The 60154-nt window shown below is 41.0% G+C and overlaps 3 protein-coding genes across 4 annotated transcripts in view; 1 reads left to right on the top strand and 2 right to left on the bottom strand.

Moving 5' to 3' along the window:
• Positions 1-3338: 3338 nt before the first annotated feature.
• Positions 3339-15821, bottom strand: fam228a (family with sequence similarity 228 member A). Its single transcript, XM_078400148.1, has 8 exons — positions 15540-15821; positions 11812-11952; positions 11086-11163; positions 9217-9399; positions 9056-9136; positions 5655-5742; positions 5131-5272; positions 3339-3562 (listed from the first exon to the last, which is right to left on the bottom strand). The coding sequence occupies exons 1-8, from the start codon at positions 15609-15611 to the stop codon at positions 3529-3531; spliced, it is 819 nt and encodes a 272-aa protein (XP_078256274.1). The 5' UTR covers positions 15612-15821; the 3' UTR covers positions 3339-3528.
• pfn4 (profilin family member 4) lies at positions 14861-29539 on the top strand. Its single transcript, XM_078400149.1, has 5 exons — positions 14861-14991; positions 23658-23786; positions 24996-25130; positions 25456-25561; positions 28531-29539. The coding sequence occupies exons 1-5, from the start codon at positions 14935-14937 to the stop codon at positions 28557-28559; spliced, it is 456 nt and encodes a 151-aa protein (XP_078256275.1). The 5' UTR covers positions 14861-14934; the 3' UTR covers positions 28560-29539.
• A 5043-nt stretch (positions 29540-34582) lies between these two features.
• slc25a27 (solute carrier family 25 member 27) overlaps positions 34583-60154 on the bottom strand; it is a 26707-nt gene continuing 1135 nt past the window's right edge. The window contains exons 2-11 of one of the 2 annotated variants that reach the window (XR_013547316.1): positions 59066-59245; positions 56078-56162; positions 54334-54456; positions 50651-50763; positions 47637-47721; positions 46540-46632; positions 41457-41559; positions 40929-41355; positions 37401-37492; positions 34583-34621 (exon numbers count right to left, since the gene is read on the bottom strand). Coding sequence is in view for 1 of the 2 variants with exons in the window: in XM_078400147.1 (XP_078256273.1) it covers positions 41284-41355; positions 41457-41559; positions 46540-46632; positions 47637-47721; positions 50651-50763; positions 54334-54456; positions 56078-56162; positions 59066-59245 (854 nt within the window). In the remaining variant the exon portion in view is untranslated. Of the gene's footprint in view, positions 34622-37400; positions 37493-40692; positions 41356-41456; positions 41560-46539; positions 46633-47636; positions 47722-50650; positions 50764-54333; positions 54457-56077; positions 56163-59065; positions 59246-60154 lie in introns of those variants that run through there. The other variant, XM_078400147.1, reaches the window with a different exon arrangement.

Raw genomic sequence — 60154 nt, 5'->3', positions numbered from 1 at the left:
CCTCCACCACCACTTTCTCATCCCCCCACCACCACCCCTCCTGTCCCCTTCCCCCCACCCCTCCTCCCCACCCGCACTCTGCCCTCCACCCCAGTCCCACTCTCCCTCCCACCCCCACTCGCACTCTCCCCCACCCCATTACCCCCCTTTCCCCCACACTCCTCCCCCACCCCCTCATTCTCCTCCCCCAACCCCACTCTCCCCCACCCCCTTTCCCTTCCAGCCCCCTTTCCATCACTCTCTCCTCCCCAGCCCCACTCACTCTCCCCTACCCCACTCACTCTCCCCTACCCCCACCCTCCACTCGCCCCACCCCCATTCTCAATGTCCCACCTCCCCCGCACCCCCATTCTCCCCTCTTCCCAACCCCAACTGTCCCCCTTGCCCCCCACCCCCACTCTCTTTGCTCCACCACCACCCCCCTTCCCCCCACCACCACCCCCTTACCCCACCACCACCCCCCTTACCCCCACACCCCTCTCTCCTCCCCCTTTCACTCACTGTCCCCTCCCTGCACTCTTCGCTGATATATATTAGTAATATATATATATATATATATATTAGACCAGCGGACCTGTTGGGCCCAAACCTCTCCTGCATCCGTGCAGCACCCTCTTCTCCCCTCCTCTCCCTTCCCCCCCTCCATCTTCTTCCCCCACTCCATCCACCTCAATCCCCCCCTTATCCTCCCCCCCCTCCCTCCCTCACTCCCTAGGAGAAAGATTTAAACTTTAAAATGTGAATAACTTTAAAAATATAACCGATTTCAATGAAATTTCTTCCATTGCACAAAAGGGACGACGGTGAGTAAGGTGGGCCTAAAATTGTCACGCTATCGTGTTCCGTTTTGGCTGTAGTTCAGGAACAAACAATCAAACAAACGAGAGTTTTAGTATATAGGTAGGTATACTAGACCAAGTGGACCCGTTGGGCCCAAACCTCTCCTGCATTGGTGCAGCACCCTCTCCTACCCCCCTCCCCCTCCCCTCCCCCACCCCTCCCCTCCCCCACCCTTCCCCTCTCCTCCCCCACCCTGCCCCACCCCTCTCCCCTCCCCCTTCCCCTTCCTCTCCTTCCCCTTCCCCCCCTTCCCTTCTCCTTCCCCCTCCCTTCCCCTTCTCCCTCCCCCTTCCCCCCTATTTTCTTGTATTCAAGATCATTTTTTCTTGTATTCAAGAACATATTTTCTTGTATTCAAGATCATTGGTTAACAGAAAAAACCCTGAATATTTATAAAATCCAGTGAATGCAGCAATGCTTACTTACAAAAACACCAAAGGGATATCAAATATTACCATGCGATTCTCCTTGTCAAAAAGCATTGGAAGTTCACACTTAACCCCGAATCAACATGTTGTTTTATTGACTTCAATATATTTTCTCCATACATAAGGGATAAATTTCTCAGCCATTTCCAGCAAATGTTAAAGTGAAATACCACTTCAGGCTGGAACACAAAGTGAAAAAGTCAAGAGGACCCACAATGTTTATTTTTGTCTCCTGTCCATGCTTATACTTCTGCAAACCACCTGCAGCCAAATTGGTCTTGTGTTAATGCGAAAGTAGGACATAGAAAATCATATTGCCTCTCCAATAATCCCTCCAAGTTATAATCAAAGCCGAGTAGTTCATTCTGGTGCAGCTTTGGATGGATATTCGAAGGACATTATTTCTATTAGTTTAGTTATACAAAGTAAACTAATACCTGCTGCAAAACACCGTGTTGGTGTAACTCAGCAAGTCAGACAGCTTCTGTGGAGGGAATGAATAGGCAACGTTTCAGGTCCAGACCCTTCAGTCTGAAGAAGGATCCTGACCTGAAATGTTGTCCATTCATTCCCTCCACAGATGTGCCTGACTTGCTGAGTAACACCAACACTTTCTTCAAGATTCCAGTATCTGCCGTCTCCAATCATTTCCTGCTGCCACCTTCTGTCCTCAAATATACATTTGAGATTTTGAATCTCAGAAGTCATGAATTTTGATCAATTACATGTAACTTTTCTGTTTGTTTTATTTAATCCCATCAACATTTCATACTTTTTTTGATTTTGGCACTCTTTCACCACCTGCAAACAATATCTCCCTTCATAGAAACATAGAAAATAGGTGCAGGAGTAGGCCATTCGGCACTTCGAGCCTGCACCGCCATTCAATATGATCATGGCTGATCATCCAACTCAGTATCCCGTACGTGGCTTCTCTCCATATCCCCTGATCCCTTTAGCCACAAGGGCCACATCTAACTTCCTCTTAAATATAGCCAATGAATTGGCCTCAACTACCTTCTGTGGCAGAGAATTCCACAGATTCACCATTCTCTGTGTGAAAACAAATGTTCTCATCTCGGTCCTAAAAGACTTCCCCCTTATCCTTAAACTGTGAACCCTTGTTCTGGACTTCCCCAACATCGGGAACAATCTTCCTGCATCTAGCCTGTTCAACCCCTTAAGAATTTTGTAAGTTTCTATAAGATCCCCCCTCAATCTTCTAAATTCCAGCGAGTACAAGCCGAGTATCCAGTCTTTCTTCATATGAAAGTCCTGCCATCCCAGGAATCAATCTGGTGAACCTTCTCTGTACTCCCTCTATGGCAAGAATGTCTTTCCTCAGATTAGGAGACCAAAACTGTACGCAATACTTCAGGTGTGGTCTCACTAATGCCCTGTACAACTGCAGCAGAACCTCCCTGCTCCTATACTCAAATCCCCTCGCTATGAATGCCAACATACCATTCGCTTTCCATACCATATCAAACTTGGAGATGTTGCATTCAATTCCCTCATCCAAATCATTAATATATATTGTAAATAGTTGGGATCCCAGCACTGAGCCTTGCGGTACCCCACTAGTCACTGCCTGCCATTCTGAAAAGGACCCGTTTATTCCTACTCTTTGCTTCCTGTCTGCCAGCCAGTTCTCTATCCACATCAATACTGAACCCACAATACCGTGTGCTTTAAGTTTACATACTAATCTCTTATGTGGGACCTTGTCGAAAGCCTTCTGGAAGTCCAGATATAACACATCCACTGGTTCTCCCTTATCCACTCTACTAGTTACACCCTCAAAAAATTCTATAAAATTCGTCATACATGATTTACCTTTCATAAATCCATGCTGACTTTGTCCAATGATTTCACCACTTTCCAAATGTGGTGCTATCCCATCTTTAATAACCGACTCTAGCATTTTCCCCACTACCGATGTTAGACTAACTGGTCATATTTTGGCAATTCAGTATCACTGCTCTTTATACAACATTAGTGAGCAACTATTAACCAATAATTGAGTCCTTATATTCCAGTTTTAAGCAATGTAATTTTATTATCTATTAGTTTAAGAGATGATTGTCATACAAAGAGGCTTAACATAATTTTCAAGAACTGAACATAAATTGTTGCGTAAATGAATCCGAAAGATTTGCATCTGTAAACTATGGTAGATATTAGATTGTCCATGCAGTGTGAATCTTGGAAAAACTTCTTACAAATTTGCATCTGCCCACCAAAACTGGATGAATGCAGTCTAGATTTTAGTAGTTTCCGAAATCATTCGTTTCCTTTGTATAAATAAAACAAAAGTGAATGTTAAAACAATCAATTGTATAGAACTTAAATTAGAAATTGGTTAAGCAATTATTTGTTTATAAAATCAAAAAGATTAAAACACTGTCTTCCTTGGCATGCTTTCCGCTACACACTTACTGATGAAGCTTGAGAAGGCTGAGGCATACTCATTTAGGTTGACTGCAGAGTCACCTGTTCACTGATTCAAGGCAGTCGAAAGATTTCACCTGTTGCCTCAGACAAGCATAATACAACTTTTTGTACTGGATCCTTTGCTTAAGTTTCTGCTTGTAAGCAGGCAGTAAAAGTATAGCCAGTCCAGTCCAGACAAATCTAGCTATTCCCTTTGGTTCTTATTGCTGACAAAGATGGAACTGGGCAAGATTATTTCCACTCAGCTGTTCAACAGAGAGGATAATATGAATGCCCATAATAAAAGCTTGGGGGAAAAAAGATAGATAGCCCACCACAGACACAAACACACAGGATGTGGGTTGTGACATTATTTTTTTAATCTTTTGTGCAATTTTGCCAGCAGAAAGTTACAAATAGCATTCAAACATGGACATCTGAGAAAGACGATGGATAGTGTGTAATGCAAATGCATCACATGAGCTAGAAAATGAACTGCTGGTGAAACACAGCTGATAATTCAGCATCTATGGAGCAAGCAAGAGGGATGGATGTTATTCTTGTTAATGCCTCCACTCTGGATCTCAACTGTATTAAATCTTTTGGACCGAGTGAGAAAGCCTCTTTGATAGACCATACTGACCTATTTTAAACAGATACAGTCTGACCAGCTGAATTTCTCCAGCAGTTTGTTTTTACAACAAACCTTCAAGATCCTGGGAGTAAATATCTCCAGCAACTTGTCCTGGACCAGCGATATCAAAACTATGGCCATGAAATCAAGGTTAGGCTTAGGAAGTCTAACATGTCCCCAACAACTCTCACCAACTTCTAGATGCACCATTGCCGAATTCTGTTCCTATCACTTATGACCTTATGAAATTACATATAACTGAATTATATAATTGTCAAAGTGTATAGTTTAAATTGCCACTTCAAGTGACAAAGCACATAGTTATTTAAGCCTATGGTAATATAGTAAAACGTGAAAACACACACCTCCAGATTCGGGGACTTTCTTCCCAGCTGTTATCAGGCAACTGAACCAACCTACCAATTGGAGAGCAGTCCTGAATGAAATTATCTACCTCACTGGAGACCCTTGGTCGATCTATGATCCCACTTTACTGGCTTTACTTTGCACTAAAACATTATTCACATTATTCCCTTTATCATTCATCTGCACACTGGATTGCTCGATTGTAATCACGTATTGTCTTTCTTCAGACTGGTTAGCACTCCACAAAAACTTTTCACTGTTCCTCAGTACATGTGACAATAAACTAAACTCAACTCAATTGTAAATGCTTAATCTTTGTGTGGACACAATAAAGCTTGCCTTCAAAAGCATGTGCTGTCAAAGAGAAGTTTGATTAACTCAACTGCTGTCGTGAGGCAAAATTAAAATGTACGGCACAATATTCACTACCTGCTTTTTTGGCGGACCTCACTCTCAATATAATTCAGTGGCACACGAAGCCACGCAATGCTGTTGATATTATGGCGACCCAATGGGAATAGAGGTAATTTTGACCAGAAAAATGTACTTTCTTTCAAACCGTAAATTGTACCTGCATTAGGATTAAAGTATCAAAAATTTAGTTGCAAAATTTCAGTACTTAAATGTTAAATATAGACTGGTGAATATGTCCCACTAATTATTGTTAATAAATAAACAACAAATATTTATGAACTTTTATTGTTCACCCACAAATCTAGTTCTGAGTAGCATCGTATCAACTTGGCTTTCAACATTTCACATTATTGCTTCATTACCCAAATATGATTCAAATCAATACTTGGATAACTAAGTCCCACAACATCACCCGTCTCCAATTCTGGTGCAGAGTTTCATTTTTATCTTACTCTGAAAATTTGGTGTTAAATATTTTACATCATTAATGTGCTAGTTAAACAAAAAGTGCACTTCAACCAAATGAATTATGTCATTACCCTCTTGGCACTGCTGTATAACATTGTCTTCTTCACTCTTGCTTCGAATCTGCAGCAGCAGAGGATCATTGAGAGTTGAAGTCTTTGTCTGTAAGAAGAGTAAATATGATAGAAATACTGTAAAAAATAATTATAAAGATATAAAATTAAATATTTTTAAGAAATAAGGTATTGTACTTTTATCATATTGCTGAATAATAAATATTTTGAATGGCAATGATAGTGATAACAATGATTTTCATTCTAGTCAACTATAATTTTCACTAAATGTACAATTTCATGAAATATGAGAATGTTTCAAATTCAAGGTTATATTCTTTGAGACTTTTTAAACCACTCTTTAATATGTAGAAAATAATGAGCTGGGCGCACTTGTTTTTGTTCTGCTTTCCCAGCAAATAAACAATTCACATTTAGAACACAAATACATAAATTTAGTCTCTTAGATCTTCTTTGCATAAATTTTAAAAGAGAAGTTACCCGGGTGAAATTTAGGCCAAGGTTTCAAAGAGGTTAGTATGGTCTATCAAAGAGGGTTCCTCATTTATGCGCACTAGAGTGGAGACATTCAATATTTTGAAATAAGTACTGCAAGCTATGTGACGTATTATAATTTTCTTTTTCTTGGGTGGTTCCTCAGAACTACAGATGATTTGATTTCACTCAGATATTTATGGTTCTGAGGAGATTGAAGAGGCCAATGTGGAAACTGAAGACTCACAGTTGTGACAGGAGATGACTGTAGGAATCTGAACCCTAACAAATTGAAAATATTATCTATTTTGAAGCTCTAAAATGTTTGACCTGAAACATTAACTCTGTTTCTCTTTCCACAAATAGTCAAACCATGCTTGTAAAGAGAAAGCATGCGTCAGCATTACAGATCGATAGCCTACACCAGAGCTTGCCAGCAACTATACAAAATTCCACCGGGTGGTGCCGTCAGTGATGACAGCCTCGCCAACAGCCAACAGTCTGTGTCTTTTCATCTTTTTGTTATTGTTAGTGTGTTTTAAAAAGTTTGTGTTAATGTTCTCTGGTTTGTTTTATGTGGGGGAGAGGGTCGGGGGAAACTTTTTTTCAATCTCTTACCTTGCTGGAGATGCGATTGCTTTCCGGATCGTATCTCCGGTCGCTCCGCGGGCTAACATCATGGAGCTGGAGGCTTTGCTCGAGACTGACTTTGGCCCCAGCACGGGTCCGTAGACTTACCATCGGAGCCTGCGATCCCTTGCCTGGGATCGACACTCCACCGCGGCCTGCGGATTTCAACATCGAGGAGCTCGCAGTCTAGGGTAGAAACCATTGTCGGGAAGCTCCACAGTCGTAAGAGGTTCGACTAGCCCCGACCCGGGGTTGATCGCCCGGCGCGGGGAGCTGACATCCCCCCGATGCAGGAGCTTGATCATCCAGACACGGAGGCCCCAACCGCCGGTTACGGGACCCAAGATCGCCCCGTCATCGGAAGGCTGGAGGCCCCCAACCATGGGAGCACAAAGAAGGGAAGATTGAACTTTTTTTCGCCTTCCTTCAGTGAGGAATATGAAGGAGTCACTGTGGTGAATTTATGTTAAAATGTATTTTGTGTGTTTTGTTGCTTTTTATTGGTGTGGCTGTATGGCAAAACAAATTCCTCGTATGTTGCAAAACATATTTGTCTAATAAAGTATGATTATGATTATGAAAATAGTGAGTAAACTGAAGTTGTAGAAAGCAATATTACAACTGGAAGGCTGCAATGTGCCCAGTGGATGATGCGATGCAGCTTCTTTAATTTGCAATTGGCCACACTTTAACAATGCAAGAGGTCACAGAGAGATGGGCAGAATGTGAGTGGGATGAAGAATTTAGGTGAGAGGCAAAAGGAAGCTCAGCAAACCTTTGTGGTGAATTAGTGCAGGTATTCTGCTAAGTAATCTCCCAATTAGCATTTGGTTTCTCAAATGTAGAAAGATTACATTGTAAGCACTGAATGCAGTCCATTGGATGGTGGAAAGTGAAGAGGTTAACAGACAGGTATAGCACCACTGGAATTGTTATCTAAATACTAGTTGTGTGACTTAAAATCACATTATTCCTTTACTCATAACTTATGTGAAATATTGTTGAATAAGCTTTTGGCTCATTTCTCCAAATTATCAGCAATGAGGGGATGAACTGAAGAAGTTGAAATGGGAGAAAATCTTAAAAATCAGAGGCAGAATAACAATGAGAAATATTTAAATGGTAATCAACCTTGATTACCATTTAAATATTTCTCATTGTTATTCTGCCTCTGATTTTTAAGATTTTCTCCCAATTCAACTTCTTCAGTTCATCCCTCGTTGCTGATAATTTGTTCTTTTCTGGTCTATTACCTCAGAGCGTGTTCTTACTCCAGCCATCTGCCAATTCAACTCGCCTCACCTGTATCGACCTATCATTTGCCGGTCTTTATCCTGCTACCTTATCTTTTTTTTAAGCATTCTCCTCGCACTACAAACAATCCGAAGGGTCCCGCCAAAATTGTTGCCTGTCCATTTCCTCCACAGATACTGCCTGACCTGCTAAATTCTTCCATCACTTTGTGTTTTGTTCAGGATTCCAGCATCTGCAGTTCTTTGTGTTTCTGTGTTCTATTTATGTATGTCTCAATATGTTGTTCTACACTTAAATCTACCTCTTTTATAGTCAGGTTCCTTTCTCATTGACCATGGTGAATGAGAAAGTAGACATATATTCTGTAAAACAATTCCCTTTTCTCCTGTTGCCATTTACTGATGGTTTTTGAGGTTGTATGAAATCTCTCATGATAATTATTCGAATACCAATTTCATAAACATGCCTGTGTGATGGATCCATCCTAATATTTAGACGAATGTTTTCAATTCTGTCTCTATTTTCCCATTATCCAGTTGTCATACTTCACATTTTGTTAATTTCTCCCAATAAAATCCATGTTACCAGTTGTAACTGAATACATTATAATTTTATCCTCTGACTAGCCTTCAATGTGAAGAACTTTGTTTGTATATTGATCAACTTCTTGCCATTTTCACTGCTCTTGATTTTAATTTCTTCCAAGAAATAGTCCATATTAATTTTTTATGGTCTATTTTTTTAAAATGTTAGAATCCTCCTTTACAAAGCACTTATGTCCATTTTTTTAGAATCAGTGACTAAAGAATTAGTGACAATTTTTTAGAATTAGTGAAAATTAATCCAGTCAGTAAAATCTATTGGGCTGCTTTAAAGCAAAACAATTTATACAATTAACTAGCAAACCATTTGGTTCAAGAGCGAATTAGAAGTATCGATATTCTGATAAATGGGTTTTGGTTTTTTTTAAAACATGGTTTCATGCTACAACATTATACCCTAATCGGTTAAAAACCAAATGCTGAAAAATTGTAAAAACCTACCTTTAAGGTTTGAGGTTTGCACAGGTGCTGGACAAATGGGTTGAAGTCATCTTCGTGATAATTTTCCAAAAACACAGGCTCCTAGTAGAAAAAAAAACTTAATATGCATATGGATGGAAGCTCTATTATGAAAACAGAGCAGCATAATTGTCAAATGGTACCTTCTTTTTGCAGTAATCTAGGTATTGTAAAATCGAAGCTCGCCTTCTTTCGAATGACTGAGTTAATATTGATTGGAGTTTCCACTGCATTGGTTGATAAACACACTCATTCCACTTCTTGTACAATAGCTCTTTCTTTCGGAGGTTTAACACATCCTTGTAGGCCAAATATTTATCCAACTCCTAATGAATATGATAGGCAAATTTCTTACAAAGAACTAATAATTATCAGTACCCTGAATAAACTGATATTATATTTAAGTACATTTGAAATGGCCATGTTGAAATATACAACATGTCTAGATTTAAACTTCTTAAGTATCAACATTATGCCTCAACTCCATTTATCCAACTTTGATCCAAAATTCAAAAATATTTTAAACCGAGTTTTGAAAAGTTCAATTCGACCACTGCATTAAGGCTTTTAACCTTGCATCTTGATTTTTAGTTTTAGTCATTCAGTTTCCATTACCATGGCAGATAACATTTAATTCTGAAAATTGTGGCACATTTCGATGAAGACTATTAGATTTAGGAAGTCCACAATGAAATAGTCAGACCCGAAGAAGAATTGAAGAATAAATGAATTTTAGCCTGCGTCCAAAGATCCCTGAAGATGGTAGCATGTATAGATTGCTTATGGTACAATTTTATAATACGTTGGTTATACCATAACTGGAGAAAGTGTACAGTTATGATCATATTACTATATGAAGGATGTGATTGGACTGAAGAGAACGTAATGATGATTGACCAAGATGTTTCCCGTAATGGAACATCTCAGTTAAGAGACTGGATAGGTTGGATTTGTTTTCCTTGGAACATAGAAAGCTGAAAGAGTCTGGAAATTAGGTGGGGCATGGATGGGTTAATTGGTGGGAAACATTTCCCGAAAACAGGGGTAAGAGAAAGCTAATGAAAACTTTCACCCAGAGAGTGGTTGGAATCTGGAATCCATTGCTCAAGCAGTTAGTGGAGACGATACTTTCAAACCATTTTTTAAAACATCGAAACAAGCACTTGAATCGTTCCACTCACCAGGAACCCGGTTCCCACACTCCCTTCGCACTCACCAGGACCCCAGTTCCCATACGCCCTTTCCATTTACTGGGCCCCTGGTTCTCAAGCACCCTCTAAGTCTAAGCTGACCTGGTTTCCTGGAAAATGTATTACTATACTGTATAATAACAAAAAAAAGTGAATTAAAATGTTGAGATTTTTGATGAAATAACATTCAATAGATTTTAAAAATCTACCAACCAAGGGTAGGTGACATCAGGGCCTTTCCTCAAGCTGATTCAGTATGCCGAGTTACTGCAGCACTTTAAAACAAGGCGCCGACGCCGCTGGTCTGCACCAGCAAGCCGTTCATTGTTGGGAAGGAGGTGGCATAGTGGGGAGGAGGCAAGGGGAGGGGATCAGAAGAAAGCACTGTGCAATGGGTGAAGAAGAGCTCGCCGGTGCATTTTGCGAGTCAGGAGGGGTCGAAATCCGGGGCTCCAAACCGCCGCAGAAATGGTGCGAGCCGGGGATGGCTCGGCAGGTAATTCCATCCACATTTAATTTACTTTTTATATTTGTTTTATTTGGGTTTTTTTGCATTTCAAGGTGCTTTAGAGACACGAGAGGGATGTCATCGTGTGACCTCTGTTGGAGCAACGGATAATCCAGAAAGGCTCTGAAACCAAAGATGACAGGAAATTCGGTGTTCAACCTGTACTGCCGAACAATAGGAATGCACTTAAATAAATATAGTTCAAGAAACACAGCAGAAACACAGCGGTTGGCATGGAAAGTTTTAATTTAACTTTTTTTTACTTTTACTTTTTATTTATTGCTTTGAACGAGTTATAAAAACGATGATTTTACCTTCACAAAGCTTTCATGTGTGTCATATATTGGCTGACAGAGATCATGAACCTCACTGGATTCCAGAACCGCGATGGCCTGCAAAACAGACATTTAAAAACTACTGTACATTCAGCCACCTCTACAATGAATTGCAACTGCAAGACATCTTTGAAAAATGAGAAAGATCAGTCTCAGGAAGATGAAGATGAAGATGGAGATTTAGGCAGTATAAGCTGGAGACTGTTTTATTTAACTATCAAAATGAATGTAAATGACAGTGTTATCAGCTGCTACTTGTATACCTAAATCCATTTAGTTTAGTTTCTGCCACATCTAGTTAGAACCAGAACTTATTATTGATATCTTCCTGAACCTGGTCAAAGGAAATTTGACTTAAGTGTCCCGACCTGAAACATCGCCTATCTATGTTTTCTGGAGATGCTCCCCGAACTGCTGATACTCCAGCACTTTATGTTTTTTTTAAACCACTGTGTCACCGAACTGCTGTGTAAAATGGAAGTAATTGGAAATGGGAGGAACACACTCCAATACAAGAGTTAAATCTACCATAAAATAAGATAGCTGTAGTCGCAACAACACAAGATCTCAGCTTTATTGCCCGATATCCTAACCCTAATAAGATTTAATTTTGTGTGCATCCAGAGACATCATCAGACACGTGATCTCAGTATTAATTCTCAAATAATAGTAACTATTATTCTCAAATGCAAAAACGTAGAATACCTGGAGATGAGTAAAATACTTCTTTGAGAGCCAGTCCGTACATTGCTTTTCTTCTGATTCACTGTGACTTTTCTCTGGACTCTCAATTCTTGCACAAATTTGTGTTAAATGAGATTTTGTGGGACATTTTGCAGCATCAACCTTCAAAATAAAGAAAATTCACTAAATTTAATGTAAATTTTAGAAATGATCTGACAATGATGATTGGAGATGTTTATGGTTTTAGTCAGGCCTGCATCTTCAAAACAGTTGGCCATGAAAGAACTCTTCTTGTAAATAACCCCCAACCACTTTCTGCATTCTATTATAATATCCAAATATTCTCTGAAATTTCTGCACCCCTATTTCTTCATCTACTGTTCAAAGCCAAGGAACAACGAGTAGAAAATATATATACACTCAAGTGGTCATCACGTTATTCTGAGCCTGATTACTAATGCCTTTGTGTGTTTTTAGGTTGTGTCCCAATGGCTCGTTCACCATCTAACAGCTTCGTAAGTACAGCTCACCTTTTCGTATTTGAATAGAAAATGAAAATTTAGGTCAGGCAGCATCTGTAGTGTTAACATTTGAGGTCAATGACCATTCATCAGAATTGAAAGAGTGAGAAAAATAATATGTTGTTAGATGCAGAGGGAAAGGGAACAGTGCAAAGGGAATATCTCTGAAAGAGTGATGACCAAGACTGTCCATGTGACCCAGTTACTTTAAGTGCTCTGTGAGAGACGAATGAATGTTAGTTAATCATAGTTGATAGTTTGGATGAGTGCAAATCAAGAAAGATGAATGAGGAAAGCTGAAGATTTTTTTTAAACATGCTGGTTTACTGAGATGCAGAGCACAACAGTTGCTGGAAATGTTAAATTAAAAAATGCTGATAAATATTTGATAGGTCAGGTGACATCCACAGAAAAAAAAAACAGAATTAATGTTACAAGTGAGTGATCTTATATCAGATCTGACCAGTTCTAACACAAACAGTGAAGGATGGTTATCTGATTTTGTAATGTGATGGCTAATGTGAGTATGGCATTTTAATTAAGTGTGTTAACACTTGTTGGCAGTTATCAATCAATAAATCCAGACAGGGTACCATGCAAGTGGGAGGGATCCATGTGAATGAGAAATTCTGGAGGTGAGAAAGGGTCTACTTCCTGGCCAAAGAAATGGGCACAGAGGCAAAGGCAGCAAAGGAGGGTTCATCATGGTTTGTACTTAGTTGACATAGGTTTTGAAGTTGAGGACTAATCATTCAAGATCTGAGAGGAAGCTCAGATGGAATAGCAAAAACACAGTAAAAATGGAGGGAAGGGATAAGCTGGTGGGAGGGAAAATGAAGGAGGAGAAAGATCTAGAGTAGTATTGAAAGTATCAGATTTCCAAAGTTATAGTTTGCAATCTTTGATATGAAAGGAAGGATATAATTATGTTCAAACACTGTGCAATAAAGGATGAAGTGAACCTGCTTTTTGAGTTGGTGCTGTTGCAGAGAGAAATCAAAGGCATATGTGTTAGCATATGACATTAATATCTTTCAAATATCTTAGAAACTTGAATGTATAAGCATAAACACTTTGGAATTAGACTAGATGTTGAATGACACATTTAATTCAATAGATGCAAGTTAACCATTGGCACCAAAGCTGAGGTGTACATGCACCTCAAGGCATTTCTTGGCTTCCTTTCAATCCAGTTGAGGAGCTCCATGCAACAAAATCTCTGTCATAATATTCCTCTCTTGAGGAGACGGAAGGCAAGCACTTTCCCCTTCCAACAAACACTGATTCCCGTCAAATCAGCAGGCAAAAAAATTCTCCCTGCGCACACACACAAATAAATACTAATCTTCTATTATAACAGTATTAAACTCTGCCAAAAGATTTTCAAGATGGTATGTGGATTATATACTTTCATATAAATTCCCAGGAACTCTCGTTTTTGAGAGTTTTTATTTAGAAATACAATTCATAAGAGTAGACTGTAATAGACAAAATTAATAGAATATTTTAACTGCCAAAATAGCTAGATTTATGTAACCTGAATTTTCATAAGTTTTGCATTGAAACAATGTTTATAAGAAATCAGATCCCAGCGTATCAATTTAGTTTAAAATACAAGCACAGCAATAACAACCGTAGCGATCAAACTAATATTGGTAAAGCCGATGTATTTAAGGCAGGTGTTTGCCTTCCTCTCTGTCTGTTCCTCCCTCAAGAGGGAAATGCTACAGTATAGGTGATGGAGATTTTGTTGACACAATATCTACACCTTGAAATTCAGGGTCTCTCTCACAATTTTGCATATAATCTGCAACTTTGTTCAGCACAGCAATTAAGCGGGAGGCTGCTTGTTTAAGAGGATGCAGATAAATTATGGATCAGACGGCAAAATTCATTACAATTTCTGAAAAATCTGAATACATTACTGAAGTATAGGCAGTGAATTTCAAGTCTCCGTATTTGAAAAACATAGTAAGACGGTGTACGGAAGGGGTTCAGAATTTAGATGTGTGCCAGACGTTTGAGGAAATACGACGACAGAAATAGAAAGTTGGTCAAATCATACACAAAAAACGATAGTTAATACAATTGCGAATATGTTGAAAACTCCATCAGAAATGTTAGTTTTATAAATAAGGACTTATAATAAAACATTGTACAATGCTTTATTCCAATGCTGTTCTAGTCCCATTATTTTAAAACCAGAGTTTTGGATGTTTTTTGTTTAACGTAAGTGGTCAACAAATTTAAGGCAGAGAATCGACAAGATATTATAAGTATGAGCTCAGCCTTGCTTCGGAATTGAGTTGGGAGATACCACCCACCCTTTTAATGATTCAGGGTTTATACCATCTAAAACACGAGTCGGTGCCAAACACTTAACACCCGCACTGTAATTAGCCCCTAAACAATTGAAGGGTTTAATCTGACGAAACGACTTTTGCAATGCTGACATTGGAACTGTTTATTATCTCTACATCACAAACAAATATTCTGGACCGAATGTTACATTCGGTATTTAAAATAAATGCAATGCAAAATAAGTCAGTCCCACGCAAGCCACGCTCTCGGGCAAAACTAGTCCAGTGAAGTACACGGTTCGTGTCCCGCCTTCTTCCGGACCATGCCTGGATCTCCCAGCTTGAAGCCCCTAACTCGGCTGCTGGAGAGCTCCCTGCCGGTAGGTACCCACAGCACTGAGCAGTCTGATGCCGGCGGTGAGACCCGGGGTGCGGCGTGACCCTGGAGAGGCGAGGGGAGAGGGAGAGGGTTCAGAGAAACGTCCACATGGGGTGGACATCTCCGCGCCCCGGGAGCCGAGCCGAGCCGGGAGGTTACTCCAGCTTTATGCGTCTATCTTCGGTTTAAACCAGCATTTAAACCAACACAGTAAATGTCGAATTCAATTTGTTATGTCGGCTTATACCCCATTAGCGACGCCTCTCTCTCTCCGACGATGTTCTCTACTACAGAATATAACACGAAACACAACGGGGCTTTTACTGTGGAAAATGTTATTGTGGGGAGAGGGTCCGTGATATATTATTATAGGCTCTGCCGCCTCTTGTAAGGGCGGATAATCTGAACAAATCACGTTATTTGATTAAAAATAAATTCGGGATGAAAGTGGACGTATAGAGCGTTCAGCGCGCAGTGTGGTCCGTTGTTTATTATTTGTTGAGGATTTGAACCCCGCCGCACCCCCCAGCCCGTGGCTGCCGCACTCACAGCTCCGGGGTACTCTATCTGCAGCGGCCTGTGGACGGTGATGTGGCCCGCGCCGCGCTTCCGCCAGCTCATGGTCGGCGGCGCGCGAGCAGGAGGGCCAACTGCCAACGGCCAACCGCCAACCGCTGCCCGCACTGTCCGCTCCTTCACTCGCCTGCAGGCGGGCAGAGAGGGAGGGAGGGAGATCGCGGCAGCGTGTTGCGCTGTGCCGCTCCCAGCGTCCGATCTCGCCGCCCGCTTCAATAGCAACACCCGCAGCGTGTTTCGCCAGCCGTTGCTTTGCTGTGTTTATAAATATCAACTGGCCTCTTCCGCCTGAAGTGTGCCGATAAACATACCAAATAGCGTTTCTATGGCGACGCGGCCTTGCGGGCGACGCTATTATGATTGCTAGTTATCCTGGCCAATCAACGCTAAAAGAAGTGGCGACGACTGGTTGTGCGGGAAGCAGTTCCAGCGAAGACAAACGCAAAAATGCCGGAGTAACTCTCAGCGGGACAGCATCTGACAGGCAGTCTGAAAAAGGGTCTCGACCCAAAACGTCACCCATTCCTTCTTTCCAGAAATGCTGCCGATCCCGCTGAGTTACTCCAACATTTTGTGTCGATGCCGATGTCTTTCTCTCTCCGCCCCCCCCCCCCCCACTAGTCGTACTAGTTTCACTGTCCTGTTGAGTTTAATTGTCCGTATAGCTCATGATCACCTTCCCACGGCTAACAATGGACCGCTTCCTTGATGATCGTTACTTGTTTCCATATCTTTCATTCATTTGTTCAATATCTCTAGATCACCGTCTTTATCTCTCGTTTCCCTGACTCTCAGTCTGAAGAAGGGTCTCGATCCGAAACATCACCTATTCCCTTTTCTCCAGAGATGCTGCTTGACCCGCTGAGTTACTCCAGCATTTTGTGTCTATCTTCGGGTTTAACCAGCATGCTCCTACGCCGATGTCTGTTTGTTGTTGCTGTTCAGCCCAATCGGAGTGTGCGGGAGGCGGGACACCAACCACCCTCCAGAGACGAGGCGCCTCTGCTGCCCCATCTGCCGCCTTTCTGCTGCGAAGGAATTGCTTGGGACTCTCATTTGCTGTATCCTTCTGTTGTGTTAATCGTGGTGAACTTTCGAGCTTCAGGGTCTAACTCAATCTGACGATAGGCATGGAAGAGGTCTAGTTTAGAGAACTTTTCTCCTAGTTCCTGCAGTTGATCCTCCAAAGTTGGAAGGGGATACTGTTCAATTTTCAGCACCTTATTTGCTGTGAGCTTGTAGTTGCCGCAGACTCATTCTCCCATCTGGTTTCGGAACAGCTATGATCGGGCATGCAAAATCTGCTGTCTTCACAGGCTTGATAATGCCATCCTGCAGCAAGTCATCCAATGTGGCATCAATCTACTTTCTAGCAGCATATGAAACAGGAGCTGCCTTGTAAAACCTTTGCTCCACTGTTTTCGTCTTGTGGATATACCTTGGCTTGGTATCCCTTCAGTACTCCATGGTTGCTGTTATCAAACAGCTTGGCGTGTTTGTTGAGTACTGTGTCCATGGCATCTTGGAAACTGCATACTACTCGGTGGACTTAATCTTGACTGGTGTGTTCTGGCTGGCTAGATTTGACAACAATCCAGGGTACTTCCTTAACCAGTCTCTTCCCATTAGGCTTGCACCTTTCTTTACTACCACTAGGGTCAGCGTTTCTGGCTTACTGTGAGGTTCGAGCTGTACCTGTTTGGCTGCTTGTCCGTAGATGTCAACCTTCTCGCCAGTGTAGGATTTCAACTTGATGCTACTGGGATCTAGTCTAGGGTCTTGACCGAGTTTGCTGAAGACTTCTGGTACGATAGTCCATGGACTTCCAGTGTCAACTTCTAGTTGTACCTCCTTGCCGTTCTCTATCAAAGTGGCTGTATATGGTTCAGAGTTTGTCAACTTGTTGATCGATTCATCGTCCAAGTGGCTCATTGTTTCCTCTGATGAATTCGAAGCTGCCTCCTCCAAGTGGTTTGCTTTTTTCTAAGATAGTCCTCTCCTCCGCTGGTAGGCTCTAACAGCCTCACACTGACTCAGTGTGGCCCATTCCCGAGCACCTGAAGCATCTACCTCTCGAAATTTGCACATCGCTGGTTCGTGGTTGCCACCACATCTCCAGCATTTCTTAGAGTAGTGACCCTTGTCTTTGGTTGTCCTTTGTTGACTCCTTGCCTTCTGCTGTTCAGACGCCTTCCTTTGAAGCTGATTGACGGAGGTAGTATCCTCTTGAGGCCTTCCAATCTTCTGGACCTGCTCTACATCTTGTTTGGCAACCTCCATCGCTGTTGCAATATTGACTGCGTTCTCAAAGGTTAATTTTAGTGTACCCAACAGTTTCCGCAGGATGTTCACATCTGCACACCCTACCACCAATCTGTCTCTCAGCATATTCTCCAGTTCCTTGAAATTACACCCATCACTTAACTGTCGACGCTTTGCTAGGAACTGAGGGATTGTTTCATTTGCTTGTGTGCAAGTATAGAATCGATACCTTTGCACTATTTCTGTTGGTTTTGGCGAGAAATGGGCAATCAAAGCATCCTTACATTCCTGATACATTTTACTTGCGGGCTTAGCTGGCTGCAGCAATGCTCGTAGGGTGTGGTAACCCTTGCTACCAGTGTAATTTCTTCTACTGTAGAGGACAATGTTTGAGCTATGGTTTCAGATAACCACTTCTCCGCGTCAGCCATGAAACCATCAAAAAAATTCACCCTCTCGGAACCACCGAGTGTGCCATTCAAGCTGCTCCTTTGGTAGTTGTAAACACAGTATTGAGTGTTGTTTTTCTCCAACCCCATGGCAAAGGTTGAGTAGTTGATCCAGACCCTTTCCTGGCATCTTTCCAGGCTGCCTCTCCTTTTCCTGAAAGTTTAATGTCTCTTTTCTCATATCTTCTTGATTTTTGCTCCGCATCTCCCTCCTGTGGCGGTTCTTCATACTTACCTGATGGAAGACCCATGATGAATTGGTGCTTATGGCTCTTATCCAGAAACACCAGAAGAATTCAAAACAGAATGAGTATTTTTTCAAAACACATCATTAATTCCAAGGCTGAAAGTCTTCGGCCAGTACCTATGGTAAACAATCGCTAGCTAAGCACCTTATCTTGTGGAAGTTCACAAAATTGTTAATTTTCAAGGTCGTGCTCTGCGAGTTTGATTTTTTTATCTCCTCGTAGCATAAACAAGCTTCTTGTATCAAATAGTACTTCTGCAGAATTTTCTCACAGGCTTTTGTTTTTTAAACTTCTTAACTTAAAATTACGATTAAACAGTCGTCTATTCAAGGTACCCGGTCAATGAAGTCTTCAATCTTCTAATGATCCAGGTGTAGACTGTGTCAATTTGCCTTCGACCGGCAGATTCTTTGTTCCAGGATTTCAGCTCTAATCCCTGGCAAAGATTCAGATTCTTCTTCAATTCCACTGTTGAATTGGATTTTGCTTGCAGAACAAGTCTTTCTTAGATTCTTCTGTCAGAATAGCTTTTTTGCTTTAGTCCATTCAGAGAAGTTTTTTCTCTACTCCACTGAGAGAAGTTTTTACTCTATGGCTCCATTCAGAGAAAAGTTTTTTACTCTAATGTAATGGCAGTTTCTATACCTTCTCAAAGTCCAACTTCGATAGCCATTACTGCTCGGGGATGGAATGGAGGTATAGCTTACGCACACACCGCCCTCTGAGATAACAAAAACAAATCTTCCAAACGCTGTTTCTTGATTAATTGGTCTTTATTAAAGTAGCACAAATCAAAGAGTAATTCGTAACTTTTCGTTTTTATCAACTGTTTCTTCAAACAATACAGTAACAATTGTGTAGTCGTTACCGTGTGGTCCTTGTGAGTGTAGCTGGCGTGAGTGTGGCAGTCGTGTCATGAGTGGCAGACATGAGTGTGACTGGCGCGAGCGTGGTAAAAAACTATTCTCTCCATCCTCCGAGACTAAACTGACCTACAATCTCTGTTGCTACGCTAGCCTCCTCCAATGTAGACACTCCCCATTACGTATCAAATCACACCCACAAGCATGCAAAAAAGACAGAAACTAGAAATATTAAACATAGCCATAATACAATGACAGTAACTAAATTAAGCGTAAATGGCTCCTACAGAGAGCGTACTTGCCAAAAGGTGACGAACACACCAACTTCCAACAAAGAGAAGTGGTTCAACCAAGCGAGGAGCCACTGATAGTTCTGCCAATTTCAACCGTAAGGGTAGATCTTGAAAGCACTTCAGAGAGTGACGAAGATCGTCACGAGATAACACAACATCACAACCAGAGCCTGATATTGACGAATATTTCATCCACAGTGATAAAACAACATCACAGCCAGAGCCGGATATTTCAGAACACATGAAAAATCCAACACAGACAGATAGACGCATATCTAATAGAACTACAAGAACACTTAAAAGATTGGAGGATTTTTTTCTTTATAAGTGAACTTACAGATATACTAGCAATATGTTATGTATTTTGTTTGCCACACATTTTAGGTACGATATGCAAGTCTATTGTTTGATATTATGTGACTTTAGACATGGGTATGTGTGTAGTTGATTTAAATTGTGCTACCTGCCTCCAAGTTAAAGGGGGAGGAGTGTTGTGTATGAGAACGATTTAATATGAAATGACTTGCGCGATTGTACACATGCGCAGAGAGACTTAAGGTGGTGATAACATGACCAAGGCACGTTTAAATACTTGTGTGTTCCACGTTTTATTCATAGTCTGATTACAGCACAAAGATATAACACCTTCTCTCGCTTCTCTCCGCATTCCGCCCTCTTCACATGTGACACTCGGCTGGGGTGTGCGCACCGCGAGATAACCAATTATGAGGTGTTTGCGCAGTAATCAACCAGAACCGGAACCACAATGCTGTCCTGAGCTGACCTTGACCACAGTTACGGAATGGTAACCGTGACCGTTCAGTGTCAATCTGTAGGGAGGAACTGTAGATGCTGGTTTAAACTGAAGACAGACACAAAAAGCTGGAGTATCTCAGCGGGTCAGGCAGCATCTCTGGAAGTCTGAAAAAGGGTCTAGACCCGAAACATCACCAATTCCATTTTCTCCGGAGCTGAAGCCTGTCCCACTGAGTTATTCCAACTTTTCGTTGTCTGTCTACTGTTCAGTGTTGGTCACCTTCCTGAAGCAGGGCTCCAGACAACGACTTGAACGTAAAATAACAGCGCTGGAGTAACTAGGCAGCATGTCTAGAAATCATGCATAGGTCATGTTTCGGGTCGAAACCCTTCGGATTTCGAAGGGTTTTAAAACAACGAACGTATTCTGCCTGTAAAACCATGATCTCTTCCGTGCTATAACCCAAAAGTTCTGAAACTCTCTTTTATTCGAATCTACTTCTTCGACCATCTACCAGATTGCCTCCAAAACAACCTTCAATTATGTTCTCACCCAGACTCGTTACCACAGTTACATGCATTTATTGGTACTGCTATCTCCTCCCATCTTCCCCCACCTGACTCATGAACCAATCATCCCTTCCTCTCCAACCACCCAAAAGGCTTGTCCCAGTTCGGCGATTTTTAAGGCGACTGCTGGCGACTGTCAAAGTCGTAGCAGATTGCGGAAAAACCTTCGATTTTTTTTAACCCTACGACAATGTCTACGACAATGACCACGACAATGCCTACGACAAGCTACGACAACCTACCACCTTGGTGACAGCAAGCTACGACTACCGGCGACCCAGTCTTCATGACCTAGAACGTCCACCCACGACAGCGACTACGACAATCGAAGTTAACCTCATGACTGAATCATGACTGCATTCAGCATCATGACTGCCAGGAAGTAACATATAATGGCATTGCTCTTACATCAAATGCAAGCCCTACTGCTTGCAGCGGCTTTCATGCTTAAAATTCTGCAAGACAGAAGGACATGAAGAATGGGGAAGAAGCCCAAGAAGGTCTGTGTGGTTGAAGTGGTAGGTCGTCGTAGCTTGTCGTAGGCATTGTCGCAGACATTGTCGTAGACATTGTCGTAGGGTTAAAAAAATCGAAGGTTTATCGGCAATCTGCTACGACTTTGACAGTCGCCGGCAGTCGCCTTAAAAATCGCCAAAGTGGGACAGGCCCTTAAGTTACTGCAGCACTTCGTGTATGTTCTCCAGAAATGTTCCTTGACCCAACCTCTTTTTTAGCTTTCTTCCCCACTCCACCATGCCAATCTTCCTGAACAAGAGTTACAACCTGAAACCAGCATCTGCAGTTCCTTTTTCTCCATCCATCACTTCTAGCCCTTGATTCAACCCTTCCGCTCACCGCTGTCTACCAGCATTCTCCCTCTACTCCAGTGGTGTCCAAACATTTTCCAAAGAGGGCCAGATTTGATAATGTGAAAATACCCAAGGGCCAATGCCCCCCCACCCCCGGACCTTTAACTAATGCCCCCCCGGACCTTTAACTAATGCGCTCCCCCCCCGGGCCTTTAACTAATGCGCTCCCCCCCCCCCCCCCCCCCCCGGACCTTTAACTAATGCGCTCCCCCCCCCCCCCACCGGACCTTTAACTAATGCGCCCCCCCCCAGACCTTTAACTAATGCGCTCCCTCCCCCCCGGACCTCGCGTCTGACAATCCGCAGATCGGGCAGCGCTGACCGCCGGGAGGTGTAGTCACCATCGCCTCTCCCGCTCGGGGCGGGGGGAGGATGCGGCACCTGCCCGACTGACGGGAGTGCCTGCCAATGAGCGTGTGGGGTGACGAGAGCTCAGCTGCTGCTCTCCCGACCCCCCCCCCCCACACGCCCTCAACCCCGTCGCTGGGAAGTGTAGTCGCCGTCGCCATTGCCTTTCCCGCTTGGGGCGGGGGGGGTAGGTCGGGCAGCGCTGACCGCCGGGAGGTGTAGTCGCCCCCTCCACTTCCCCCTACCTTCATTCTGTTAGACAGTGCTGGCGGGCCATAAATAATACATTTTAAGATGGAAGCTGCAGGCCGTATAAAATTTGACCTCGGGCCGCGATTGGCCCCCGGGCCGAACGTTGGACATGTCTGCTCTACTCCCATCAGCCTTTAAATGGGTCCCAAACCAAAATGTTGTCTGCCCATTTCCCTCCACAGATGCTGCTTGGCTGTAGTTTGTATTTTCTTAATTGGCTCAGTTTCAAAGCACAGATGGCGTTGCTCTTCGACCAGCCATTTTGTAGTGACTGCTGGCCAGTAGCAGTGTTCTGACTTTCTGACCAGCACATCTCACTGCCCATTCTGCCTGTCATCTTCACTGAATCGTCTTCATTGTCTATCATACCATCTACTTTAGAGTCATCTGCACTGCCATTAACTTTCCTAAGTTCCATTGTCTTCATGTTTTTTTCTCTGCAGTGGGAAAAAAAAATCTTTGCAAAGTGGTTCTAATTTGCTCACAATACCATGGTATTGTGTTAGGTCTGCCCCATTTCAGCTACTGACCAGTAGTGAACTTCTGAATGCTGGTGGTGGAGGTCTTATCAATAGTGGATTAATTACCAGTGTTTATTTCAGATTTGTTTAGAGATACAGCATGGAAACAGGCCCTTCAGCCCACCAAGTCCATACAGCCCACCAAGTCCATACAGCCCACCAAGTCCATACCAGCGATCCCCGCACATTAACACTACCCGACACACACTCAGGACAATTTTACATTTATACCAAGCCAATTAACTGACCAACCTGTACGTCTTTGGAGTGTGGGAGCAACCGAAGATCTTGGAGAAAACCCACGCAGGTCATGGGGAGAATGTACAAACTCTCCGCAGACAATCCCCCGTAGTCAGGATTGAACCCGGGTTTCTGGCGCTGTAAGACAGTAGTTCTACCACTACAACACCGAGTGGTAATAGTGTGGGTTGGATACAGGGAATTGCTTTATTGGTTTTTATCCTTTGTCGATGTAGTCGATTGCAACATTATTTTGAGGGAATTAAGGTACTAAAAGACCAATCCCTGTAAATGCTGGAGGTAATGATGCTCAAGAACACAAATCTAGCAATTCAGGTAACATAAATTAAAACAAAACATTGTCTTTGGTTTTGATGTTTTGAATTATGATACAATGTCATGTTTCCTTTATTTTATCAGGAGAAATTGAAATTGGGCGAGTACCAGGAGTTGTTGACTCGTGCCTTGATTGCCACAAATCACGTTCACGACTGTGCAATCATAGACATGAAAAATCTCTCTATGATGTTAGGCTCCAGTGGATTCAAAGTAAGAATTTTTAATTCTTTATAGATTTAATGATGAGTTCAACACCTTGTATAACAGATTAGGATGTTTGTTTATAATGATCTAAAGAAAAAATCTCACAATTCCGCCCAGGGTCAGAATGGGAGTGGGATTCTTTGTAATTCCCATAAGAAAAGGAAAATTGCTGGTATGGTGGCACATGCAAAAAAAATCCTTATTTTGCAGTGCAAATGGATACTGGCTCATTTAACATGCAGAGGTCAATGATTTGAAACATTAATAATTCTTTCTTCAAAGGTGCTGTCTGAGTAGCCTTGGTAAGTAGCTGCAGTTATTTGTAAGTTGCACATACTGCGGCCACGGTGACGGAGAGAATGAATGTTTAAGATGATGGATGAGTCATCATTCAAGTAAGCTGCTTTGTCCTGGTTGGTGTAGAGCCTCTTCAGTGCTATTGGAGCTGCACTCATCCAGTCAACTGGGAGGTATTGCATTGCACTCATGATTTGTGCCTTTCAGGTAGTGGAAAAAGTTTGGGGTATTGGGAGGGAAGTCATTCATCATAGGATATCTGGTCTATTATTAGACATAGACATTTACATAGAAAATAGGTGCAGGAGGAGGCCATTTGGCCCTTCGAGCCAGCATCGCCATTCATTGTGATCATGGCTGATCATCCACAATCAGTAACCTGTGCCTGCCTTCTCCCCATATCCCTTGATTCCACTAGCCCCGAGAGCTCTTTCTAACTCTCCTTTAAATTCAAATAGATATTGTAAACACATTTTTTATCAGGCTGATCGAAGTGAGTCTTTCATCAATAATAACTCCTAGGATGTTGATGTTTGGGGTCCTTGATACCCATTGACCTTTTTACCAGGGTTTCTTGATGCCACCTTTGTTCAAATGCTCTCGTGATGTTAAGGACAAATCACTCTTGCCTCATCTCTGAAATTCAGTTTGCTTAGTCCATGTTTACACGAAAGGTGTAAATAGTTAATTACAGATATAAAGTAAATTTGCAGTGTAAAGCTTGAAATATTCATCTAGTCAGAGAGTGCATGTGGAAAGAAAGAGTTACTATTTCAGGTAGAGATGACCTTTCATCAGTCAATTATGTCATTAGCTTCAAGATATGACTTATAGTTAACATTACCTGAATTAAAGCACAGCATATCTTTTTAATTAAATACTGATTTTCATTAACATGAATCACTTTGTTTTTGGCAGTTGGATGCAGACGAAATTCAGACCGTCCTGAATGCTTTCACGCATGCAGACGTCATTCGAGAATATGGCCTCTTGTTTAAGAATATAAACTACACATGTGTCAGAGCAGATAAGAATTCAATATACAGTAAAAATGTAAGATGATAATTAGTTAGATTAAAATTGGCAGATAATCAATTTGCGTTCTATTTATGTATTTCAAACAACACACTACCCTTCTTTGGTGGTTATTTCTATGAACTGTTTGCATTAGAAACTAATACTGGTTTGATTGAGAAATATTTGTGATGTGGATAAGCTGCTTAAGTTTAAAACAAAAATTGATTAGTTGGTAATTTTTGCACAATGCATTTTGAGTTCTTCCGCACCACATATCTAGGTTTAATTTCTGTTAAGTTAAAAATAATACTGACATATGAATTAAGCTTTTTAATAACTGGGTGCTCATTGTTTTGAACAGAAAGATGAGGGCCTTGTGTTGGTAAAGACTGAAATGTATGTCATCTGTGCCACTTACACAAAAGGGATGTATCCAAGTGTATGCGTTGAAGCAGTGGAGAAATTAGGTGAGTATTGGGAACACTTTATTTTAACGTATACAGTAAATTGAGCATACGTAAATTTTCGGAAGACAATTTAAGGTTCCAACGAAAAACTTGCTTGGAATGTTTCCTTTTTTCCCTCGCAGTCTATTTTCTTAGACTTAGCAATTAAGGGTTGTCAGGAGCTATGGGGGCTTGTGTAGGGAATGTCATTGTTCTCTCTTTCTAAGTGTGCACAAAAAGCATTGAATTCATCCAGAAATGATGCATCATTGCCACTTATGCTATCCAGTTTCGCATTGTAGGAAGTGATAGCGTGAAAGCCCTGCCACAGCTGTCAAATGTCCTTCTTTGTCTCCAGTTTAGTACAGAATTGTCTCTTTGCACTCGCAATGGCCTTCTAGAGGTCATATCTAGATTTCCCATACGTCTCTGGATTGCTCTTCTAAATGTCATGTATCTAGTCTTCAGCAGATTACGAACCCTTGGGTTCATCCAGGACTTCTAGTTGGGGAAGACTCAAAATATTTTCGTAGGTACACATTTGTCTGTCATTTATTTATGAAGTTACTGACAACTGTGGCATATTCATTCAGACCTATAGATAAATCCTTGAACATATCCCAGTCTGCCAATTCAATGTAGTCCCATAACTGCTCCTCTGCCTCCTCTGATCATCTTTACATAGTCTTTGTCAGTACCTTGCCCTTCAGTCTCTGCCTTTCCACAGGAAGTAGAAGCACAGCCAGGTGATCAGATTTTCTAAACTATGGATGGGGGATGGAACGGTAGGGGTTCTTGATGATGGTAGAGCAGTGGTCAAATCGGACTGCTGTTCATTGACTATAACCCAGTGTGCAATCATTCCTCCAAATGTATCACCAAGCTCTGAGACCTCCAACAAACCATAAGGTTCTTCAACTAACCTGCACTATCCTAAACAAACCTCGGCAACAGAACACTACCGACTACGCCTTGCATTACTTTGGACCTGTTTCTAAGTGTGATTTTGTACAGTCATTTTATATCACTGATTTAGAGTCATAGAGTGATACTGTGTGGAAACAGGCCCTTTGGCCTAACTTGCCCACACCGGCCAACAATGTCCCAGCTACACCAGTCCCACTTGCTTGCGCTTGGTCCATTCCCTCCAAACCTGTCCTATCCATGTATCTGTCTAACTGTTTCTTAAACAATGGGATAGTCCCAGCCTCAACTACCTCCTCTGGCAACTTGTTCCATACACCCACCACCCTTTGTGTGAAAAAGTTACCCCTCGGATTCCTATTAAATATTTTCCCCTTCACCTTGAACCTATGTCCTCTGGTCCTCAATTCCCCTACTTTGCGCAAGAGACTCTGTGCATCTACCCAGTCTATTCCTCTCATGATTTTGTATACCTCTATAAGTTCTCCCCTCATCCTCCTGCGCTCCTTGGAATAGAGACCCAGCCTACTCAACCTCTTCCTATAGCTCACACCCTCTAGTCCTTGTAAATCTTTTCTGAACCCTTTCAAGCTTGACAATATCTTCCCTATAAAATGGTGCCCAGAAATGAACACAATATTCTAAATGTGCTCTCACCAATGTCTTATACAACTGCAACATGACTTCTATACTCTATACTCTGACTGATGAAGGCCAAAGTGCCAAAAGCCTTTTTGACCGCCTTGACTACCTGCGACTCGACCTTCAAGGAACTATGTACCTTTACTCGTAGATCCCTCTGCTCTGCAACACTACCCAGAGGCCTACCATTTACTGTGTAGGTCCTGCCCTTGTTCGACGTCCCAAAATGCAACACCTCACACTTCTCTGTATTAAATTCCATCAACCATTCCTCCGCCCACCTGGCCAATCAATCCAGATCCTGCTGCAATCGTTCACAACCATCTTCACTTTCTGCAGAACCACTAACTTTTGTATCATCAGCAAACTTGCTAATCTTGCCCTGTATGTTTTCATTCAAATCATTGATGTAGATCACAAACAGTAATGGGCCCAGCACCGAACCCTGAGGCACATCACTCGTCACAGGCATCCAGTCTGAGAAGCAACCTTCCACCATCACCCTCTGCTTCCTTCCATGGAGCCAATTTGCTATGCATTCAGCTATCTCTTCTTGGATCCCATGCGATCTAATCTTCCAGAGCAGCCTACCATGGGGAACCTTATCGGACGCCTTAATGAAGTCCACGTACACAACATCTACAGCTCTACCCTCATCAACCTTTTTGGTCACGTCTTCAAAGAAATCTATCAGATTTGTGAGACATGACCTCCCACGTACAAAACCATGCTGACTATCCCTGATCAGTCCTTGCTCATCCAAATGCCTTTATATCCTATCCCTCAGAATACTCTCCAGTAACTTACCAACTACAGATGTTAAGCTCACCGGCCTATAGTCCCCAGCATTTTCCCTGCAGCCCTTCTTGAAAAGAGGCACACCATTTGCCACCCTCCAGCTTTCCGGCACCTCTCCTGTATTTAAGGACGACAAAGTGGTATAACTTATGCAGGATTTTATGTTCTGTGTGTTGTTTGAGTTTAACTGCCTGTGATGCTGTTGCAAACATGGTTTTCATTGTACCTGTATCTCACCATACCTATGCATATGACAATAAACCTAATTTGACTTGCTATATAAGGGGTAAGGAATGAGAAGTAATATAGCAGCATGCATGTAAGGTGGGTTGGATGACAAAATGCCAAGTCTTACGGTCGGTGGGTAATGTTCATAATGGTGAGGGTTAGGAAGTACGACAGCTTTTACAAGATAAACAATATTCAAAAGCATACATAACATTCTTTTAATTCATTTTTACTTATCATATTTCCAAAGGAGCATCAAATCTAAATGTTGTAGTTTCTAATCAGCGGACAAAGAAAAAATTCTATGATTCACACAAAATCAGACTTCACAAACTCAAGCAATATATGCCTCTTATGTAAGAAAAAAGATCTAAAAGAAATGTGTTTCTTTATTTAAGGTGATTACTTCAAATCAAAAGGCAAATAAAAGGATCAAAGATTGGACTTACAGTGATACACGGATCCAAAATACACTGAATAAGTGAAGGGAACGATAAATAAAGCTTAGATTTTCTAAAGCCCAGGCACATCATAGGCTCCTTTCCATCTCCTTCTCTAGCAGAAACAAAGTCAACATTTCATCTGAAGACATGAAAGTATTCTTAAAATCTAGCATGGTTTCTGATTTATGACTGAAAATCTTTTAGTTATAGAAATATAATTCAAAAACATGTTTACTGTTTTTAAAATTCTGCAATGTTGACCAGCTATACACTTCTAGATTCAGATTCAGATTAACACTCTTCTTTGTATCTTTGTATTTGTAAGCTAATTAAACGATTACAAATTATATGTGTAATTATCGTATATTTCCTTATCTGTTCACATGGACTCATCTTTGATCATGTGGTGTCACATTGTTATGCTCAATCCGATACAATTTCAATGAAATTTCATGCGACTTGTGCAGAGCATAAATTTTATTCTGGTTTTATTCAAATGATATCCACAGGCTACCAAGGCCAACTTATTCCCAAACATTCATTCCATTCCCAACAATCTCCTCCAATCCTTGTACCATGATATCCTGAACTCAAACCTTGTCACAAACTTGGTGTAGCATCAATGAGCCCTTGTAAAATTAAGTCAATAGGCATAAGAAGGAAAACATTTCAGTGCTTGTGGTTGTAGCTCACGAAAATAAAGTTGGCCACGGGTGTTGGGATCATTGCTCCCTGCCCCACACATCACTGCAGAAATTCCTCATGGCAGATTCATATTCCCAGCTACTTCATCAATGACTTTGGCTACTCTAATAACAGGTCTCAAACCAATGTATTTTACTTCCAAGAAGGACAAAGGCAGTGGATGCACGAGAACCTGATCAACCATGCAATTCCATCCGAACCTGCAAAATAACACCGCTCCCCCAAGAGTCCCTTAACCAGAAGGACTGCGGAGATTCAAGATAAGGGCTTAACACTAAATTTTGAGGATGTTAAATGCTGGATTTGCTACCATTTTTGCTCCCAAAAAATAAATGTTAAAAAAGTGTCCCTGGTCTTGCCTTACTTCTATAACAATTCTTCCAGAGTTGCTAATCTGAGATCTTTCTTTTGTGTGTAGCATTTTGGGTCTTGTACACTACTGTATTTACTACTGTACTAAATGCAGTAGCGTACAAGACCCAAAATGCTATGTACAAATGAACAAATTAACCTGCTGAAAACTGTTTGGCTGATGGGCCTTAGTGGTACCAAACAATTTATCGGCATCCATGGTGCTATCTAAATAAATCGCAGCTTTCCTGATCGGTCAATTTTTAATCTAATTTTCTATTTGCATTATTTTGTTACTTAAAGTAAGATAATTCTGTTGGCTCCAAAGTGATCAAGGTTTCTAGGTCAATTTATTGTCACATGTAGCAATTAAAGTTCAGTGAAATTTGAATTACCTTACAGCCATACTAAAAAAAAGCAACAAGATACACAACTACATAAAAGTTAACATAAACATCCACCACAGCAGATTCCCCATGTTCCTCACTGATGGAAAGCAATAAAGTCCAATTTTCTTCCTCTTATTCTTCTGTGGTCGGGGCAGTCGAACCATCCGCAGTCGGGGTGATCGAGCCTCAGGCAGCCGGCGGTCGAAGCCCCTGCATTGGGGCGATCGAAGCTCCTGCTTCGAGGCGATCGAAGCTCCCGCGTCAGGGTGATCGAAGCTCCCGCGTCAAGGCGATCGAAGCTCCCGCATCGGGGCGGTCGAAGCTCCTGCGGCTTGGAGTTCCCGAAGTCGGTCTCTAACCAGAGACCGTGAGCTCCGCGATGTTAAAGTCCACAGGCTCCCGCGGTTGGAGCCCCAAAGTCGACCCCCGACAGGGATTGCGAGCTCTGTGATGTTATCCGCAGGCTCCCACGGTGGAGCTCTCGAAGTCGGTCTCTAGCAAAGGCCACCAATTGCTTGATGTTAGGCCGCAGTGCGGACGGAAATACGATACGGAAAAAAACGCATCTCCGTTGAGGTAAGAGATTAAAAAAAGTTTCCCCCAACTCCCCCCCCCCACATAAAACAAGCTAAAGAACACTAAAAACATACACTTAACACATACAAAAAAACAACAAAGAAGGGACAGACAGTTCAAAAGCAGCACAGTGGTGCAGCTGGTAGTTACTGCCTCACAGTGTCAGGCACCCCAGTTTAATCCTGACAGCTGGTGCTATCTGTGTGGAGTTTGTACGTTCTCCCTGTGACCACGTGGGTTTCCTCCAGGTGCTCTGATTTCCCAAGACATGTCGGTTTTTAGGTTAATTGGCCTCTGTAAATTGCCCTGCTGTGTAGGAAGTGGGTGAAAAATGTTGGATAGCATAGAACTAGTGTGATCGAGTGGTTGACATCGACTCAGTGGGCCACAGGGCCTGTTTCCATGCTGTATCTCTAAACTAACGTAAACAAAATATTTAATTGGCTGTAAAGTGCTTTGGGAAGTTCCAAGTTAGAGGGAAATGGGCCAAATGTGGGCAAGTGGCACTAGAGTTGAGGGGGCATCTTGGTCTGCATGGGCAAGTTGGGTGGAAGGGCCTGTTTCTTTGCTGTATGACTCAAGAAATACATAATATATGTACAAAACATTATTTTGAGAATGCAGAAAGGATCATAAAAAAACATGCGTCTTTTAGTGTTAACTTTTATTTTAATTTTATTTTTTCTTTCCGCATTGAAAATCTGGATATATTTGTATGCAGCAAAATAGGCCAAATATTTACATATTTCCAAAACAATTGAAAAAGATTTCAGCATTTTCAAGCATCCAGCCGAATTTGAAGAATGCAAAAGAGTATGAAAAGAAAGAATGGCTTGCATTAAAAATCACACTACATTCATATCACTATATACAAAATAATTTTGATATTTTACAGGCAGAAATGGATGTTACAATACCAACTTTTAGTGGAACGCAACCAACAACAAGGCATTTGCTTTATTATACGAGGTTCATGATAGATGTGTATAACAATGCCTATTTATAAACACTCCAAATACAGGGCTGGATCACGTTGCACTCCAACGGACAGTAGAGAATTGCCATCAAGGTTGCAATTCGTCTAATTGTCCAAGCATATTTCAGGATGAATGTAAGCGAAAGAAAGGATTGGCAGGAGATCAGGTAATACTCAAACCCTGCTTTCAATTACACACACATTGCCAATAAAACTAAATAACAATATCACATCTCAAGCATCTCTGGCAGAGAGAGATATGTTCAATTCGGAATTGCTAATATATTTTTCCACTGTATAATCAACAACGATGATATAGATATATATATATATAACCACGCTATTTCAAGATATGTCTAACGTCTTGATAAAATTGTTTATTTTCTCTTTGATTTTCTCATCCATGAATTTTTTTAATTGTTCTCGTTTCTGTAAACGGTTAATCTTCTGTCTCTCCAGTTCTTTTTGATAAATATTATCAATGCTGGCCATACGGCGCAATTCTTTGTGTGTCAAAGACTTGATATCACCATCATCTGTACTCCCCCTTCGCAGGGATGTGGTTGACATAGATCTTCTAAAACGAGGTGGCCCCAAGGTAATTGCACTTGCGGGAGAGGACATGAGAGAACTTCCCTTCACATGGTGTTTTGATAACAACCTTCTGTCAAATTCATCATGAACAAACGAGTTGGGACTGATTCTCCCATTTAATCCAGCCCAAGTACGCAACAAACTTGAACGTTGCTCTCCAGATTGCGGGTTATTCTGTGTTGATGATTTAGCCGTTTTACTTCTTCCAATAAACAAGGGATTCATTCTAACTCCCTCTGAATTCCAATCTGAGTTCGTCTCATCTTTGTCTCCCTTAATCACAGTCTTTAATTGCAAAATTAAGTCATCTAATTTAAACTTTTGGAGTATTGATTTTTGTCTTAACAAATTCTGAAGTTCCTCTGTTACAGTTGAACTTTCTTCCTGTAATGATGACAGAACAATGCGATGGCCATGGTACAGATGGTCCAGTCGATTGTGTAAGAGCACATCTTCTTTTTTGTTTTTTAAGCGTGCATCCACTGTTAGCATTGGAGAGTTCTTTGTTGACTTGTTCATAATTGTACTGTTAGTTAAATGGTTTCCCGAATAGACTCTTGAAATGTTTGAGCATTTTAGAGCAGATAATGAAAAAAATAAAATGTTGTTAATTATACATACTTGATTTAATTATTTAAAAAACATTGAAAGCTTAATTCATTAATTGATTACACTGATTTTTTTTGTCTGTTTTTCAGCATCCTCTGAAGCACCCATTGAGTTGTTGCAGCTTTATTAACAGTAATAACCTCAAATGCTCAACCTCATATTCTCTCAAAATTGCCAGATTGTTCTTTCATGTTGGTGCAATTCTCCCTCAATATCAAAGGCCATTCAGCAATAATCCTCTTCGCCATCTTTGCACCAAGGCTCTCTCATGAGATCTGAAACTGTTGAACCAAAACTGCATATCAGCAAACAGTTTATTGATGAGTACTGTCACATAGGTACTGTTCACAATACCTTTCATCAGTTTACTCATCTAATTTATTCTGAACCTCTACCATTTCGGATATTCTCTATCATTTTGGGTATTATCTTCTATGTATGAGGCTGGAATGTTCTACACAAGACTAACAATCATAGACAGTTGCAAGTATGAATGAGGTAGGATTTTTGCTCATTATTTGTGGGTCAGTGATAGCATTCTTAACTCTGTGGATTGAAGGCTCACTCCAGAATACAAAACTCCGGGAGATGCCATCTCTTGGATCAGATATTAAACCAATACCTAGTTTGCTCTCGCACAGGATAGTTTCTAGGAAGGACAGTCAAATTATTGTCAGATCCTAGTAAATTTTATGCCTTGCCCACCAGTTAAAGAACAGATTATCACACGCCAGATTACTCTCAGAAGTCTGAGTCTTCTGAGTTTCCTGAAAAAGCTGCACTTCCGAAGTGTCACTGTCGGCTGGGAAAACCCTTGACCTGAAACTTCTGCTCCAAATCATGCCCCATTCTGGTTTGAAAATGCGCAGATCAAATCTTGAGACTCCCTTCCCAATAGCACTAAGGGAATATCAACATTCCATGGGCAATTAGCGATGGGCAATAAATATTCACTTTCTATTAATGATTAAAAAGCTAAACGGATAAACAAAGAAGTTGTCAACAAAGAACATGAAGAGTTCAGTTTCAAGAAGGATCCCAACCCAAAAAGTCACCTATTGATGATCTTCAGAGATGCTACCCGACCCACTCCAGCACGTTGTGTTCTACACAAGATTCTAGCATTTTAACGTCCTTCTGTCTTCAAGTTGTCAAATAAATTAACTTTGAAGAAGCTTTTCTAGACAGTGTTTGTAATCTGTATTTGGGACATTGGGATATACAAAAAGTGAGTCTTCATTTGGTTAGAAGTGATTGATCACAACATTATACCTAACTGAACATTGGCATTTTCCTTCAATCCAGAAATTCAAAATCAATTAATCAAAATCTTTGCTCGTATTATTCAGTCAATCATTCAGTCAAAAAAATAACAACATTCAGACATCAGAGTAATCTCTTACTCTTAGAAAGCCTCCAAAGCCCTTGATTGCAAAATAACAGATGTACTGCAATATACACCAGGACAAAATGTGAGGTGCTCACATTGGGACCAAATTACTTTCCAGATTTTTTTCTAACAATATAGCACACATGCTGATACAGTAGGTTTTTAAAAAAAAAAGTATAAAGTTAAATTTTGCAAGATTTCTTCTTACCTCTGACCAATAATTCTCCATACAAAACACTATTAATTATTAATAATATCTTCCTTCCATATGTAATTCAATTGTTTGTTCAATTAACTTGCTTCACTTCCAAACTGTGCATTCAATGCACACGACAGTGAACATTTCCCTAAAACAAAAGCAGCTTTAAATCCTTGCTGAGTTTACCTGGCAATTCCTGTTAACCCCTAAGTAATCGTGCTCCTGAGATTCTGAAACACTGGTAATTCCAAATCGTTCTGTGAACAACACAGGACAATAAGAGTAAATTGTCATACATTTCCAAACAGTTTCTTCTTTAGAGCTCAACAAGAAAATTTATTTTATAAAGACATTTAGAATTGTTTACTATGTCGTAAAAAGACTTATTGATCACCAAAAGGCATGCAATGTGTTAACATTTTTGTTTCAGTTTGTCACTATGGTAACACTGCACTTTGCATTGCTATGAGTTCTAGGGTTTAATCCATGCATTGTTTAATCCCAAATTGCTGGTTTCAGGTATCCCTTCATAACAAATCTGAATTCTAATCACAAAGCATATCGTGCTCAATCTTCATTGTTCAGCTTATTATATTTCATCCTTCATTGTCAATGAAAGTGAAATAGCTGAAAATGCCAGGTGTGGAGTTTAAACGATGTACCAACGGCAGGAACATAGGTGAGCGCAACACATGATGTGACAATGAATTGGCTGGAGGATAGTGGGGGAATACCAAAGAATTGGTATTAATTACAAATTGTAAAATCCCTTTGCAAAGTATAAGTTCAAATGGTCAAATACCTTTCTCAAAATCCTTGATTCCCCACTTTAGTCGAAATTGCAGTAGTACTTTCAGAATATACTTATACTGGACATTCCATTCCACCATATTTCCACTCTATCCTACACTTTTATAATCAATTATAGATCTCAATTTATTTAAAATGTCCCCTCATTTTTCTGACGAACCCTCATTGGGAGAACACGTCTGGAGCAATCAGCCACTTTTATATATGATCCTCAGTAGGGAGCATACGATCCTCATTGACAGGTTATTCATCATGATCACTCTTTGCACGTGAGATGAGGCAGAAGGACCTTCCTGATTACATGCTGCAACTCCAGAGGGAAAAGCAAATCAGCAAACTGCTCGGAGGATCTGTTTTTGCTATTGCTTCAAGATTTCCATTCAACTTTCATCAGGCCTACAGTAGGAAATTGGAACATCCATCACAGAAACCTTTGATGAGTCCATCAACAAGTAAAGCATTAAAAAAAGTGATCCATTTTCATCTGAGATCCATATAAGCATAATTTTCAACAGGGAGTCTCAAAAGATAAACAAAATATAAAATTGTTCTATTTTCTTTCACCTTTGTAATGATTTTATACCTTCACTGGTGGCATACAGCTAACATTTGAGGAAGCATGCGTTGTTAGTTATTTCCAAACACAAAAGATATTACTGCTATTCACAAGTAATTAATGACTGACGCTATGCTTAAAGAGTTGAAACCCAACCATTACATAAATATAATTGCAGTTGGTGTTTATACTTCCTTGTTACTCACAAAATCTAGTGTTTATTGTCAAGTTAATAGATTTGATATTATGGATATTATAATTGGTCACAATGTCTTTGGGCTGGTGAGGTTAAAAAAATAATCTGGGTTACCATTTTGGTTGTAATAGGGTATCCGGCTGAAAAGTCTGAATCTATGAAAGATCAGTTTATTTTGGATTATTGTCACATGTACCAAGATGCAACGAAAAGCTTTGTTTTGTTTTGTGTTATCTACGCAAATCATACCATGAATGCAATCATGGATAAGTAAAAGAGTAGAGTCATTGTGATAGATAATAGTCGATTCTCTTCTGGAACAGCATGCAAAGATGAACCACATGCCACCCTGCAACTTTCAAGTCACAATTCTCTGTAGAGTCTGATCTTGACCTAAGGAGATATGCATTTCCTATGTTCTCACTTTAAGACACAATGTCGTGGTGGCACTTCTATGTTGAGTTTGATTGTAATGATCTCCATTAAAATGGCCTTTTGAGTACGCATTCTGAATAAACATAGGACATAAGCGAATACCAGGCATCGCCAGATTATAGACCCTGGGTGGACAAGCTTTAGTCATATCAATTGTTTGTAATGTGGAGCTTATTCATTGGTGTCAGAAGACGGGTCTCGACCCAAAACATCACCCTTTTCTTCTCTTATTCGTCCCACACCAGGGAAATTTACAGTGTTACAGCAGCAAAGTAGATAGCAAGAGAGCAAGAGATTATTCATTATAAATAAAAGATACATAAATTGTCATCAGTTTTCTGTCGTGTTCTTAGCTGTTATTGTTGACTCGTCTGCTGGGAGCAGTGCTGGTTGCGCAGTCTCACAGCAGCGGGAAGGAAGGACCTCCTATATCTCTCCTTCATGCACTTGGGGTGAAGGAGTCTGTCACTGAAGAGGCTACTCAGTGCAGTGACAGTGTCCTGCATGGGGTGGGAGTCAGTGATGTTAGTTTTGCCATCATCCTCCTCTCTCCCATCACCTGCACTGAGTCGAGGGGACAACCTAGGACAGAGCTGGCCTTCCTGACCAGCTTGTTGAGTCTCTTCCCTTCCGCCGCTGAGATGCTGCTGCTCCAGCAGACCACTCCATAGAAAATGGCTGATGCAACCACCGTGTTGTAGAAGGTCCTTAGGAGTGCCCCCTGCACTCCAAAGGACCTGAGTCTCCTTAGCAGATAAAGTCTGTTTGACTTAACTCTAGTTTTGGATGGCTGATATGGCCAATGTGCAACAAAAGATGCTTGGAGCGGGTGGAAATTTAGTAAGGACGTACTCTTCTGTCATTTCTGCTGGGATTTGGTGTGTTCACAATGCATGGACTCAAGATCCTCAATTGTATCCCAAATACTCCTTCTCCATTAGGTTCGTTTCCCGTAAGTGAATAAAAATTATATATTTTTTCTTAGATCATAAGCACATCCATTAATTGTCGGAAGAAGGGGCCCGAATAAAAACATCACCTTTCCATGTTCTCCAGAGATGCTGCCTGACACGCTGAGTTACTCCAACACTTTGTGTCCTTTTCCATTGCTTCCCCTCTCCACCTGGTAACCTATTGTGAAAGAGGTTGAATTAAGTCAGGATTGAACCTGGATTATTGGAGCTAGGAGGTGGCAGCTCCATTAACAGTGCCATCAATTTCTGGAAGATTGGGAAAAGTGTTGGGGTGATAACACAGCTTAGCCTGACACCAGTCTGCACCAAGGTTGAATCTTCTGCAGATTCTTCAGTTAAATCACAGAAGACCCAAGGTGGACTTGTAAATTCTAAGATCAGCCAAATTGAGAAGACTACTCTACAGGATCTTTCAATTGATGGAGTCAAAATCTTTTGTGAGTGAGATCAAAGAAGTCCATGTACGGTAGTATGTAGAGGTTGTGGTTTTATTAATGCCGATCCTGTCTGTCAAGTTCTTAAACTTCAAATGGGATGCCATCTGCTCATGGGGCCTCATTTTTAGCTAGGCTCAATATATTTTCAAAGTCTTAATGTTTCGGTGTGGAGATATGATGATAGAATGGGTCGACTGGACTTGTATTGACTGGAATTTAGAAGGATGAGAGGGGATTGTACAGAAACATAGAATTCTTAAAGGATTGGACAGGGTAGATGCAGGAAAAATGTCCCTGATGTTGGAGGAGTCCAGAACCAGGGGTTACAGTTTAAGAATAAAGGGTGGGTCATTTAGGACTGAGATGAGGAAAAACTTTTTCACCCAGAGAATTTTGAATCTGTGGAATTCTCTGCCACAGAAGGCAGTGGAGGCCAATTCACTGGATGTTTTCAAGAGTTAGATTTAGCTCTTTGGGCTAAAGGAATCAAGGGAAATGGGGAAAAAGCAGGAACGGGGTACTGATTTTAGATGATCAGCCATGATCTTATTGAATGGCAGTGCTGGCTCGAATGGCCTGCTCCTGCACCCATTTCTCTATGTTTCTATTAGACCAGATGGATATTTTGCATCATGGAATGGATTCAATGGCACTCTCAGTGCATGTTAAATCCTAGTCATAGAGATACACAGCATGGAAACAGGCCCTTTGGCACAACCTGTCCATACCAACCAAGTTGGCATTCTGGCCTTGTCCCATTTGCCCCTATCTCTATAAACCTTTCGTATCTATATGTTTGTCTAAGTCTTTTGAAAATCCTTCTATAGTTTCCTCGCAGCTCATTTCAGATATGGACGAACTTCTGAGTGAAAAGATTGTCCCTGGGGTTTCTCTTAACTGTCTCCCCTCTCACCTTGAGCCCATATCCTCCAGAATCCTCTAACTAGGAAAAATATCATTAGCGTTCACTTTATCTATGTCCATCATGATCTTGAATATTTTAATAAGTTCACCACTCAACTTCCCACACTTCAAGGAGACTATCCAGTCTCACCCTGTAACTCAAGCCAGCAAATCAAGGCACCATCGTGGTGAATCTATTCTGTACCATTTTCATCTTAATGATATCCTTCCTGTACTTGAATGTCCAGAACTACACACAGTACTCCAAGTGTGGTCTCAGCAGTGACTTGTACAACTGCATTATGATGTCCCAACTATTGCACTCAACATCAAGAGTCACAAAGAGAGTCAAGTGTTTAATTGTCATTTGTACTAAAACACAAGTCACAAAGAGAGTCAAGTGTTTAATTGTCATTTGTACTAAAACACAACAATGAAACACTTACTTGCAACATTTGAAATGGCTAGCTCACCTTGGATCCATGTGATCTAAATTTCTAGACTAGTCTACTATGCATGACTTTATCAAATGCATTAATAAAGTCCATGTAGGTAACATCCGCTGCCCTATCCTCATCAATCCTCTTGGTGATCTCTTCAAAAACTCTGATTTGTATCACACAATTTCTCACACACAAAGCCATGCTGACCATCATTCCTTGCCATGCTGGTAGATCCTGCCCCTCAGAATCCACTTTAACAACCTTCCCACCACTCCAGCTCAATAGCCTGTAGTTTCATGGCTTGTTCTTGCTGCCCTTCTAAAATAATGGTACATTAGCAAGCTCCAGTCTGAAAAAAACTCATCCCATGGCTAGAGATGATAGATATCTCTCCATTTCTTGTGGCTCTACAGAAAGACAATTAATATCTTTAAGCAGAGCTATTTCCCTAGCCATAATTTACTCTTAATATACCTGTATAATCTCTTAGGATTTTCCTTTATCTTGCCTGAGTGAGGCATTTCATTTCAACTTTTGCCCTCCTGATTGCATTCTTGAGTGTACCACAACACTTATACTTGTTGCTTGATCTTAATAGCCTAAATTGGTATTTCCCTTTTTTCTGACCTGGGCCACAACATCTCTCATCAGCCAGAGTACCCTAAACCTGCCAGCCTTGCCCTTCACCCTAACAGGAACATGCTGCCCCTGAAAAATTGCCATCTCTCTTTTGAAAGCCTCCCACTTGCCAGCCATCTGCTTGTCTGCAAACAGACATATCCAATCAATCTCTGCAAGTTTCTACCTAATGCCTCCAAAATCAACTTTGCCCCAATTTAGGACCTTAATTTATAGGCTAGTGCTATCCTTCTCAACTACTTTAAAACTATGAATTATGGTAAGTACTCCCCCACTGATATTTCAGTCACTTTACCTACCTCGTTCCATAAGAAGAGGTCCAGTGTTGCACCCTGTCTTGTAGGGCCCTCAATATTTCGATTAAGGAAGCTTTCTTGAACACATTTATCACATTCTACGAGGAGCCATGTCTGCGTTTAGTTTCCACAAGAAGGCTTATTAACAGGAAGGCTTGGAGTATTTTAGCAGTAACCATTAAAAAAAGTTCCTCCAGCAATTGTTCTTTATTCCAGATTCCAGCATCTGTTGTCTCTTGTGTCTCCAAAGTATTAAGGATTATCAATATCTGTTTTTTTTGTTAAATGGTGAGATATTCAGGGCTTGTGTTGGAGGGTTAGAGATGTTAAACCCTGTCAGCTTCTCCGTTGATACCATTTCATTTGCTGAATATTTTTAATATTTTCTCTATATTTCCTATTAAATAGTTATTTGAGTCTTCAGACGTGACTTTTTTGGAAGTCACAATGCAAAATGTTACATTCTAGAAGGGTTGGAGAATGAAAAGTTGGGCGTTCCCCCCAAAAGCAACACTATCATCGAATATATTATGTGTTTGCTTACTAACCAGTTCATCATTTAATGCAATTAAGTTTTTAATTGAATTCAGTAAAACAAATACACTTAAATTCTAAGCAAGAGGTGTTGAATAAGCTACTTTTAAAATTGAACAGGACATATTAAAAAATTTAAAAGTGGTGGCTTAACGGGTGTTTAGCTGGAAAGTTATTTGATGTAGTCTTTAAGAAAAATAACAAATGGTTGCTAATTTTGAGCAATTTAGCTTTGGTAACACCATATTCAACCTTTTAAATAATTAAATGATGAAACAGCTCAAAATATCGAAAGCTAAACAACACTGAGTGAACTTAAAGAGTTGATAAACTTTACACACCTGATGGATACTTCCAGAATTATCTGTTTTATAAGGTTAAGGTTAGAACTAACTGCAATATTTCATACGCATGTGAAAGAGTTTCAACTTTATTTTCCATTTTCTGCCTCCACTCCAATACCATGTTTGCAAAGAGAAGTTATGACCAAGTTGTTCACAAAAGACTAAGTGCTGGAGGAACTCAGATGCTCAGGCAGTCTGAAGAAGGGTCCTGACTCAAAACGTTATCTGTCCATCCCCGCCGCAGATGCTGCCTGGCTCGCCAAGTTCCTCCAGCACTCCGGGTTTTGCTCAAGATTCCAGCATCTGCAGTCTCTTTTGTCTTCACGGAAGTTATATTACATTTGAATAAATGTCAAAATGAATTGATGCCTGTAAATTTTCTGATTTTTTCAAACGTGAGCCAAAATGTCATGGACCAAGGTGCCTGAAATAGAAATTAAAACCAAATCAATTGAATAATATACTTACCACACAATTTTTCTCTAAGAAAATTTTTAGATGTTACATCAACATTTGAATATTTACCATTCTTGCCCAAGTTGGGAGAAACCCTTTGTACAAAGACAATAATCCCTCTCTCTTTATCGTCTGCTTCAAGCAATCATACGTGGATGTGTATAGTAAACCCCTAATAACAAAATAAAAATCAGAAGAACTAAGTGTGGTGAAGATCTCTGGGAGTCAATTCACAAAGGAAAATCAAATTACTTTAAAAAAGAGTATATTTCTACAGCCCATTAAATTTTCTTTGTTGTACAAAGTATAGATGCATTTTAAAGGAGCTGTATAAACACTTTGCATGTCAATCTTAACAAATGTATTTGGCCATACAAAAAAAAGGCTCGATTGCTAAACATTTAGAGATTCTATGCCATGATAGAAAACTGTTGTCCTTTTCCACCTTTGTGGTGATACAAATATACGTTTAAGTTGCACATTAAAGGAAAACAGGCACTTTCTTTTTAATTTGATGAACTTTACAGGAATTTATTTTCCAAGGAGACACAAGAAGCTGCAGATGTTGGAATCTTGAGCAAAAAGCAAACCGTCGGAAATATTCTGTGAAGACAGAGGGATGATTGACATTTTAGGTTAAGACCTTGCATTAGGACTGAGAGTATAAATGGAAGATAGCCATTCTAAAGGGATGAGTTGAAGGGTGATACAAGGACTGGTAGGTGATAAATGGAACCGGGTGAGGGAAGAGCGACAGGTGAAGGAGCAAATGCAGGGATTGGCTGCAGAAGTTAAAGCCTTGGTAAATCTTTCAAGAGTGGGTCATTTAAAAACCGGTCACTAAATATGTAAATCAGCGAATTAGTTAATTGAACAGCAAATAAAAGTAGGGCTTGCTCTTGGGGGAGTGGCCTTGTTGAGGTGAAGTGCCTTGGTGAGTAAAGTGTGAGTCTTTGGCAAGGAAGCTGAGGCAAGGAGGCTACACTTGATTCGAAATTTGTGATTTTTTTTGTCCACTGAAGAAATGGCAGGCAAGTTGATACAGTGTTTCCTGCAGGATGTGGGAAGTCAGGGACACCGTTGGTGCTTCTGACAACTACACCTGCAGAAATTGTGCCCAGGTGCAGCTCCAGAATGAACGTGTTGGGGAACTGGAGCAGCAACTGGATGACCTCAGGTCTATCCGGGAAAACGAGTTTCCTGGTCAGGACCTACAGTGAAGTTGTCACACTAAGGATACCGGAAGAGCGAAGAGCGAAGAGTGAGAAAGAGGAGTAAACGTGGAGTGTAGGAGACCCCGGTGGCTGCACCTAATGAAAACAGGTACACCCTCTTGGGAGCTGTCGGGGCAAACGAGGCTCCAATCCTAGTGATGAGACTCGACCAGCGAGACCGACGTTGGGCAGAGCCATAGAGGTGGGTGACTCAATTGTCCAGGAGATTTTGTGGTGGCAAGCGAGACTTGAGGATGTCTGTTACCTCCCTGGTGCCAGGGTTCAAGATGTCTCGGACCGACTTCAGAACATCCTCGAGAGGGAAAGTGAGCAGCCGGAAGTGGTTGTGCATGTGGGCACAAATGACGTTGGGAAAGAGGAAGGAGATTCTGCAACATGAATTTAGAGAGTTAGGAAGATGGCTGAAAAGCAGGACTTCTCGGGTGGTTACTCTGGATTGCTTCCAGTACTTTGTGCTGGTGAGGACAGGAACAGGGAGATAGGGGATCTGAATATGTGGCTGAGGGGCTGGTCAGGGAGCAGGGATTTAGATTTATAGACCACTGGGATCTCTTCTGGGATAGGGGTGACCTGCACAAAGGGACGGGTTACACCTTAACTGGAGGGGGACCAACATTCTGGTAGACAGGTTTACTAGTGCTACACAGGTGGGTTTAAACTAAATAGTGGGGAGGAGGGTTTGACAAATTGGGAGTATAAGGATGGAGTTAAAAGGGAAGAGAGTACAGGAAAAGTTACAAAAGACACCCGAATTAATGGGACGGAAAGTTCAAAAAGGAATAAGGGAGTAAGGTCAGGTGAAATAGGAACCGGTGTGAGAGGGGAGGTGAATACTGAATTAAAAGTGTTATATATGAATGCGCAAAGTATAAGAAATAAAGTGGATGAACTTAAGGCTCAGTTAGAAATTGGTAAGTATGATGTTGTGGGAATCACAGAGACATGGCTGCAAGAGGATCAGAGCTGGGAACTGAATATTCAGGGGTATATGTCCTATCGAAAAGACAGACAGATGGGCAGAGGAGGTGGGGTGGCTCTGTTGGTAAGGAATGAAATTCAGTCTCTTGCGAGGGGTGACATAGAATCAGATGTAGAGTCATTGTGGATAGAACTGAGAAATTCTAAGGGTAAAAAGACCCGAATGGGAATTATTTATAGGCCCCCAAACAGCCAGGATTTCGGTTGCAAGTTGCATCAGGAGTTAAAATTGGCATGTAACAAAGGTAATGCTACAGTGGTTATGGGAGATTTCAAAATGCAGGTAGACTGGGAAAATCAGGTTGGTACTAGACCCCAAGAAAGGGAGTTTGTAGAGTGCCTCCAAGATGGATTCTTAGAGCAGCTTGTACCGGAGCCTACCAGAGAGAAGGCAATTCTGGATTTAGTGTTGTTTTGGATTTGATAAGGGAACTCAAGGTAATCTGCAATTTGAGAGGGAAAAGGTAAAAGGTAAAATCGGAAGTGTCAGTATTGCAGTTGAACAAAGGGGACTATGGAGGCATGGAAGAGGAGCTGGCCAAAGTTGATTGGAAAGGGACCCTAGCAGGGATGGTGGTGGAATAGCAATGGCAGGTATTTCTGGGAATAATCCAGAAGATGCAGGATCATTTCATTCCAAAGAGGAAGAAAGATTCTAAGGGGGGTAAGAGGCGACCGTGGCTGACAAGGGAAGTCAAGGACAGTATAAAAATAAAAGAGAAGGCGTATAACATAGCAAAGATGAGAGGATTGGGAAACTTTTAAAGATCAACAGAAGGTAACTAAAAAGGCAATACGGGGAGAAAAGATGAAGCACGAAGATAAGCTAGCCAAGAATATAAAGGAGGATTGTAAAAGCTTCTTTAGGTATGTGAAGAGGAAAAAAATAGTTAAGACAAATGTGGGTCCCTTGAAGACAGAAATGGTTGAATTTATTATAGGGAACAAGGAAATGGCAAACGAGTTGAACAGGTACTTTGGTTCTGTCTTAACTAAGGGAGACACAAACAATCTCCCAGATGTACTAAGGGACAGAGGACCTAGGGTGATGGAGGAACTAAAGGAAATTCACATTAGTCAGGAAATGGTGTTGGGTAGACTGATGGGACTTGAGGCTGATAAATCCCCAGGGCCTGATGGTCTGCATCCCAGGATACTCGAGGAGGTGGCACTAGAAATCGTAGACACATTGGTGATTATTTTCCAATGTTTTATAGATTCTGGATCAGTTCCTGTGGATTGGAGGGTAGCTAATGTTATCCCACTTTTCAAGAAAGGAGGGAGAGAGAAAGCAGGGAATTATAGGCCAGTTTGCCTGACATCAGTGGTGGGGAAGATGCTGGAGTCGATTATTAAAGATGTAATAGCGGAGCCTTTAGATAGCAGTAACAGGATCGTTCTGAGTCAGCATGGATTTACGAAGGGGAAATCATGCTTGACAAATCTTCTGGAATTTTTCGAGGACGTAACAAGTAAAATGGACAAGGGAGAGCCAGTGGATGTAGTGTACCTGGACTTTAAGAAAGCCTTTGATAAGGTCCAACAAAGGAGATTAGTGGGCAAAATTAGAGCACGTGGCATTGGGGGTAGGGTATTGACATGGATAGAATGGTTGGCAGACAGGAAACAAAGAGTAGGGATTAACGGGTCCCTTTCAGAATGGTAGGCAGTGACCAGTGGGATGTCGCAAGGCTCGGTGCTGGGACCGCAGCTATTTACAATATACATTAATGATTTAGATGAAGGAATTAAAAGTAACATTAGCAAATTTGCAGATGACACAAAGCTGGATGGCAGTGTGAACTGTGAAGAGGATGCTATGAGGATGCAGGGTAACTTGGACCGGTTGGGTGAGTGGGCAGATGCAGTATAATGTGGATAAATGTGAGGTGGCAAGAACGGGAAGGCAGATTATTATCTGAATGGTATCAGGTTCGGAAAAGGGGAAGTACAACGAGACCGGGGTGTCCTTGTACATCAGTCACTGAAAGTAAGCATGCAGGTACATCAGGCAGTGATGAAAGCTAATGGCATGTTGGCCTTCATAACGAGAGAGTTGAGTATACGAGCAAAGAGGTCCTTCTGCAGTCCTACTGGGGCCTGGTGAGACCACACCTGGAGTATTGTGTGCAGTTTTGGTCTCCTAATTTGAGGAAGCACATTCTTGCTTTTGAGGGAGTGCAGCGTAGGTTCACGAGGTTAATTCCCGGGATGGCGGGGCAGTCATATGATGAAAGAATGGAGCGACTGGGCTTGTATTCTCTGGAATTTAGGATGAGAAGGGATCTTATAGAAACATATAACATTATTTAGGGATTGGACACGCTAGATGCAGGAAATATGTTCCCGATGTTGGGGGAGTCCAGAACCAGGGGCCACAGTTTAAGAAAAAGGGGTAGGCCATTTAAAACTGAGACGAGGAAACACTTTTTCACACCGAGAGTTGTGAATTTGTGGAATTCTCTGCCTCAGAAGGCAGTGGAGGCCGATTCACTGGATGCTTTCAAAAGAGAGTTAGATAGAGCTCTTTGGGCTAGCGGAATCAAGGGGTATGGGCAGAAGGCAGGAATGGGGTACTGATTGCGGATGATCAGCCATGATCACATTGAATGGCGGTGCTGGCTCAAAGGGCCGAATGGCCTACTCCTGCACCTATTGTCTATGTATCTATGTAATTTGGCAGGAGCTGAACATAAATCTCCGAGTTTTGTGGAAAATAGCTTTCTACATGGCTACAGAATGAAAACTAAACAATAATACTATAGTTATATATCCATAATCTCTTTTCCAAACTTTATGGCAAGCACCTAAATTACCACCAAAATTTGTGGTTTCTTTCATTACCTGATCTTTAAAGATTCTCTTCCACAGACAAGCACCACCCGTCCACAATATAAATGCATTTGCATCTGAACAGAAGTTAAATTCATCACACTAACCTTCCTTTTTTATCTCTTGTCTGATTCATGATTCTGGTTTTAATGACATCTGCAGGGGTTCCCATGGTAGCAGCAACTAGTCCTGCACAAATGCTGAGTAGAGGTTTTTAATAGCAAATTTACCACATATTTTAATAGAAAACAAAAGCTGAAAATGAAATCTAAGGAGGACCATCACATTGTGCCATTTTCCATTTGGGCAGCATGGTGACACAGCTGACAGAGCTGCTATCTCACTGTGCCAGAGACCCAGGTTCGATCCTGATCTTGGGTGCTGTATGTATGGAGTTTGCATATTCCCCATGACTGCGCGAGTACCTCCAGGTGCTCCTCCAGGTTTGCAGGTTAATTGGCCCCTGTAAAGTTGTCCCTTCTGTGTAGGGAGTGGATGCAAAAGTGGGGTAACACAGAACTGGTGTGAAGGGTGATTAATGGTTGGCATGGACTTGGTGGGCTGTTTCCATGTTTTATCTTTCAATCAATTTGTTTTATATTTCTTTAAAATTACCAATTAAGTATTCAGCGCAGGAAGGAAAATGGCATCAGATAATTTAACATTAGAGAAATGTACCAATATGAAGGAAAATTACCAGCATTTACGACAATAATTGAAAGCAGAATCAGGACTGAACCAAATTTGCAATATAATTTATGATCAAATGGGCTATTATCAAAACATTGCCTATTTTAGACATATTTTGACAATATTAAGAAACAGTACTTCAATCCATCTTGACCCACAATCCTGTATAGCAACCCAGGTTTCTAGCTGTACATTGCATAAAGGTAAATAAAATGATGGACTAATTTTGGAAACAGAGGAAGACCTACAAATAAGGAGAAGGTTGGGACATTTCTGACCCAAGTTTTCTTAATCATTTAATAGCTGATATGACTGTAATCTCACAATTTCCAATTATCCCAGTAAATTTAAGGAGCTCAGGTCCCTAGTGAGTCAAGGGGTGTGCAGAAACTTGGATCTTGTTAGTCAGATGTTGAACTATGGGTATTTCTGACAAATGGGATAGCGCAACAGTGAATTTTTAGTGTACTTACACAACTTTATAAAAGTGGTTAATTAGTTAAAAAGTCAATACCTTGATAAACCGTGGCATAAGCTACTATCCTTCAGAGTTGTGTTTCGCAGTAAGAAGTGTTTGACCACGTCGTAGGTAGTTAAATCTAAAAACAAAGCTCCATTAAAATAGAATAGCAAAATTAAATGACAGTTTGATCAGTGTCGGGTATACTCATAATCAAGAGATATTGAGATCAAGGAGGTGGTAGTGTTGGATATCATGAAGAGAATTAAGGTGGATAAAGAGGATGAGGGGTGACCTTTTGCTGTTTATAAAATCATTAGTGGCATAGATAAGATGAATAGTCAGTCTAAGAAACTTTTAGAAGGCTATTGGGTCAGGCGCAGGCAAGTGTTACTAGCTTGGATAGACAACTTGGTCGGCATGGATGTTGGGCCAAAGGGCCATTTCTGTCGTGTATAGGTTTATGACAATGATACCACAATTCCTTGGAAGAACCTGAAGGAATTTACTTCCAATTCATCAGTATATCGGTCTGAAGAAGGGTCTCGATCCAAACATCACCCATTCCTTCTCTCCAGAGATGCTGCCTGTCCCGCTGAGTTACTCCAGCTTTTTGTATCTATCATCAGTACATTAGTTTTAGTGATTTAACTTTTGTTCGCAAAATTGATAGTAGCTAGCTAATTATAAAGATTCAATGACAGGAACAAATTTAGTGATTCAAACTATAAAGAACTCTCAGTTCAATACTTTAAGCCTATTTCATTTTTTTTCAAAATAAGTTGTCAAATCTAAATTATCATCCCTATTAAAGTTCTCAGTTGGACCTTTTGCATATAATTTCTTTATTATGATAATTCTAGCTTACAATAAACAGGATCCTGCCACTTCTTTCCACATTAAATTGCCTAATGCAATTTCCAACATTAAAAATAATGTTATTTGAAATATATCCTTGTTGCAGAGATCCAACATAAATAATAATTTTATTAAAGTTTCCGGCAAACAACGTTTCATTTTCTTCAGAGTACAAGTTAAAGTAAGTAAAATTTAAATAACTTTCAGGCATACTAGAACACATTCTAGAACAAATTGATATAATTCCATTAGGTGAGAAGGTCCCAACACAACTCTGCATCCAACACATCAATCTATGGCATTTAGGCCAGCACCAGTCATCCCAACACACTTCCACCTTCCGCAGAGACCGCTCGTTCCGCAACTCTTTTGTTTACTCATCCTTTCCTACTCAAACCACCCCCACCTTATGTACATTTCCCCTGCAATCACAGGAGATGTAACACCTGTCGCTATACCTCCTCCCTCACATCTATCCAGGGACTCCAGCAGCCCTTCCAGATGAGATAGAGGTTTACCTCTAACCTCTTCTACTGCACATCAGCGAGACCAACCATAGACTCACTGACTGTTTTGCCGAACACTAAGGTCGATTTTAACACCCATTCCCATACTAACCTTTCTGTCCTGGGCCTCTTCCATTGCCACAGTGAGGCCACACGCAAACTGGAGGAACAGCACCTCCTATTCCACTCAGGTAGCTTACAAGTAACGGTATGAACATTGAATTCACCAGTTTTTGGTAACAAAATGACCCCCTCCTTCTCCCCCCCCCTTACCTTTTCCCTGTCCCCCACTTGGACTCTCACCCATTTATCCCTTCTCCCTGTCCCCTTCTGCCTATATTTGCAATACTTTTACTTCTAGCCTTCTCAAACGTCTTTGGTCTTCTTATCTCTGGCCTTTGTCCAATCATCTGCCTATCAAAAAAAAATCCTCACTTGTACCTACCTATCACTTGCCAGGGTTTTCTTGCCCATGCCTTTTACAGCTTTCGTTCCTCCTGCACCACATTAGTCTGAAGAGGAATCCTGCTGAGTTGTCTTTTTATTTTATAAACCAGCATCTGTAGTTCCTTGGTTTTACCTTCATCCCAAATGGTCTAAACACCGACATAAAATCGAATTGTGGCAGTTTTGGACCCCATATCTGAGGAGGGATGGGCTGGCATTGAAGAGGGCCCTGAGGAGGTTCACGCGAAGGATCCCGGGGATGATCGGGTTATCGTATGATCAGCGTTTGATGGCACTGGGCCTCTACTCGCTGGAGTTTAGAAGGATGAGGGGGGACCTCATTGAAACCTGTCAGCGAAAGGCCTGGATAGAGTAGATGTGGAGAGGATGTTGCCTCTAGTAGGAGGGTCAAGGACGAGAGGTCCAATTCAGACTAAAAGTATATATCTTTAGTAAGGAGATGAAGAGGAATTTCTTCAGTCAGAGGGTGATAAATCTGTAGAATTCATTGCTACAGGTGGATGTGAAGGCCAAATTATTGTTTCTGTAAAACCGAGATAACAGATTCTTGATTAGTAAGAATGTTAAAGGTTATGGGGAGAAGGAAGGAGAATGGGGTTCTGAGGGAAAGGTAGATCAGCCCTGATTGAACGGCAGAGTGGACTCAATGGGCTGAATGGCCTAATTCTGATCCTAAGACTTACGAACTAAAGGTAATTTGACTGCAGATAGGTGTTCATATTAACTCTCATTTGATAACTGCATATTATTGCAACATAATTCTGGCAAAGTCAGACCATTCCCATCGGATCAAGTATTTCTAACATTTTGAATCATATACCAATATAGCTGAAAACTGAGAAAACGTTATTTCACTCTCACTGTAGCATGTCAAGTTAAAATCAATCTTATTTGTATGAAAAGTATGAAAAATTTAGACTAAAAATTTGTACAAAATGCCTTAATTTTGCAAACTGGCCTCAGAGTGTCTGTGAAGTGAATTTTACTTCACCCTGAAGACATTTGAAAGGAGTGATTTACATTAAAAAATCCAAAGTACTTTACCAGACTTGGTGATAATCATCACTTGCTTAACTCATTTTTTAAATTAACATAATTAGATTTCTGGATTCCAGGCATTCCACCTATACCCTTTCAAACTCTATCAACATCAACTATGAAAGAAGTCTGTGTCTTTGTGGTAATTATATTATTAACACATCTAATTCTTTGGATAAAATGCATTTTTCAGATTACCTCCCAGACTGACTAAGGCAGCTCTCTGCACGTTTGGTATCCAACCTGCCCACAATCCTCTGATTCCACCCTCGGATAAAATTTTGACAAAAGCATGGCGGACTCCGTGGATTCTAGAAACAAGATTATATGTTACTATAGTATTCAAACTCAAACAGCAGAAAATAAATAAATTTAACATCTATGACCATGCACCAAATTACATCAAAGCTTCCAAATCCTTCTCTGCACATCTACTCAAATGCCCTGTCCTTTTCGTTATTCATTCAAATGGCATTAATGTTCTTTTAGTGTGCATCCTTAATGAAATGTTATAGCCCTTATGGTGAAGGTATTACTGTGAGCTGTTGGTACGGTTCTGAATGTAGATCAGCATCAAGAAGGCATTCTTGTTTATTTCCAAGTCAGATTGGTGCATGATTTGCTGGATGTTTGCAGGTAGAGGTATTCCAATGCATACATTACCATTGTCCTTTTACATATACATATACCAATGGGTGTTGTTAAAGAAAGAATGGCAAGTTGAATGAAGAGTGGGAAGCCAGAGGATTGGGACTCTTTTAAAGAGCAACAGAAGATAATTAAAAAGGCAATACGGGGAGAAAAGATGAGGTACGAGGGTAAGCTAGCCAATAATATAAAGGAGGATAGTAAAAGCTTTTTTAGGTATGTGAAGAGGACAAAAATAGTCAAGGCAAATATGGGTCCCTTGAAGACAGAAGCATGGGAATTTATTATGGGGAACAAGGAAATGCCAGACGAGTTGAACTGGCACTTTGGATCTGTCTTCACTAAGGAAGATACAAACAATCTCCCAGATGTTCTAGTGGCCAGAGATCCTAGTGTGACGGAGGAACTGAAGGAAATCCACATTAGGCAGGGAATGGTGCTGGGTAGAATGATGGGACTGAAGGCTGATAAATCCCCAGGGCCTGATGGTCTGCATCCCAGGGTACTTAAGGGGGTGACTCTAGAAATTGTGGACGCATTGGTGATCATTTTCTAATGTTCTATAGATTCAGGATGAGTTCCTGTGGATTGGAGGGTAGCTAATGTTATCCCACTTTTTAAGAAAGGAGGGAGAGAGAAAACGGGAAATTATAGACCAGTTAGTCTGACATCAGTGGTGGGGAAGGTGCTGGAGTCAATTATAAAAGACGAAATTGCGGAACATTTGGATAGCAGTAACAGGATCGTTCCGAGTCAGCATGGATTTACGAAGGGGAAATCATGCTTGACTAATCTTCTGGAATTTTTTAAGGATGTAACTAGGAAAATTGACAGGGGAGAGCCGGTGGATGTGGTGTACCTCGACTTTCAGAAAGCCTTTGACAAGGTCCCACATAGGAGATTAGAGGGCAAAATTAGAGCACATGGTATTGGAGGTACGGTACTGACATGGATAGAAAGTTTGTTGACAGACAGAAAGCAAAGAGTGGGGATAAATGGGTCCCTTTCAGAATGGCAGGCAGTGACTAGTGGGGTACTGCAAGGCTCGGTGCTGGGACCGCAGCTATTTACAATATACATTAATGACTTGGATGAAGGGATTAAAAGTACCATTAGCAAATTTGCAGATGATACAAAGCTGGGTGGTAGTGTGAACTGTGAGGAAGGTGCTATGAGGTTGCAGGGTGACTTGGACAGGTTGTGTGAGTGGGCGGATGCAGGGCAGATGCAGTTTAATGTGGATAAGTGTGAGGTTATCCACTTTGGTGGTAAGAATAGGAAGGCAGATTATTATCTGAATGGTCTCAAGTTAGGAAAAAGGGACGTACAATGAGATCTGGGTGCCCTAGTGCCTCAGTCACTGAAAGGAAGCATGCAGGTACAGCAGGCAGTGAAGAAAGCCAATGGAATGTTGGCCTTCATAACAAGAGGAGTTGAGTATAGGAGCAAAGAGGTCCTTCTGCAGTTGTACAGGGCCCTAGTGAGACCGCACCTGGAGTACTGTGTGCAGTTTTGGTCTCCAAATTTGAGGAAGGATATTCTTGCTATTGAGGGCGTGCAGCGTAGGTTTACTAGGTTAATTCCCGGAATGGCGGGACTGTCGTATGTTGAAAGACTGGAGCGACTAGGCTTGTATACACTGGAATTTAGAAGGATGAGAGGGGATCTTATTGAAACATATAAGATTATGAAGGGGTTGGACATGTTAGAGGCAGGAAACATGTTCCCAATGTTGGGGGAGTCCAGAACCAGGGGCCACAGTTTAAGAATAAGGAGTAGGCCATTTAGAATGGAAAAACATATATGGGGAAAAACGTTTTCAGTCAAACAGTTGTAAATCTGTGGAATTTTCTGCCTCAGAAGGCAGTGGAGGCCAATTCTCTGAATGCATTCAAGAGTGAGCTAGATAGAGCTCTTAAGGATAGCAGAGTCAGGGGGTATGGGGAGAAGGCAGGAACGGGGTACTGATTGAGAATGATCAGCCATGATCACACTGAATGGTGGTGCTGGCTCGAAGGGCCGAAAAGCCTACTCCTGCACCTATTGTCTATTGTCTATTTGACTTGGAGCATTTCGTAGATGGAATATGTTGCAGCCATTAGACTGGTGGTGGAGTGAATTCAATGTTTGCATTATTCTAAGGAACTCAACCCCAGCCCCTCTGTTTGACTTTCCACTCCAGCAGACTCGCTTTTTCAAATGATTCTTGAAATCTAAAGATACTTAAAATAAGTATCAAGTAAAGACTTCAACCTGGGGTCCTTTGCATGATCTTAAAATCTTCTGCCGCTAAGAAGCCGACAAAAGCAGAGAGTATTCGCAATGCCAACAACTAAGGTTCTGTAGAGACATTTGTCGACACTGGGCATAATTGAGTTTCCTACACTGAAACCGGTGAATAAAAAAAAAGAATGTCAAAAGATATGGAGTCATGGAAGGTAAACATTGTTGATACTGGTCAGCCATGATGTAGCTGAATTGCTTGGTAGGCTCAAGGGTACATGCATGAACTGACAAAATATATGATTTAGCAAGTGTGTAGGAAAGAACTGCAGATGCAGGTTTAAACCGAAGATGGACATAAAATGCTGGAGTAACTTAGTGGGTCAGACAGCATCTCCGGAGAAAATATTGCCACGCTTGAAAGGGTTCAGAAAAGATTTACGAGGATGTTACCAGGACTACAGGGTGTGAGCTTTAGGGAGAGGTTGAGTAGGCTGGGTCTCTATTCCATGAAGCACAGGAGGATGAGGGATGATCTTATAGAGGTGTGTAGAAAATCATGAGAGAAATAGAAAGGGTAGATGCACAGAGTTTCTTGCCCAGAATAGGGGAATCGAGGCCCAGACGACATAGGTTCAAGGTGAAGGGGAAAAGATTTAATAGGAATCCGAGAGGTAACTTGTTCACACAAAGGGTGGTGGGTGTATGGAACAAGCTGCCAGAGGATTTAGTTGCGGCTGGGACTATCCCATTATTTAAGAAACAATTAGACAGGTACATGGATAGGACAGGTTTGGAGGGATATGGACCAAGCACAGGCAAGTGGGACTAGTGTAGCTGGGACATTATTGGCCAGTGTGGGCAAGTTGGGCCGAAGAGCCTGTTTCCACACTGTATTACTCTATGACTCTAAAAGGTGACATCACCTATTGCTTTTCTCCAGAGATGCTGTCTGACCTGCTGAGTTACTCCAGCTTTATGTGCCTATATGATTGATCAATATGTCTCACCTTGGAGGTTTTCCTTCCAGCCTTCTTCTCCCTTCCATTTGCATCTGAACTTTCACCAGATCTGTTGGGCTTGCAAAAAATTGACCAAGGGCACCAGACGACATTCCTCCTAATACAGCTTTCCTGACCAAAGTAGACAGAAATAAAACATATAATTGATATTTTGTTGTTTTAATCTTTCACTATTTTACTAGTTCAAAGAACAATTGACTATCAATTGACCTCTTCAGAATGGAATACCTGACTTTCAGTTTTGACTTTAAATGCCTACAGCACCAATGCATAAAGCACTACACTGCAATGGACTAGCTAAGAAGTTCTAGTGTGACACACTATCAGCCAGCCGCAGCTGATCATTTGTGCATCTAATACTTGAACAAATGTACTTTTTTTAATGACTAGTCCCTTGCTGTAACACTTCCTTATGCTTGCCAAACAAATACAATACTTTGCAAGATCTGATAAAGCTACAATTAGTTTTGCAAGAGGTGTGATGTTTTAAAAAAAAAGAGAAATAACTTTATTTTGCCATTGATGATCTTGGGATTCCCCAAGGGGTTTGAAGTTCCTTCGAAGTTTAACCACTGTTTTGTGGAAATGTGACAATCAAATTAGGTAAGTCATGGTACAAGCAGTCATATCATCACGACCAGGTTTATAAGGTCACGTGGAGTCAAATTTCACAATCCTACCTGAAAGGAAATTCTTTATTTGCAGTTAATCATCTTTCAGGCTTCATCGCCAGAAATGACTTAAATAAGTCACAGTTAAGGGCTATACTAATGAAATCGATGTCTGTTATAAATAATAGGCTTTAGTCTGATTTTGTTGCAACAGGCATCTAATGGTGCATAACATCCATTAATACATTTTTATTGATGAGCAGTAATAAGAGAGCAGTGAGTAAAACATAGTGTCTGGCACTTGAATGAACAGAGCTGCAAACGATCAATTAAAGAATCAAAATGAAGAGTTATGAAATTGCACAGGAGTTGAGAAGCAAATGCACATTAGAAGTCAAACCAAGTGCACAAAGAAATAAAACCCAGATTAATAGAGTGAAAATACAAAGAAACCATAGAAGTTCCTTTTTTTTTTTTAAACCAAATATTTTTTAAATGTTTAAATATTCAATCCGGATGGAATAAGACTCAGTATTTGAAAGTTAACTTTTAGCGTAACAGAGATGAACTGGCAGAGATTTATTACATCTTAACCAGAGTACTTGGGCTCAAACGTGATCTTCCGTGGGAGTTGAATTTATGCCTGCTATGTAAATATTGCAACCTCAGAATTATCAATGTTTTTTACTGGTGAGTCAGACAACAAAATGCTGCTTTTGAGATATCAATAGAAATGCCACAACTTCACACAACAAATGTAACTTAATTTCTTCCCTCCACCCCCACTCTACCCAAAGATAGTACACTATCTGCATAAATTACAGGAGGGCACTTTATTTTCACAGCAAAGTTTAGGCCTTCTATTAGATTCTCTACCAGCAATAAATTATAATTCATTTTGAAATATATTACATTTCATATTAATTGATTTTGTTTCATTTTTTAATAATCTTATATAGCTTTTCACATTTGTTTGCACATGTTCTCAAGCTGATCTAAGTGAGCTTCCCCTGAAATCTCAAACTAAGGCCATAAAGGATACATATTAAAAAAATTAGTCAACTCAGAAATAGAACTGAATCAGGCTTATAATTTAATTTCATAACAATCTTCACATTTACCACAATGGGAAGTAGCCTTCAGAATTCCTCTTAAGTAGTGAATCACGAAGCTGTTCATATGCAATCATCCGGATACCGGAATACACTGGTATGCAACATGGAAATGAAAGGATATCAGCAAGAATAAAGATCATGTTTAGAAAGTAAACACAAAAATATATATTTTAAAACTTTCTGAATATATTTTTATCAATGAGCACACAAAATAAAAATATTCATCCACTAGACTCAGTTCTTGCGACTTACAACTTATAACTCTTGGAGTTGATATTTTGGTGGTCAGCATGCTGATAAGTCTCTGCTAATTTCCAACCAAGGGTGATGAGACACAGGCATTGTTTCCCTTATTTCTCCAAACAGATGCTGATGCCTAGCTGACACGTGCACCAACCCTCATCACAGCAGCTGGGATCTAGATTGACTGTGGGAGAATTTATACCCACAATGGTTGCACAGTAACCGGCACCTTTGCCTTTCAGCTCCAGGGACCAGTGTTCAATCCTGACCATTGGTGTTGTCTGTGTAGAATTTGCACATTCTCCCTGTGACTGCATGAGTTTCCTCCTACATTGCAAAAACGTGCACATTGGTAGGTTAACTGCTTCCTTAAATTGTCTATAGCGTGTAGGTTTATGGTAGAATATGGGGTGGGGGGGAAGCTACAAGGGAGAATAAAATAAGATTAGTGTAAGATTAGTGTAAAAATAGGTGCTTGATGATCAGTGCAGATTTGATGGGCGAAGGGCCCATTTCTGTAAAGCTTTTCTCTGTACCTCGATACACGTGACAATAAACTAAACTTAGAACCTCTCTATTTCTTTAAAATCCTATACTTCATGGTACTGGATATAAGCAATCTATCTCCTCACCATAACTTTGATGTCAATTATTAGATTTTAATGCACCATTTAACTATTCAAAGATTCCTTATAGTTAATCTGACATAAGCTTATTTTCCTCATCAGATGCACAAACCATCTAATGAATATTTTGCATTTAAGAAAATTAATCCAAACTGATTTGTAGTGTTATATTAGACCAAGTGGACCAGTTGGGCCCAAACCTCTCCTGCATTGGTGCAGCACCCTCTCATCCCCCCCCACTCCCCTTTCCCCCCCTCCCTCCCCCCCACTCCCCCCTCCCCTCCCCCGCCCTCCCACCCCCTTCCCCTCTCCCCCTCCCCTACACCGCCCTCCCCCTCACCGCCCTCCCCTCCACCGCCCTCCCCTCCACCGCCCTCCCCTCCACCGCCCTCCCCCTCTCCCTCCCCTCCCCCCCACTCCATCCCCCTCAACCCCACTTATCCCCCCTTCCTCCCGCTCCCTCCACCCCCCCTCTCCCTCCCTCCAACCCCCCCTCTCCCTCCATCCCCCCTCCCCTTCTCCCGAACCCTCCCCCTCTCCCCCACCCTCCCCCTCTCCCCCACCCTCCCCCTCTCTAGGAGATAGATTAAAACTTTAAAATGTGAATAACTTTAAAAATATAACACCAATTTCAATGAAACTTCTTCCATTAGCACCAAAGGGACGACGGTGTGTAAGGTGGGCCTAAAATTGTCGCGCTATCGTGTACTGGATTTGGCTGTAGTTCAGGAAGAAACAAACAAACAAAAGAGAGTTTTGGTATATAGATTTGCATTGCAACCTAATTACAACAATATATATATATTTTTATTTTTTGTATTTTGCAAGAATGTTGTTTTTTAATTTTAAAAGGTAAAGTGTATGTACTTATTGTAAATATAATCAAGGTATCAAAATGCTGGAGTAACTCAGCAAGTCAGGCTGCATCTAGGAGAGAGGGAATGAGTGACTTTTCGGGTCGAGACCCTTCTTCAGACTGATAAATATAATAATAAAGTAAATATAATCAATCTAATTATGTGTGTGCTCCACTTTCTCTCCACACCCCCCCCCCCACCCTACCAAATTGATTTATGTAAAAGGCTAATCAGAGGTTTCTTTCCACATCACTAATATTCATAGATAAACCTCTACGCCCTTCCATCAACATATTTAAGTGCAGGAGCAATCCACGTTGGAGAACTTTCAGAGGAAAAAAATAGCAAGACAAATATCTTTATAGGCACAATTTTGTTTGAGAAATTAGTAAAAATGGAATAGCAGTAAATCCATTGCCAATGTATAATTAATTACCCCAATTTTCACATTTTCACTGCTTTGTCAATTTGGTAATTGAATTGTACATCATAGCTGAAACAGGCAGAAATCTGGTGACATTGGAATCCCTTATTCGGAAGCTGGATATGAACCATATATTTTTTGCTTTTAATACTTGGCAAGTTGAACTGAGATGAGGAAAAACTTTTTCAGTCAGAGAGTTGTGAATCTGTGGAATTCTCTGCCTCAGAAGGCAGTGGAGGCCAATTCTCTGAATGCATTCAAGAGAGAGCTGGATAGAGCTCTTAAGGATAGCGGAGTCAGGGGGTATGGGGAGAAGGCAGGAACGGGGTACTGATTGAGAATGATCAGCCATGATCACATTGAATGGCGGTACTGGCTCGAAGGGCCGAATGGCCTCCTCCTGCACCTATTGTCTATAAGTTGTCCTTGACAATACATCTGCTTTTTGGCATGGTATGTCCATTTTATCAAAATATTTCTTTAGAAGTTCAGATCAGATTAGTTTATTGTCACGTGTAATGAGGTACAGTGAAAAGCTGTTTGTCAAAATGTTTTATGTACAAAATCATCTCATGACCACATGGTAGGGAACTGTAAAAGTAAACATGCTGCTAGCTGCACAGGAAATCTGATTTTCCGAGAAACCTAGGCCTCTTCACAATGGCATAGCAAATGATGGCACAAGTGAAAAAATAAACATGTAACTCAACATTTCTAACAGTTATGGATAATCGAAGAGAAACTTAAACAAGAACAGGTAAGGTACAACATTGAATTAAAAGTTCTATTACCTAATAATTAAAACACAACAAAGTAAAAATGTTCAATCTAGCAAGACAATCACCTATATGTCTGTAGATGGCAGGAGTAACACCTTGCCACAGCTTGAACACGCCCTCCTCTTTAACTATTCCAATTGCTGTCTCCACCATTCCCCTGTGAGGCTTCGCTGTTTTATGGAATCGGTCGACAGCTTCCCCTTGAATTTGAAGTCTTGTTTTAGTCAAATCAAGAGGAAAGGTTACTAAGAAAAAAAGGTACACAGCAAATTAGTCAAGTATGGGTCACTGAATGTTATTTTGTTTAAAAAATCTATAAAACATAACCCTGGATCTATACAGTTAACAAGAATATCATCAAATATTCTGATGCCTGCTTTATATTTATGGGCAAAGTTTTCATTTGACATGCATCTAAGAGACCTCACTCAATATTTGGCATATCACTCCCAATGTTAACTATATGAGCAATGACAAATTCACAACTAAATCGTGTATCAAGGTCACTATTTATCAAATAAAAAACATTGCTCTCTTTAATACTCTGATACCTCTCATAAGTGTCCATGTTTTTGTTTTAATCAAAGTTTGCCTTTGTCTTCTGCTGATTACTAGTTTTAGATTTCTTAATTTTTCAGATATAAAATAACTTACAAGATGTAGTAAAAAAAAGGCATAAGTTTGTTGACATTTCTAATCTATGTTGGTTTTCTTTCACAGTGGAGTGTACTTAAGACAGTTGTCCCGGAATTGATCCGTCTTTGATAGTAAAGGATAGGACCTTCATTTACTCAGGTGTACTTGTTTGCCCCTTACTCACAGAATTTATCTAGTAACTGTTTTGACCATAACAAAATGCTCCACAAATCCTGAGCCTGACCTGTAGGGAGACTAGGACTTTTCTTATTTCTTTGCGTGCAAGAGGCTAAGAGGTAGATAAAATCATGACAGCAATTGATAGGGTGAATACACAATGTGCACTCCAGGAAGAGATAATCAAGAACCAGAGGACATGGGTTTAAGGAAAAAGATTTATTAGAGACCTGAGGGGCAACTTTTTTCACTCCAGAGGCTGGTGGGTGTATGGAATAAGTTGCCAGAGGAGGTAATTCAGAGATGTAAGAACACTTCAAATATACTTGAACAGGTACGGA

This window comes from Rhinoraja longicauda, chromosome 5, assembly GCF_053455715.1.
Source record: "Rhinoraja longicauda isolate Sanriku21f chromosome 5, sRhiLon1.1, whole genome shotgun sequence".
NCBI lineage: Eukaryota > Metazoa > Chordata > Chondrichthyes > Rajiformes > Arhynchobatidae > Rhinoraja > Rhinoraja longicauda.
The sequence above is the reverse complement of the archived record's forward strand: the minus strand, read 5'-3'. Positions and strand labels throughout refer to the sequence as shown.

Coding starts and splice junctions, on each gene's coding strand:
- fam228a (XM_078400148.1), bottom strand. CDS start 15,611: ATGAGCTGGCGGAAGCGCGGCGCGGGCCACATCACCGTCCACAGGCCG. Junction 11,164..11,811: donor AGTATTTTACTCATCTCCAG/GTATTCTACGTT, acceptor TCTGTTTTGCAG/GCCATCGCGGTTCTGGAATC. Junction 9,400..11,085: donor CACATGAAAGCTTTGTGAAG/GTAAAATCATCG, acceptor CATATTCATTAG/GAGTTGGATAAATATTTGGC.
- pfn4 (XM_078400149.1), top strand. CDS start 14,935: ATGCCTGGATCTCCCAGCTTGAAGCCCCTAACTCGGCTGCTGGAGAGC. Junction 25,131..25,455: donor ATTCAATATACAGTAAAAAT/GTAAGATGATAA, acceptor TGTTTTGAACAG/AAAGATGAGGGCCTTGTGTT. Junction 25,562..28,530: donor TGAAGCAGTGGAGAAATTAG/GTGAGTATTGGG, acceptor TCTTTATTTAAG/GTGATTACTTCAAATCAAAA.